The sequence below is a fragment of the Carettochelys insculpta genome, chromosome 15, assembly GCF_033958435.1.
Source record: "Carettochelys insculpta isolate YL-2023 chromosome 15, ASM3395843v1, whole genome shotgun sequence".
NCBI classification, from domain to species: Eukaryota; Metazoa; Chordata; order Testudines; family Carettochelyidae; genus Carettochelys; species Carettochelys insculpta.
Window position 1 is genome coordinate 17331470 of NC_134151.1, and position 72089 is coordinate 17403558.

The window sequence follows — 72089 nt, forward strand, 5'->3', positions numbered from 1 at the left end:
GGTGCCCAGAACTGGACACAATATTCCAGCTGAGGTCTAACCAGCGCAGAGTAGAGCGGTAGAATGATTTCTCGTGTCTTGTTCACAACACACCTGCTAATGCATCCCAGAATCATGTTTGGTTTTTTTGCAACAGCATCACACTGTTGACTCATATTTAACTTGTGATCTACTAGAACCCCTAGGTCCCTTTCTGCTGTACTCCTTCCTAGACAGTCTTTTCCCACTCTGTATGTGTGAAACAGATTATTCCTTCCTAAGTGCAGCACCTTACATTTATCTTTATTAAACTTCATCCTGTTTACTTCAGACCATTTCTCTAATTTATCTAGATCATTCTGAATTATGACCCTATCCTCCAAGGTAGTTGCAACCCCTCCCAGCTTGGTATCATCTGCAAACTTAATAAGCGTACTTTCTACGTCAATATCCAAATCATTAATGAAGATATTGAACAGAACTGGTCCCAAAACAGACCCCTGCGGAACCCCACTTGTTATGCTTTTCCAGCTGGATTGAGCACCATTAACAACTACTCTCTGGGTGCGATTAGCCAGCCAGTTATGCACCCACCTTATTGCAGCGCGATTTAAGTTGGACTTACCTAGTTCGTCGATAAGAATATTATGCGAGACCGTATCAAATGCTTTACTAAAGTCTAGGTATACCACATCCACTGCTTCTCCCTTATCTACGAGTCTCGTTATCGTGTCAAAAAAAGCTATCAGGTTGGTTTGACATGATTTGTTTTTTACAAAACCATGCTGGCTGTTCCCTATCACTTTACTACCTTCCAAGTGCTTGCAGATGACTTCCTTAACTACCTGCTCCATTATCTTTCCTGGCACAGAAGTTAAGCTTACTGGCCTGTAATTTCCTGGTGAGTTGACCTTCTGAGGTCTCTTCCAACCCTGAATTTTTTGATTCTCTGATTGGACCCCCTCAGGAAGTGCCAGGCTCACCTCGCCCCTCACTGACATGCAGTCATGTTGGGAGTGGAATGCGATCCCACCGCACTACACTTTAAGGCTATGTCTACAACAGAGAGTTTTGTTGACAGAACCCATGGAGCATCTAGATTCCCAAGGTGTTCTGTTGACAGTAAATCAACAGAATGTGGCACTTTTGTTGACAGCATTCTGCCACTCCCCCATGAGGCAGAACCTCTGTCGACCTTTGTCGACAATCGGTTGACAGAAAGCCAATCTGGACGTTTTGGGAGGCCTTCTGTTGACAGTTGGCCATTTTGTTGAGAGAGCAGCTGAGCCAGCTGGCTGCTCTCCGTCGAGAGTGGATTGCTCTTTCGATCCATTTTGCAGTCTGGCCACAATCTGTTGACAGAAGTTTGTCGGAAGATAGATTGCTCTAGTGTAGACATACGCTAAGACATGAAAAATAGTTTTTCTATCTGAAACATTAGGGAGAACGTTTGTTTGCAGAATTTAATTACCTGAGCTGGATTTTGGCCATGACTGTGATCCATCTCTTGCAGTGCAGTGAAATCTTTAACTATCAGGAATGGCCAGAGTCTTGGTTTTTTTATCTGTAAGCCTTTGTGAGCAAACTATAGCTTGGCTCGGGGTCATTTCTTGCTAAACGTTGTCACTGCACTACTGGCAAGATGCATGTTCCCTTTACAGAGTTGGTTACAGGCTTATGCACAGGCTGTTGCTAGGTGGCAATGCACCTTAAACAAAGACATAGTACAGGCCATGGAGCCTTACAAATCACATTTAAGCTTGTGAAGTCCATCTAACCAAAGGCTTAAATTGGATTTGTTCTTTTTAAACCTTGCAGAAGGAACATTTAAATGTGCTTTTCAAGCAAGCAGCCACAAAGAACTCCTGCCCTAGGGTCTGGGTTTGCTCTTTCATAATTCCGCCCCACCCTCCGCCCCATAAAGAATCCCAGCTGAAAAAGGGGGAAAAAAATAGTTTCTAGGCCTGACCTCCTCCAAGTAACCAGCATTTTTCCATACGTTAGCCATAGAGACCATTCAAATTGGGGTTTGCTTGCTTGCTTAAAATCCTCGGATTTAGCTGTTCTGCTTTGCTCAGGGACCAAGAGATTTTTAAGATTTTATTTATAGCTGCTCATTCAGTTCACTGCTGAAATGACTGTAATAAAGCGACTCATGTTGGGATTGCAGCTGAATACACAGCCTCAACAACTGCTACATCTTTAAGCATTACACCCCATATTTAAGACACGTGTGTTCATTTAGCAGTCATAAAAACAAAGAAGTGAGCAGAATGGACTGGAGACAATGCAGACAGTTTCCCTACACCCTGCTACCCAGATCTGCAATGCACCGCAATCCTCACTGCAGCACTCCTGGCTATTTCAGTCTTGGATTCCTCTTTACAACTCTGGCAATGTGTCTAAATGCTAATCTGCATCCATTCTGGGGCCCAGTGAATTGCATCCACCAGTAAATTCTGTTGGACTATGTCAAATTGTGGCATGGTTTTGTGATCTGGTATAAAACCCCCAAAGCTTCATGTGCCCAGCTACTGTTTGACTCCAAGGCTCCAGAGGTGAGAGGTGAATCTGTGAGCACAATGTGTCTCCGTCTTTGCATTTCACCTGTCAAGATGAAGTTTTAAAACAAGGAAGAGTGTGTAGGGTTCTTTTATCACCATGGTGGTACCACATGTCCCTAATTAACATAACCCTGGAGCCCTTAACCTAGGCAAAAGCCCTACTGAAATCAATGCGAGTTTAGTCTGAGGACCCAGAATCAGACCCTTTCTATAATACAATGATGGAGTCAAGATCTGCTCCTTTGACTCTCTCTCCTGTGAAAGAGTAACCAAAGAGAAAGCTCCCAACCCCTCTCTGGTGGTGTAAAGGGGCTTAAGGAGCCAGCTGAGGTATCCTTTCACTTGCACAGGGGACCCCAGACTGAATATAGCTGTTTCAGTCAGGCCTACTTCCTATGCTCCTGCCTTCCCCTGACCCCCCCATAAGGATGTGTTTCAGGAAGTAGGGCAGAAGTGATTGTAGTAACTGGCCATAGAGCACCCATCCAGCTGGTGCAAACTAGAACATACCCGAAACTTGCTGTAAGATTAAATTAGTCCTCAGGATTGGGGGATAGGGCTAACAGGAAGCCACTGTCCCTTCAAAGGATCTAGCCCAGTGAATGTATCTGTGTTCTTTTAAATGCCCAGCTTCAAAATGGTTTCTTAACTCTCACGTAGCTAGACCTGCACTTACAAAATAAAAGCAGCAACCTCAGCATGACTTGTTCAAAACATTTATTAGTGTTTCAGGAAAAATAATAGTAGTGTGAAAAGATACAGAGCTTTGCCTAAATCCATAGACAATGTTTATAAGCTTATTTGGCTGTAAATTCTACATGAGATAGAACTAGTATGTTTTTCTCATAGAGAACTGGAATTTAAGGAACACTTTTTTTAATCATTATGTTTCAGAACTTAATTTTTTAAGATAGAACAGCATTTTTGCAGGATGAGGAGTTATTTATATATTTTCCAATAGGCATTTTACTTTTCCCAGTTTCTCTCATGGTTGATTTTCCCTTCCCTCCCCCCAGAAACAAAGCTTAAGAGAAACACTTGGGCCTTATTTTTTTAGTTAAGCCTCCTTTGCAAACAGCAGGTTTGGGAAGATTGTTGATCAAAGTGTCATATGGTGTCTAAGGGGACAGTAGAATTTTTTTTAAATGGACTTCACAAAGAATTAAGGCTATGTAGAAGTCTTGACAACATATTTGCAGTTAACATAGCCCTACTTGTTAGACGTAAAAGAAGGTTTAACAATAAATAAATGATTTGTGCTGTCAATAACATTATGGAACTGTATAAAATTATATTTACGTTGCTTTAAACAACAAAACGTACTAGTGGCATGAATATATACAACACAGGCAATGACATACGTTTAAATTACCATAGCCAGCAGTGTTTGGTTTTTTTTAAATGGAGACAATATAATAAATAGAAATGTTAAATATTTACAATAATAGCATATGTGGAATCAGTAGATGAACACAGAAAATCTTCACACAGAGGAAAAAAACGTTATGCCATATACAAAATTCCCTGCCCCCTTGAAACAATAAAGAAATGTTCATCAAATTAACAAGCTGGAGGAATATATCCTTTTCTCCATGCAGAATGAATGAATAAAAGTAAATGGTTTGCATGCTGAGGTGACATGTTGACTAAGACATTCAAGAGTGTATATATAGCACTGTATGTTTGGTTCTCATAGATGAATCAGAACTTTAATGAGAAAGAGAGAGAGGAGCTTAATGGAATTAAGCAAGAATATTAACTTGATAGTAAGTCCTTTCTGCTGTCATGGTAGGGTTCTCTTTTTGGTTAGAGCTTGTTCTTTTCTATGCCTGTCTGTCATCATGAGGCAGGGGGATGCCTGTGAGTTCAGAGTGAGGGAGACCACTTTCCTATGGCATCATCACAGCAAGACACTTCGTTTTGGAGTAGGGAGGGTGCAAAGGAAACCACTGCAAGTGGTATATGTGAACTGGCATTAGGTAGGGATCTAGCCCCTTTGACTGGCAAACTCTGTGTATGAGCCACAAATCACCACTAATGTAAGTGGATCAGTCATCTTGTCCATGTACTACGAGGAACCTGCCTGTTCCTCAAGGGCTTCTGGCCTGATCGGATTTCCCAATGAGGTTAGATAAGAGTTTTGTCAAACAATTCAGTGAGAGGAGGATCAGTATCTTTTTTGTTCAAGAGGTTGATGGCTGCAGAATGGTATAACTCATCATGTTAATGGTTGTGTCTTGCTCTCCCCCAACCCCCGAGATTTACCCCCAGGACTTGTACTGAGAGTAATGCCCAAGATTCTGCTATGGGATATACACACAAAGCTCTCACCAAAGACACTGGGAGATGCCTACATGTACCCAGAAGCAGAATGTGACTCAGTTGGAGTTCTGGCTAAATCCCACGTGGTGGTAATCCCCGCCACTCCCACCCAGTGACAAAGACAAATGTCAGCTCCCTATGCAAGTTCAGTCTCTAGCAAACTGCCTTCGCATCTGACACCAGGCCTCCTGCAGCAAAAAGCCAGGGCTCTCATCTTCCAGGTGATACTGTCTTCCAAGAAGGATCACCCTTCCCCCATGGAGGTTACTAAAAATCCCACCCCTCTTTGCATTTTGATGTGATAACCAACTGTTTAAGAATAACATCCTAGGATAGGTGTTTGCAGTAGTGCACCTTTAGGATCACAACTGCATACGGGGGTAAGAGAGGTGGCACCCTAGCTTCTCACCCTAACTTTAAATCACTCAGGAAGATTCAGCTCTCCAAACTCTTCTCACCCATCTGCATCCCACACATTCTGTGGGGTCTGGAGGTCACTCCCCTGCAGACGAGTTGTAAAAGGAAAGTTAATCATCTATGACTACCCCATAATCTTTTTTGTCACGTTGATAAACTATGGCTCGTGGCCACCTTTAGAACACTGTGTCTTTACAATCTTGCAAACTCCATAATGCTGCTTCCAGAGATGATTGAGGGGACAGATCTTCAACAGGTCCTCACAATACTCCTGAACCCCACAAAGCTAACAGACACACCTGTTGTTTGTGCCTGAGCCCCACATTTTGGGTTGCTCACAAGTGGGAGGCTGCAGCAGCAAATCCTTCTTGGGTGGGTGGGGTACAGCTGTAGGTTCTAAAAAAGGACATGCTTGAGGTCTTTGAAGGTCTGTGGAAAGTGTGCTTATTCGGATGCTAAGCAGGGAATAATGGTCAAATTGACTTGTTTGGCAGCTGACTGCTTAGGCTCTGGATATCTTGGAGTAACTGGATTAAAAAGTTAAGCAGTGGTTAAAACACATACAAGGGAACACTTAAGCCAGGCAGTGTCACCCTGACAGGAACAATGGCTCAGGACTTATGAGAAAATGACATCACTCAAAACAGCAAACTCCCTGTGCAATAAACTGGACATTTATTTCATGCAAGTGTCACAGCAGCCCACCTTGAACTCTTACATTCACAGCCGGGGCAGAGACAAGCCCCCTTGGGAACTCCACCATCTGCTTGGGGATTGCCCCTTAAGCATCATGGAGGTGCTGAGCTGTGAATGGCCAAAGTAACATCTGGCTGAGGCCTCCCTGCAGAACCAATCAACTGAAAAAGAAAAACGCAAACAATAGCCACTTGTTCTGTTGTTTTTGAAGGGGGAGGGATTTAAATTTTTTGTCTCACTCACTGGTTATGTGAACACGAGTTCCCTGGTTGAAATCAATAACCCAGAACCACTGCTCTCCCTTTGCTAATCTATACACTATCACAGAAGTCCACATATCCCACAATGCCCTGTGCTTGACATCACCCCTCTGAATGGTAGAGATTTTGGAATGTCCATAGATAAGAAGATGGACTCAATGGAGGGAGTTTTGGTGGAGGGGGAGGGTTGGGTTGGTGCCTCCTTTCACCTTCGGATGTCGGAGAAGTCAGACAATTCTTCTGCCCGCTCTATGAGCCCATGTGCCCCTTTGGGGCTGTGAGCCCCAGCTTTAACTCGGGGATGGGTGTTGAAGTGAGCCCTACTGCCTCTTTCCCCCTTGGCTGCTCGTGAACTCTCCCTGTGGTCAGACTCGGGGTGTACCAGTATGTCCCCACGGCTGGTTGAGGATTTGGTGGCTTCTCCTGGCTTTTTCTCAGGACCCAGCATGGAGTCAGTGTGCACAGCTGAGGTGCAGAAGCTTAGGATGGAGCAGAGGCTTCCCCAGTTCTGTTCACACTGGGCTTGGATGCTTCTGGTGATAGCCTTTTTCACTTCGTCCCCGCACGTCAGCAGGATGTTCACCAGGTCGACATATGGCCTAGATGTAAAGAGAGAGCAGAAGGGGAAGTTGGTTACACATCAGCAAGTGTATGTGAAGTCACTGTGCCTCATTCTCCTCTTGTTTACCCGACAGCATCTGCATGAAGTTGATTGTGTTTGCTAGCTAGTGGTCAGATGCTGTAGAAGCCTTAAGTGGAGCACAGTCGTTCCCTCAGCTGGTAGCTACTCTTGCTAAGTGTTTATGTCTCTCCTGTTACTGCAACTGAGACTTGAGTCCTTTGGCAGCACCTCCACCAGGTGAGCACTAATGTCTCCTCTGGCCCCCAGCTGCATTAGGCGTAACTTCCACAGAGACGTGGCTTGCTGGGGTACGACAGGCAACAACAGCAGAATGCTGAGTTGTCTAGTGGACAGAACAAAGAATCAAGAGACCAGTGCTGCAGCTTGTGTAGAACCAACAGTGCTAATGCATTTAAGCACAAAAAGGTGGGCTAGGTGGACTCTGATCAGTAAGTGGCATGCTTGAGGGTAGTTCACCCTTTTGAGGAGTTGTATCCACTATGTGTTACCCTTCCTATCCGGCCCCTCTAGGCCCCACATCGATCACAAAACACTAGAACTGCAAGGGACCTCAAGAGGTTATTGAGTCCAGTTCCCTGCACTCACACTAGGACTAAATACTGTCTAGACCACCATCCCTGAAAGGTGCTTGTCTAACCTGCTCTTAAATATCTCCAGTGATGGAGATTTCACAACTTCCCTAGGCAATTTATTCCAGTCTTTAACCACCCTGGCAGTTAGGAAGTTTTTTCTTATGTCCAACCTAAACCTCCCTTGCTGCAGTTTAACCCCATTGGTCCTTGTCCTATCCTCAGAGGCCAAGGAGAACAATTTCTCTCCCTGCTCCCTGTAACCCTCTTTTAGGTACTTGAAAACTGCTGTCATGTTACCTCGAAGTCTTCTCTTTTCTAAACAAAACAAGCCTACTTCTTTCAGTCTTCCCTCATAGCTCATGTTCTCTAGACCTTTAATCATTCTTGTTGCTCTTCTCTGGACCTTCTCCAGTTTCTCTACATCTTTCTTGAAATGTAGTGCCCAGAACTGGACACACTACTCCAATTGATGAGGCCTAATCAACGCAGAGCAGAGTGGAAGAATGATTTCCTGTGTTTTGCTCACAACACTCCTGTTGATATGGGCTGGAGAGTTGCAGCAATGTGCTGGGCAGTGCTTTTGGGTACCATAAGCACAAAGCTTTATTTTTAAATGCAAAACAAAACAAAAAAACATGTAACAGCAGCAGACTGGGCAGCCTTCACTCCTGCATTTATTCAGGCTCTGTCTATCCTACAGCATCTGCGTTGCTGTAGTCCTTCTGGTGAAGCCACTCTAAGCTGACAGGAAAGAGCTCTCCCACTGGCTTAATAATTCCAGCTTCTGTCCACAATGTAAATGATACCCAAGTAGTTTGCAGTGCAGGCCTAGTCTCAGGCTAACTGATTTTAGAAGAGTTAGGGACAGAATGTACATATTATATGACTGAATCCAAACCTTGTCAGAGTAGGATTTTGCCTGCTGATACTTCCCTGACAGGTAAGAAATGAACCCTACACCTGACTTCTGCAAACTTTATTCGCTTCTACAAATTCCCGTCATTAGTAACTCTGAGGGAAGTCTACTGGACAAACCTGGCCTGACCTAAGTAGATGCTTATAATGTCATTGAGACTGCAGTGGTGGGCATGGTAAAAATACCTAGATAGTGTTTCTCCAAAGTCCTGTCAGAACATTTGCCACTGACCTAATGCTCTGTGACTGTGCATATTTCAGCCAGGCCCCGCTTCTGTCTCCTTCCCCATCTCCTCCTTCTTAGTCCTCAGCTTAGATAAATGACCTTAAAAATTAATCAATTCCCTTCCTATGTGATCCATCAAGCTCCTAAAATATCTAATTACAGAAAATTGGCTTGCAAAGTCATACCATTTAATTGAAACACTACTTTTTCTCATTACTCATAATACTCTATACAACAGTAACCAAATCTTGCACCTCAGGGCATAAACCAATCATCTGCCTCGGTAAGGGAGGAATTTCCCCACCCAGTGAATAGCGTTTCGCAAAGGCCTAGCATTTCTCTGGGTTTTATCACTTTCATTTGTCTTCATCTGAAGCTTCAAGTTTCTGCTTTTGCTGCAAGTGGGACCAATGGACTACAGATTTAAAGCACGGTTTATCACCATATTACCTAGGCTTATATTCTTCACCTTTTTTTTTTTTTTTTTTTGCTAATGGGGTCACTAAGGTATTAAATGATCTATTATCTCCCATCCAACTGAGGCAGATGACAAGTGATTCAAAGCCTTTGGGCTAGCCTGAGAGTATGGGCAGAATATTTATCACACTTGGCACCCATTCACCATCTGGAAAATCTATAGATGGTTTGTATTTTCAATCTGAGTCACGTCCTGTGGTGTTGCATTTACATGATGCAACATGACCAGTGAATGGATGAAGCCCAATTATTTGCAAAGTGTCAGGAAGGGCAAGAAGTATGTTAGAATACTTGCAGGGGCACATCTGCTGGTATCACCAGTAAGTGCTAGGTAGGGCAGACAACAGTTCTGCTATAAGCAGGCAGGCAGGCTGGGAGAGCCCAGAAGGGTAATGTAATTAGAAGTCTCTAGTCAAAGGAACCACCTGATTTCCCATGATAGCTATCTTCAGCGACCCAATTCAGCCTTTGTGTAAGCAGGACAGCCCCACTGATTTCAGTGGTGTGCCCACCTTTCTTACAGTAACCAGGGTTGAAGCTGGCACATGGAGTGGTGCCGACGTCATCTTCTGTGGACATCCAGTTCTGGGTGCTGGATGAGTCCTGTACCTGAAGCTAACCACTTGGAACAGGCAAAGTAGACCAGATGGCAAAAGGAGAAGTAGCAAACTAGGACAGGAGAGGGATGAAAGTACCAAGATTTTATTCTGTTGCTAAACTACAGTTTGTCTGGAATAATTAATCTCTGGGGTTGCAACTTCTTTGAGGGCAGTTGTGTAAAAGACTAAAGAACTCATCATTGGATTCTTGACTAGAGTGGTCTGCTGTTTTTTTGTTATTTGGATCATAACAAGTCCTGGAAATGCATCTGTTCTGACCATTTTCACCACTGTAATATAAAAATATATCCAAACCTCCCTTCTCCCAGTCTGCTCCCCAATGGGCGTCCTTACTGCCCACGAGCTGTTTACATGTGAAGAGAAAATGGTCCAAATAATATGGCAAGTCTGCTCATTTTGAAATAGCACAGCTGGCAAGAATGAACATCAGTATTGTGGTCTCAAGTTTTGTCTTTTATCTGAAATGGGAATTGCGATGGGACAGGATGTGTTCTTTAACACACCTGTCACATTAACCAGTGAGAATTTTACTGACATCCATATAAACATGGACTTTGGCTTGACAAAAATCATCTGAAAAATGGTGGCAAATTTTCCTGGTGTACAGTTCGAAGCCTTTGTGTGTCCTTTGCGGGTGTTCACAGCCTGCTAGCTCTCTGAGGAGTGCCTCTTCCTCATTCCTCTTTCACTTCATCCCACTTTGCTATCTTGCCTACAGGATAGCTGCCACCTACTGACCTGCACAAAACATAGGGAGTCAAAAGACCTGGGTTTGGGCCCATTTCTGCCTCCCACATGCACATTGGCTCATGGCAAGTTCACTAAGTTCAAAGTTTTTAAAACTGGTCCTGATTTGGGAGGTCTCTATTTTGGAAACCCAACTTGGGATAGGCAGGGCCTGATTTTCAGGGGTGCTGAGCATTCTGGTATGGCTATGGTCTGAAGAAGTGGGTCTGTCCCACGAAAGCTCATCACCTAATAAATTATTTTGTTAGTCTTTAAAGTGCTACTGGACTGCTTTTTTGTTTTAACAGTGCTAAATTAAGTTAGCTGAACAGGATGGAGATGTACCAAATTGGGGGCACAGAAACTGAGGCCACTTTTGAAAATTTTGGGCTGACCTACTCTGTAAAAAGGGGATTTCACCTTGGCAAAGCCCTCTGCTCTTATGGCACTTTTCATTTACAGAGATCAAAAGTTTTATCTGCAGACAAGCACCTGTCCATTTAGAGCCTGTTAATGCACCTCCTGAACAATATACCCTCTAACTTCTTCCATCCATATGCAGAATAAGTTTTGTTACGTGCATCAAGGCTTGTGTTAATGTGCACCAGCAACAGAAATACATGCTGCCAGCTGCTGAAAGTTGAGGGTGCTCTGCTAATCAGCTGGGTGGCACCTGAATCATTCCTGGGCAGTTGCCCAAGTGCACAGCAGAGAGGGAACACTGCTCCTGAAATGTCAGTGTGGAATGTGATGTGCTGCTTCCCCTCACTATCCCAGAAGAAACCCAGCATGCTGGCGCCTCCTATCCCCTGTTACCAGGACAATATGGCAGTGGCAATGCAAAATACTACTATGAGGATACCAGCTGTGCTACTGGATCCCAGTCTCACGAAGGCCCATGCTCATGGAAGGAATGGTGCTTTCAGGGAGCCATGTTCACTTTAATATAGAGTAATTAAAGATTGAATAAATTTGTGTCACTGCTGCACTCTCCTTAAGCCTAACCTGGCGTTTAAGGGTGGGATTTTCAATGCAACCTAAGGAAATCAGGCTGGGATTTTCCAAGGCATTGGTGCTTAAGAGTGCAACACTCAGACTTGCTTTAAAAGTTGACCTGCTCCCTTTCCTGACCTGTAAAATGGGGATAATAATACTAACCTCCTTGGTAAAGTACTTTGGAATCTTCTGATGAAAAGTGCTAGAGGACAGATGGGTGGTATTATCTGTTATTGTCTATGGGTTTGGGTGAGTTGGTTATTCAATAAAGAATGATAAGTCACTCAGGTATGGTAAAAAGATGGTCATTGGTTATCCTTCTGTCTGCCTGGGTAGAATTTCCATCCGCAGAAAAGCATTCCCTCATTTTTACAGCAGCAACTGAAGGGAGGGTACAGATGACAGAAGTTTGGGCCTGATTTATTCCTGCAGTTTGGTGGTTTAGATGTCTTACTATTCCAGCTACACCAGCCATTCACTGCAGGTGCAAAATGTACTCTCAAAAGAGGCAAACTACCAAAAATCTAGATTCTGATATTCCATTTTGCATGCACATGTGGCCCTCCACACTTGCTTGAGAAGCTTACAGGGTTGATGTGAACCAGGAACATGGGAGACTTTCTTTATGAAAGTCCAGTTCAGGGATCAGCAACTTTTCTGAGGCGGAGTGCTGAAATTTGGCCTTTTGACCTCTATGTACAGTCTGAGTGCCTGCAATACTTTTTAAAGTCACTAATAGTCCAACTTACAACAGCTTCATTAATACATACATAAAGATGCAGAGCTTTACCGATAGATGGTGGTTGGTAGAGTTAGCTGGTCTTTTGTTAATCCACAGGTGGCATAGCTTTGCGCAAGCTTCCAGCTGCATGGGTGGCGTGCGGAGTAAAGCTGAGCTCCTGCCTCAAGTGCCATACAAATCAGCTCACGTGCCGCTCTTGGCACATGTGCTGGGGGTTGCTGACCACCGGTGTAGTCAATTTCTATGAGTAACCTCAACAAGATATTTTAGGTATATGACTACTTTGGAATTTCATAAAGCAGATCAGAAATGGACTCCAATTAACCTTCAAGCAAGATTGTTGTTTGGATGAGGGGAAGAGTAGGACAGCTCCAAATACCTGGGGCTAATCTATTTATTTACAAAAGAATAGAACTGTAGTATCAAATTATATGTACCTAGTGTAAAAACCATCTTAACCCCTTCATTGATGTCTTCCCTTTTCTTTGGTCCATTTGTTTTCTCTTTTAGAATATAAGGTCTTGCGGGCACAGAATGAGCCTTCTTTTTGTTTGGAAAGTGCTTGGCCTGTTCTTGGTATTTCTGAAAATAAATGTCATTACCATGAAAGAAAAATGTTCCCCTCCCATGGTCACGTTCCTGTAAGATAATACAGGTTGAACCTCTAATCCGGAGCCCTCAAGACCTGATGTGTGCCAAATGAGAGAATTTGTTGGACCACAGGAGGTAATGCTGTCTAGCAGTGTTACCAACACTTCCATTGCTTACTGGGTCTTAGAGACATTTAGGGGCAAAATAGAGCTAAATAACAGGACAGAACACTGGGAGCCAAGACTGGTGGCTTGAAACAAACTTTATGGGACCATGGGAAACACAGCTACACTTGTGGTAAGTGGTCATCCAGCTAAATAAAATCATGCCAGACTATGGAGTTTGCCAGACAAGAGAGTTCCGGATTAGAGCGGTTCAACATGTACTCATTTTTGTAACAATGTTGTACAACCACATGCCTCATGAGGTGAAATGCTTCCTTCACCCACACCATAGTACTAGGCCCCTTGCACACTCACACTTACTCATGCTGCAGCAGGTCTTTGAAATGAATCATATCCACAATGACTTGTACGTTCTCCTTGGCAGCAGAGCAGAGGTCATGTTTCAGGTAGCATTCCCGCTGTAGCTGGAACACCATGTCTTTAATGGCAGGGCACTTGCGACTGATGCAGCTGAATTTGTGTCGCAGGGCATGAGCCTTACACTTCAGAGCATCTTTAATGAAGGATTTTCCCTGAGAAGACAAGAAACAGAATAGCTCTGTATTTGTGTCTGTTAAGCACAAAAAGTGACCTACACTTAACTTGCCACTCCTACATATGACAGTGTCAAGAGTTATCTGACTGCTAAGGCCATTGGTTTTACTTCTTTGCTTCTAAAGGCCTCTTCTGTTGACAAAACTCTGTAGTATAGACCCAGCTGAAGAGTAAGGGAAGCCAATGAGAGCGCCCATCAACCCCCCACAGCGTGGAGCCGGTGGTAACTCGACATAGGGACCTCAACCGCAACTATGGTATTCATGTAGCTGGAGTTGCGTACCTTACGTCAACTTTCTGCTGCAACGTAGATATAGCCTAAGTGCTCTCCCTCTAACACAGTCCCATTCCTTTCTGGCTTTGGAAAGAAAATAGGTTTCATTTCTTGACAACAGCCATCCCAACTTACTGGTGTAATTTCATTCCTAGTCTTTAACCATAGCTGACGTTGGGCTTACCTCACTGATGTGAATGACCAAATTGCTTTGCATCTGCAGGACCAGGAAGGAAAACTGATTTTCCTTATCAGATTGCAAAGTTCACATAGCTTTTATATAAGCATTCTCTATTCCCTCTAGCAAACCACTAGCTTCAGTGTTTCCCACTTCCTCACAAAAAAGGGTCCCCAAATCAATGTTACCAACAACCCTACAATAACATCTGGATAGTTGTGGCTGCTGAAGGGAACACGTTTCAATTTTAAGCTCCCACAAAGGATTACAGAACAAAAAAAGCAGTCCTGTAGCACTTTAAAGACTAACAAAATAATTTATTAGGTGATGAGCTTTCACGGGACAGACCCACTTCTTCAGATCTGGAAAATTCTGATCATATCTGAAGAAGTGGGTCTGTCCCACAAAAGCTAATAAATTATTTTGTTACTCTTTAAAGTACTACAGGGCTGCTTTTTTGTTTTGTGAAGATACAGACTAACATCACTATCTCTAAGGGATTACAGAGAACAGCACAAAAGAAAAGGTCTTTTAAAGACAATTAAGGCTATTTACGCAATATCCCTTTAATCATCTTCCCTGCTCTCCTCATATGGCTTTACAGTGCATGCCCATCTCTATTCTTTCTTCCTTCCACCTTTAGATATTGTAGCCAGTCCTATTATATATGTATGTCACAATTCTCCTGGCAACTATGCAGCTTTTCTTCTCCTTGTTGAGTGATAGCTGGATGGCAGTGATCTTGTGTTGTCCCATTTTTAATCACCCTCAGGCAGTGTTCCCTCTATTTTTTCCATCAATGTGTGGAATAAGTTTTGTTATGTGCACTGGGGCATGTGGATGTGCACTAATGAGCGAGGCAGCACTTGAATCGCTCCTGGGTGGTCACTGAGAGCACTGGCCTTAAATTATGCTGGCAAATAGGTGTTTTGTGGTCAGTGGTGCAATTTCTGCTCTCGTTGACTGATATCAGCTGTTATGACAGGGTCACACAGATTGAGAGCAATACACACATGCTCCCCACCAATTGAAGTGCTGTGCCAATGACCATTGCTTTCCATTACAAGCATCGGGTTTACTTTTTTGATCTTGCATTCCGTAACATACACGCATAGCACAGCAGACATCAACTAAATACTGTGCATACGCAAGACTTCTTTTTAAAAAAATCCTAGTGTCACATTTGTTTTCTGTTGGGGTAAGGAAGAGAGACAGTTACATGTGACACTACAAATAGCTGTGTCGCATAATACATTTCTAGAACTTGCTCAGATAAGGCCAGTAAAAGAAACCAAAGAGAAGAGAATAAAGTCACTGGGAATTTCACAAGTACTGTATATTTTAAATGACAATTTATTTCCATGGAGCCCAGTGTCTTTGCACTAAATTAGAAACAATCTGGATGTAAAATAGCTGCTATTCTCTATAAAGATATGAGCATGTCCAATGGAGCAATTATTTGCTGGCTTTCATGCAATAATTTCACATATGTGTTTGGTTTTCCCATGGCTTTATTTCCACAAACTCTTTGTTGGTTAATATATAATGGGTAAAATAAGAATATCTAATTATCATTCTCTGGCAGCTGTCTGGAAACTAAGATTCAGATTTTCAAAAGATGCCGAGAGGATCTGGACACACAGTTCCCATCAATTTTAATGGACATCCAGATCCTTTATGTATCTTTGCAAATCTCAGCCTAAAATCTCCAGCATGGGGGAATTTGTTTTTCTGCTAGGTCTGCTCCCATGGCCCTACTAAACAGAACAGCTGGATCTGCAAGACAGCTCTGCTTTCTACTATGCTGTATAAAAAGTGCCATTAGGCCACAGCTGGGTGGCTTCAGCAAAGTTATACTATAAACTGCATGTGTCAAGCCAAATGCCGCTGGCCCATCGTAATGTTCCCTTCTCTCCACAACTGAAATGGGAGAATAGGTTTACAAGACATAATAACAGGATGCTTCAGTGATGTGTAAATGGTCTGGGGAGAAAATGAAGGAGACAAACTTAATACCGCACACTGCCTAAAGAATGTATTTTATTGTCAGTGTTTGAGCCAAAGGACTATCTGAATACAGCAGCTTCTGGATATGCCTATGTTAGTTGTGTGTAGTTCTGTGAAAGTAATTTAATAAGCACACACTGGATAAAATTTGCAAACGCGCCTGAGTGACTGGGGAACCTTAGTCCAGTTTTCAGAAATTCAAATTTTGAAACAGAATTTAAGCCCCTAAGCCACTTAGGTGGTTTGGAAAAGTATATCCATCAATCCCCTGGAATTAATTTGATCGGATTTGCATAGGGAATGTTAAAGTGGGATACCTTAGTCTACAGTGAGAGATTTTTAGCATCACAGATGCAGGTGTTATTTAAATAATAAAATGGTACATTCAGAACAGTCTGCCCCAAAGAACTTACGATATTTCAGCCTATTGGCAGAACACCCATTGGTGTTAATAGGCTCAACCCCACAGTCCTTAATGAATGCAACAGGAGCTTTGTCTGAGGGAGGACTGCAGGATCCATTCATGGCATCGCCTCTCCATTTTTGCTACCGGAGGTCCGCCAAGTAAAAATGCTTAGGTGGAGGTACAGCTTAGTATGCTGTTACATAATGTTTCCAAAGACAGCTTAAACACGATGCATACATCATTCGATTTTTGAGGCCTGATACAGCACTAAGACAAAGGGAGTTTCTCCATTGAATTGCATATGAGCAGAACGAATCAAGCCCTTGGTTGTATGCATCCAAGTCTCAATAAAGGAAATGGGAATTGGATATGCATAAGAGCAGATTTTATCCTTGAATAAAGCCTTATTTTAAAGATGTATTTAAAAACAATAAAATATAGCATCATCTGGGCATTTCACTTTTTTCCCCCCACTTTTTGATTACCTGGGCATCAAATTTTCCAGCGTTGTGTAGGAAAGTCATGCAGATTTCATGTAAGCCTCGGATCTCACACGAGTTGTTTTCAAAGCATTCAAACACTCCACATCCCACATCGCCAGCATTAACCAGGCAGTGCTGGATTTCAGCTAAAATGACCATTGATTATGGTTAATTTGTACAAATATTCAGAAATAAGGGTGTGGGGAGAAAGAAGAGTTATTTTGCTAAGATCATCAGTTCAAAAGAAAAAGCACAAGACAACAGTTACTGTACCCACACAGCCTATCTATTTTTGCAGCAATTAGAGCAACATTCACATGCATTTTGTTATGACTATGAGATCCAAAAAGTAAATGCTGAATCCGCTCCACTTACATCATAGCTCTATTTGCTTGAAAATGGCTATTATTTGAATCTTTTGGTGCCTATGATGACCTGGTCTACAATTGGTACTCTCTCAAAGTCCCTCATTAACTTAAATGGGAATTTTGCCTGAGAGAGAACTGCATGATCAGGCTAGAATTTGTTGTGTCTGGTACTCTGAACTAGAGTCTAGTGCCTAGCACAGCTCTTGTTACTGACTACTGGGGCTTCAATCCTGCTGTCTTGGAAATGAGTGGCAGAACTTCCCCTAAATTTCAATGCGGGACAGAGCCTCTTGTGGCCTGAGCCCAGCTCCCCCCAGCCAGCCTCCTAATGATCCAAAAATTCAGATTATTTGAATGCAGCAGTCAAATAGACCTTTCAGCCCCATGCATACTGAATCCCTTATTTTTCCCTTCTAAACTTTGTGCCATAGTGAAGCAAATAATATTTTATTTCAGACACTGGACAAACACCTTCAAATCAGAATCTTAACAAGGCTGCTCCTTGCCCTTCAGTAAATCTGCTGCCAGAAAGAAGAAGGTTGCTGAGAAGCTGAAGGATGAAGTCAAATAGGGGCAGCTTTTAAAGCAGAACTGAGGATGCTAAGAATTTGTTGTGTTCATTTTACTAGTGGCACCTTTAATTAAAGCTCACTTTGGGGAGCTAGCCTAATTCCTCTCCAAACCACAGCATGTCTGAGACATCTGCAGCCTTTCCTCTTGACATGTTGCCATCTGAAATCCCTCACAGCAACTTTAATTTTAATTTGCTTAGGACAGAGGGGAGGGGAAAAAACCGGTTGATGTAAAAGTGCTGAGTTAGGAGACAATGTAGTGTGTCTTAATATATCATAAAAAGAAAAAAAGTGTGTGCAAATAAGGACACAATGCATTAGTTTTTTCTTTTCACAGGACCACAAACTCCTCTCTGATGTGGCGGGCTAGTGAAATTCGGGGGCGGGCAGAAAAGGCCACCCGAGGTTTTGCAGTTACAAACCCCAGACGAGTGGGAAACTAGTTAAGCAGGGCACCCTGACACTGCGTTATTTCCACGTGGAACGCTGCACCCAGAGAGGTCCCAAAGCCGAAAGGGAGCTCTTTGTCAGGCGTTGTGTAACTGCATCTTGGTGTATTTGGATCTGGACGCCCAGCTGTAATGCTTCTGTTGGCACTGGGATGCAGACGGTTTGCGGATCACATGTCCTGGCTCCCAGCGTGCTGAGAACTGCACAGTGCCGTGATTCACATGTGGCAGTCCGTAATGGGCAGTCGTGCATTCCGGCTCGTGTGCGTGCGTCGGCAAGGCTCGCAGCACTGAGACGGTTAAAAAAAAAAAAAGTCGGCGCGAAAGGGGGAAAGCGTGCAGCTCCCGCGCGCTCTTTCCGTGCCTGGGAAAGGAGCCAGGAGAGTGCACGCCTCGGCTCTCTCCGCCAGGCAGATAATACACCAAAAGGCAGGTTTCATCATTACTTAGTTCTCGGCGCAGGGGCAGGGGAAGCAGAAGCAGAAGCAGAAGCAGCAGCAGCAACAGCACCCCCCGCCCCGGTTGAAATGTGTCTTTAGGAAGGAGAAACCTTCTCGTTAGAGGAAATCTAACCCCGGCTCACACGGCGCCTCCGGGCTCAGAAATCGCCTGCCTCTGATCCGCGGCAGTTCCACGTTTGCCGCCGGATTGGTTACAATGAAAGGACAGACGCGGGCTGCTTTGCAACGTGCGGGGACGGCCGCGGCAGATCTCCGGGTCCGTGCCGCGAGTAATTACAGCGGGAACAAAACTCGCCCAGTCACGTGGGATAACCTCTCAGGTGTCGCTGATCTGATCCCTGGAAGGATTTCATCACTGGTGAGCAGAGATCAAAGGCAGCGAGCGGCTTGTCTCTGCGAGCCAAAGGACAGCACGTGCTTGGCTCGCTGGGGCTCCAAAAGTCATTAGGAGTGAACTCTTGCCGCCTCATGATTTACGTTTGATGGTCTCACACACACACACAGAAATACATGTCACGATGCACATCTAGATACCCGATACTCTGTAAATACAAGGCAACGACACCCCTTCGCTACCACTGCTTCCTCCCTGCACAATAGCGAACAGCGTCTGGATTTCCTTCGACCTCCCCCCACTCCTTTGAGACCACATACCTGTGTTTTGCAAAGACAGCCGCCCTTTCTGCTGGGGGGCTCTATCCTGGAGCCCTTCCGGCGGGTTGGTGGCTTCTGTGCCCCAAACTGGATCCAAACTTGCAAAGACCAAAGCCAGGGTAACTAATTTACTGACCCGCTTTGCACACATGGTCCTGATTGCAACCCCACCGTGGAGACCTTTGCGGGTTTCCCGCCTCTGGTACTTTCCAAAGGGTGTATAAATGGAGGCTACTGCGCGTCCTGTAATCTGCCCGCTGGATAGCATGTGATCTGGGCTGGTGCAAGTGCTGAAAGTGGCCAGAAAGGGAAAGGATGGTGCCTCAAATATCCCTGGAAGCTCTCGTGTCACTTGAATGAAGGAGTCGAGCAGGTGTTGTCCGCCAGCCCGGCCAATCGTAGCCTTGTCCCCCTCTGACTGCACGCATAGTGGGCAGGGCTTGTTCGAAACTACTACACGCCGTAGAACAAATTGTCGAGGGAACTTGCATCAGCAGGTTGCAAACTACAATAGTGATCACGCGCCACTAGGAGAATTTGAACACGAGCCAGTTAACATCTTCTGTCTCTGCAGGAAAATCTCAGTCTCTGCAGGTGATTAAGCAGCACCAGGAGGCGGAGAAAAGCGGGGGGTTCTGGGGTCCAGCACACCTCCGTTTCTTCTTCCCTTTGGTGCTCAAGAATGCTTTGAACATTTAAGCACGTGGCCGGATCAGGGATCTGTAGGGGAAGCTGCACTATGCAACGATGATTAGAGTACGGGGGGGACAGGGGGTTCCCAGGTGAGCCACTGGACTAGGGTACGTAGTCTTTGCCAAATGACATATCTCTAACTCCCCCCTTTTCCCTACTTCCTTAAAGCGGGAATTCCTGTACGGTTTAACCGCTGGCGCTGTGCACTACAGCCCTTGGCGTGCCCGCCGGGAGCCCCTCGGCTTGGTTCCTACCCTGGGAGCAGTGCACGTTGATGCGTGCTCAGGGTGGAGTGCAAAAACACCTCTGAGTTGTTACAATCCTCCCGTGCGTTGCAGCAAGAAGGAAGTCCCAGGGATCTTCCAGTCACTGATCACCAGGGCGGCTTCTGGGCTGGCAACCAGAATGCAACTTCAGTCTCCTGTAAACACACGCTGCCGCATTTCCAGCCCTGCCCGCCTCCGCGCTTCTTTGCCTTTCAGTTTGCATTTCTCGGCTGGCTTGCTTGACTCCTTGGCGGCACTCACGGCTTGTCCCCCAGGAGGTGGAACACCGCCTCCCGCCCGCCTCCTTAAGCTTGCCCGGGAGAGTCACTGGGGCCTCCCGGGGCTTTTCCGCCCGCGGGGCTGATCAGAACCGCCGCTTGCGAGATTTGACTGAAAACGCTCAGATCGTGGACTCGGGCAGCTGTGAAATAAGTTGTCTGAGACGCTCCCCCACCCCGATGGTATTTTATTTTGCATCTTTGAAGAACCCAGCGGAGATTTACTGGGCCCAATTCTCCATCCTCCTCGGGGGGGGGGGGGGGACGGACACACACACTCCGTGGGAGCTGCGGGCGCTTAGCTGGCTTCTATCGCACGGCCCTTTTAACCCGGGCCCGATCCTGCAGTGCGCGCCTTGCGCACCCCCAACGCCTTTCAAGAGTGGGGTGCCTCGGGAGCGCTCGGGCGGCCAGAGAGAGAGAGAGAGAGCGGAACCGCCGTTCACACGTCCCAGTTGGGCACCCGCGGCTCCCAGCCTCGCTGGAGGGGGAAGCCTCCAGCAGGTGATCCGCGCAGAGGGGCCCGGCAGGGCTCCCCCGAGCTCCAGCTGCGGTAACACTCATCCGAAGTTTCATCAGACAGCGCCGGCCACGTGCAGTTCTTCTCCACGGCCCTGGGGGCGGCCGCCATGCGGCTGGGGGAGGAGGCGCAGGGCCTGTGGGCCTGCTGGCTCCGCTGTCCTGCAGCTGGGAGGAGGGGGCGGCGGGGCTGCAGGGGGCGGAATGTCTCCAGCTGCTGCCGCGATCTTTCCCCTCACAGCTGTCCAAGGGCACTTGAGGAAATCCACCCGCCGCCTAAAGCCCCGGAGGCGGATGTCACCGCTCTCACGTCCAGGGCTAAGGCTGGAAGACCCAGTTTTGATTCTGTCCCAGCGGTCGGAAGAACGCCGCCAGGCTCCCAGCTCCTTGGAACCTCAACAATGCCATGCTGTGTCTCTGGCCGAGGGAGACCGCATTGCTCTGTAAAAGTCATAAGAAGGCCCGTGGCACCTTATAGGCTATCAGATTTTTGGATGCATCTGACAAAGCAGCTCTTTACCCACAAAAGCTTTTGCCCAAATAAATCTGTTAGTCTATAAGGCGCCACAGGACTTCTTTTTGCTACTACTGACAAACATGGCTACCCCTCTGACCCATTGCTGTATGGCAAATACAGGACAGCAGTCTCGGGGGGCTGCTGTCCGGAGTCAGGGCTCCTCTGTAAAGGGGGCTCCACAGCCTCCTGCCTGGCAGGAGGCAGCTACCCAGTGGAGAAGCTTCCCTACAACAGGAGCTGCCCCCCCGAGGTGCAGGATGCCAGGGAACAAGGCAGCTGCCCCATAGATGGGCTTCCTGGCAGCAAAAGCTGCTGCCCATGGAGGAGGTCCCTGGCAATGGGGGCTCCTGTTCCCGAGACACAGGGTGCCAGGGAACAGGAGACCCACAAAATATGGGACAGTTTGCCCATTTTCTTAAAAAGGTTGGGTTGCCTGTGAGCTTAAATAAGGGATTGTCCTGGTAGAAACAGATGTTTGATCACCCTACTGTGGCCAGAAGGTTCATGAGTTTGGCCTGAGCTCCACATTGGTGCTGCATTGTTCCAGTCATGTCTGTTGGGTGTGTTATTTGTTACCTCAGTGGCTGTATATGGTAAAAAAACATAGGACTCTAATGTTACAAAGGTGCCTTGCTGGGGTAGACTTAATTTCCCTTCCCCTAGGGATATATACGCACCTTTTTACAGATAGAGAGGGCTATACTGCAGTAAAATTAGAGGAGGACTGTTTGGCTACATCTACTCTACAGCGATCTGTCAACAGAAGTTACTGTCGGAAGAGATCTTTTGGCAGAATTTCTGTCGACTCATCATGTCCACACACAAAAGCAGATTAAAAGAATAATCCACTCTGTTGACAGAGTGGCTGGACTGCCTGGTGGCATGCAACAGAACAACCAATGGGAAGCTCAGCAAACAGGGTTGCCTAATGAACCAGAAGCCCAGTCTGTCAACAGAGGTCCCCCCAGAATGTCTGCGTCTTTTTTGTCGACAGAAAACTCATTGTAGACTAGACACCAAGCCCTTAGAAAGCTTGCAACAAATGAGTCAAACTTTTGGAGTTAGCATTTTATTGGAGGAACTTCTCATGTCAGAACTGACTAAAAGCTTTTTTTATCTAGAAAACTTTCTGTCCATCAGAAGATGGTGCAGTAAAAGATACTATCTCAACCACCTAGCCTTCTAATATCCTGAGCCCAATTAAGCTACAATGACACTGCCTATAGTCAAGTTTCCTACAGTTGCAAAAAATATCTTTGTTTGGCCATGCCTAAGTCATGAGACGCCTGATTTGGGGATTTCAAACCTCTTTATGGCCTGTAATTAACTGATCTAAAAACAGGCCATTAGATTACTTTGGAATAGTATTAATCTTAAAACAGAGTCCAGAAGTTTATTACAAACTGGCATATGTGAACAGCTCTGGTGACTAAAACCTCAATCCTGCAACTTGGTCTGCAGATGCTGACCTCTGCACCTGTCTGGAGCATATTAATTTTGTCAGATTGCAGTGTTCAAATGTAAGGGGATCTTGAGACCTGCAGACAAAACACTTATGCATTGGAACATGTCATTGAACTCACTGAGTTCTGCTCCAGAATCTGAAGAAGTGGGTCTTTCCCATGAAAGCTCATTACCTAAAAAATCGTTAGTCTTTAAGGTGGTACGGGACTGCTTGCTTTGTTCTGTTCATGGGAATAAAAGTTTGCAGAGTCATGATCTGGATTTATATTAGCTCTCTCCTTTATGCTCTCTCTCTCGCACACATACACAATGTGCTGTTTCAGTGATTTCCTTACTCAATAACATTGTGATTTTAAACTGTGATTATTTAAAACCCAAACCAAAATACAAATGTAAGTTATTTTGCTGTATCAGAGTTCATTATATTATTTATGACCCAACATTCACCTAGGCCATCTTTATTTTACTCTTTTTTAAGAAAAGTGTTTACTATTTTTACATTCTCTCCTTCCAGTAGGGTTGGCTGGGGTGATGGATTTTATTGGGTGTTAAAAGGTGTCTCTCTACTTTTTTGAGTACACCTTTCTCATTGTAACTCTTTTGCCTTTTCATATAAATGTTTAATTGACATGGTCCTGGCCAATATTTCACTAAATATATATGTATAAAAACCCTGTGGTTGTATTTTAAAAATAACAATACAGGTTGAACCTCTTTTGTCCAGCACCCCTGGGACCTGACTGCTGCTGGACAAGAGAATTTGCCAGACTACTGGAGTTCAATATTGTCTAGCAGCATTACCAATACTTCCAAAGCTTACTTGGGGCACATTTAGGGGTAAATTATAGCTAAACAACAGCACAGAACACTGAGAGCCAGGACTGGTGGCTGTAAATGAACTTTATGGGACCATGGGAGACTTGACCATGTCTATCTGATAAGTGGCCATCCGGCTAACCAAAATCTTGCTGGATTATGGATCTTGCCAGACAACAGAGTTCTTGATTAGAGAAGTTCAACCTGTATCACAAAAATTCACTTTCTGATACACACAGCAACTCCGGAATATTTTGGGTAGCAAAGGGTAACTGTCAGGTGGTATAACTGGATGCAAGTTCAAGTGCCAGGTAATTTTGTTGAATAACTACCTGTCCTACCAAGTTGTTAGTGGCTAGTTCCCAGGATACTTAGGATGTGTATTATCCCTACGGCACTGATCCTGCTGTGGGCTGTCCTCATTGACCTCAGTGGGTGTTCTGAGCCCATTCAGGATTCTAACCTCAGGACGGGGTGGTCTAAGATAGCTACCTCCTCTAGACATTTTATTGTAATTTACAAATTATTCCTTTTTGGTTTAAAAAAATGACTCTTCAGAAAGGACCTAATTGTATCCAGTTGTAATGGTTTGGCATTACTATATGTTTTAGTAAACATGCCTTTATTTCTGTCAGTTAAAGCATACAGTTTTTAATCTTTTAAGAGTGTTTCACGCTCTAAATAAAACATGAGATGACAATAACAAAATGAGCTTTTGCAAGTATGATTGTGCCATTGGTCAGGAGTTTACTATCTCTTTTGTCTTTCTGAAGGGAGCAGGAGTTTGCAGGCTTATTATCAGTGATCTTAGGGCACATCTAGATTTATGGGAAGGTCTATCTTTCAGAGGACAATCATCCAGGATCGGGTTTAGCATGTCTGGTAGGGATGTGTTAAGTCAAACATTCGGGGAGTCCCCATCAACCCTGGTACTCCTTGTGGTAGAAAGGAGTAAGGGAATTTGATGGGAGAGTTTCTCCCATTGACCTTCTGCTGTAGGGATGATGGAGAAAGTCGACCCTATCCAGCTACGCTATGCTGATCTCTGGAGTTGTGTATTTGAAATTGACTTTCTCCCTAGTGTAGACCTGCCCTTAATGATGTACAAAGCTAGAGAACACAACATCCATGTTCCGAAGAGGTGACAATCTAAAACAGGCACAAATACATAACGTGCAATTTCAGAGTCACAGAGATTTTCCTGTTGTGCAGTATCCATGAAAGGTTCTACCATAAAGGTCAGGATCGAGGAATGTAGAGAAGCATATGGCGCACCATCAGAGAGAGGACAATCCCAAGCATAAATCATGCTATGGAAGAAGGCATCTGATTGATAAAGGAAGATAGGTACAATCCTGAGTCTAAAGAAGTGTGAAGGAATTACAGATTCTGAGAATTAGTGTCTAAATGAATTTCTATGTACTGCTACTGGTGTTCACACTTCAGCATCACCTGTTGGGAGTGGGCCACATCCTCCCTAACTGAGTTGACCTCCTTAATTGTGGCCTTCCTCTTGATTGCTACTACCTTTTTTTCATGTGCCTGTATATTTATATCTACCCCTGGAATTTCCACTTCATGCGTCTGATGGAAGTGGGTCTTTGCCCACGAAAGCTTATGCTCTGACAAATCTATTGGTCTATAAGGTGCCACAGGACTTCTCATTGTTTTTGCGGTGTACTGCTATGTAGCCTATAGTTGATAGCTTGTGATTCAGACACCTGATACTCCTCAGGTATTCCGCACCACTGTGCATGCACAGAATTTATGTCCCCCACCATCTTTTTTCTTTCATGCAGGAAAAAAAGAAAAGGCTTTCTGATAGGGAAGCAGAGGGAAACGGCAAGAGTAGTCTTCCCTTACACAGCATCTGGGGCCATGTTAGACCCATCCCCAGATTTCTCTCCCCAGCTCTAAGAATCTCCTCAAATACCTTCTCTCCTTCCTTTCCCGCATCCCCTGCACTTCCTGTGCACATTGCTCCTCAGCTACTTGGGAAGGGATCGCTGTATGGGGACTGGCCCCCATTCACCCAAGTCACATGCATCTACAGCTCCACAGACTTAGACCTTCCTGCCAAGCTTCACCCTCCTGACATCCAGAACCACCCCGATGAGTCCCACTCCCCCGACACATGGAGCACGCCGATGAGCTGCCGCACCAAGATCCCTACTGAGCTCCAACCACTGCTCCCGGATCCCCACCTGACTGAACCCCACTCCTCCAACATCTGCACCCCCACTGAGTCCACCACACCCAGATGCCCCTCTGAGCTCTAACCTTCCCACACCAAGACCCCCTGCTGAACCCCAACCATCTTCACCTCTACCACACCCCCCGCAAAGTCCCATTACTATCTCATCCAGAACTGTCTACAAGTCCCTTTGCATCCAGATTCCGCCCCCCCTGACACACCTAAATCCCCCATTGAGCCACCCATAGCCAGATTGGCCTACACGGAACCCTCTCAACCCACACTTGAACCCCACCCCCACACTAAGCCCTTTCACACTTGGATCCTGCCTTGCTGAACTGGCCCACACCTGGTGCTCCTGGCACAGAGGAGCAGCATTTTGGATTGTTTCTGGTGCAGGCCTGGTCCTTGACTGTGCTGGGTTTATGTGCAGTCTCACCACAGAGTCTGTGTCTCAGGGGGCATCTGCACAGTGATCTCCTATCTTTGCAGCCAGTGGCTTGTGCTCCCTGAGGCCATGCTGGAGCCTCCACATTTTATTTAACAAATAGAATTAACAGAATTTTAAAACTTTGTGCATTTTTTTTTCTTTATGGGTGCAAAATGCTCTCAGGGCTATGAGCCTGAATAGTAAGATAGGGGAATTTACTGCTGCCTTTTTCCCTCTGCACTCTTGGATCTTAAATCAAGATGCTGACTACAAAAGGCATATCTCTGTGTACCCACCATAGAGCTGCACTAGTAGTAGAACTGGTCAGTGAGAACATGAGCTGGGGCAGTGTCTGTAGCTGGCCTTGGAGATCAGCCAAAGTTCCGGGACTTCTCCTGGGGATAGGCTGAGGGTCTGGATTTAATTTCTGCAAGACATTTCCAGGATGATGAAAATACATTTAGTTGCAGTGAATGAAATAGGGGTCAACATTAGCTTTTAGGCTTAGTAAATTCAAGGCTGTCATGAGGTTTTAAGAATTCTTTTAAAGAATTTTAAGCTGCTTGTTCCCACTTTGATTTGTCCTTTTTGAGTCTTGGATAGTCATCGATTTTATGATCTATGATCAGAACGTGACAATAAATTATAGAAAACAAAATTAATACATGAAAGAGAGGGCACAGTTAATGATATTTAGCATTACTTAAATGTCTTTTTCTTTAAAAGGTCAAATATTTGAAAAATGGTCTCAGTGAGGAGTTATGTTCTGGGTTTATAGAATTGCCCACTTTGTTAATAAAATATGAACTGTTAGAAAGATTTACAAGGATCAGAAATCCTTCTGAGCATTTTAGTATTTAGAGCAGCAGGAAACCACTCTGTGATATTTTTAGAACAGGTATTTACTGAAGTAATCGGTTACTTTTTATGTGGAATAAGAAAAACGGGTGTAGCTATGTTGGATTTGACATAAAAGAGAGGTATGTAGTTTGCAAGCAAAATGGACTGTACCTGGAGTGGTATTTCAAGAACGAAAGCCCTTTGTGACCAAAAACAAAGCACCAGCCGTGCTTGTTTGCATCTAGCAATGTTTGCTCCTTAGCTAATCAGCTGTGAAATAGATAGTTGGAATCAATTCTGTCTGCTCAGGTAATTTAAGTTGCAAAATCCTTGTAACTTTTGTGGGATTCATAAAAATGATTACATGCAAACTGGACAGAAAACACATGTTCTGAGAACATTTTAGTTCAAATAAAAAAAATGTGGCAATGCTAGTGCCAACAATTTACTACAGAATATCTAAACCAGATGCCATTAAACCGTAATTCCAAGCAATTTGCCAGAATCATGTATTTACTTTAATATTAAAGTCAAAGTTAAGATATGCGTGGTTTTTATTACTTGTGGATACAAACAAAAATATGATATGATTACAACTAATATGGGTCAGATAATGATAAACAGGCATGATATCAGTAACTACTGCTGTAGCTGAAGAAAAATGGGAACTTTGCTGGCACTAATATTAACAAAGAGTTTTCAGAAATGTGGTTGTCCAGATTCAGACATATCGAGCAACATAATTCTTACCCATTAAGAGAACTGGCAAAATGCTAGCTTCCCCAGCCTCTGCAGCAATACAAAGTTCCTAGGAATGATTCTTCTGTTGTTTCTTAAGGAGAGAGTAGGGAAAAGATTTGTAAGGCATGAAACATTGTCTAGATTACTAAATAATCATAAATAACACATCCAGGAGAACCTGCTGTAAGGATTGACCTGGGCAATCTCTGATCTGCCTGTTACTATCCACACGAATCTCTACATCCAGCTGCTTAAAACTTCTCATGTCTAGGAATGTGTGTGGAAGCAAAAGTCTCCATCTTGGAAGGACAAATTGAGATCTGTTGGGTGTTTTAATGCCACCACAGCACAGTCTGGTTATAAGTGGTTCTAACTGGTACTCCTGAAAGCTGTAACATTCTTCACCCACAGTAAAGAGGCCCTCAAAGGTAAAACAATTTCCTTTCGCTTGGATCTTGCCAACGGAGTACATCACTAATCGCTACTGGCCTGGTGCAGAACGGAAACGAATAACAGAGTAAGCACTGCTCTCGGCATTTACTACAAGTGAATTTGTGTGTTGTGTGTATCTGTGTCTGCAAGAAAAGTCGAGCTTGCAAAGGAACCAGTAGTCTTACTTAGATAAGATGATGGGAAGCAGCATCCCTTAGCCGGAATGTGAGGTACTTCCAAATGACATTCAAAAGTAAAGAAGGCTCAAAATGGGCTGGCATAAGTTCCTAGCCCTTTAATGTTAAGAAAAATGATAGGTGTAGGCCATAATCCTAATCATATATCTAACTTCCAGTTTGTGAGTAGGTTCCATTGACCTCAGTGGGACTTCCCACATGCTTCAAGTTGGACACATATTAGTAGGATCAGACCCCTAGTTAGGGTTGTCAATTTTGTAGTCTCATTAAACCAAGCCCTGCCCCTGTCCTGATGCCCCTTCCACCCGAGCCCTTCCCTGAGGTCCCGCCACCCACTCATTACATTTTCTCTCCCTTGGTGGCTCACTTTCCCTGCACCTCAATCATTTTCATTGGGCTGGAGCATGGTGTTGGGTATCAGAGGGGGTGAGGGCTGTAACTGGGGGTGCAGGCTCTGGGATGGGCTCAGAAATGAGAGGTTCAGGGAGCATGAGGGTGCTCTGGGCTGAAGCAGGGAGTTGGGGTGTGGGCTTTGGCTGGCGTGTGGGGAAGGGAGGTTTGGGATACAGGATGGGGTTTTATGCTGGGGCCAAGTGATTCAGAATGTGGGAGGGGGCTGGGGGTTGAAGCAGAAGGCTAGGGTGTGAGGGGGTAAGGACTCTGGACTGGGGGGTGCTGGTTCTGAGGTGGGGCTGTGTTGTGGGGTTTGGGGTGCAGGAGGAGGCTCTGGATTTGAAGGGGCCAGGGATGGGGCACAGGATTGGGGCATGGGCTTACCTCAGGCAATACTCAGGCAGCAGCTCCCTGCCTAACCTGGCACCATGTTGCACCCTGGCAGAGGCCAGCAGATCTGGCACCTAGGTAAGTGGAGGGGTCAGGAGGCTCCTCATGCTGATCTTGCCCAGAGGCACTGCCTCTGCAGCTCCCATTGGTTGGGAAAAGACCAATGGAACTGCAGAGTTGGTGCTCAGGGCAGGGACAGCGTGGACCCACATGTCCCCTTAACTGGGAGTTGGACCTTCTGGCTTCTTCTTGAGAATAACCCTGTAGCACCACCAACTGGACTTTTACTGGCCCAGTTGGCAGAGTTGACTGGAGCTGGCAGGGTCCCTTTCTGACTGGGTGTTCTGGTTGGAACCTAGCCCTTGTCCTTGGCTTGTGGAGACTACCTTCCAAATATGGCCCAGGTTGCAGCAGCCTTCAGAGATCTGCCGGCACTGAAACAGGAGCCCTAAAAGGGATGTGAACTGCTCCCATTCAGCTCAGTGCTCTAGGAATGCTGAACCACAGTGCTAACAATTTAAATAGCTTTACCCAGGCCTGCTGACAGGGGAGGGGAAAAGGGGCAATTGCCCAGGGGTCTGGGTGATTTAAAAGGGCCCAGGGGCCCTGGCCGCTGCTGTGGTAGTGACAGCCAGGCTCCCTGGGTGGGCCAGAGCCATGGGCACATGGGTAGTGGCAAGAGACCCCCTGTGGGGATCCTAGCCCTCAACTCCCTTCCTTCCACTCACAGCCTCTCAACAAGGCTAGAGCCGCATGACTCCACCCTCTGCTGCTGTCAGAGAAGACCTGATTCCCCGTCCACTAAGCAGAATCCCAGACCCACCATAGTCCCCCTGCCTGAAGAAGCCCCAAGCCCCCACCCACTAGAGAAGTCCCAATCCAGCCACAGCTACACTTCCCTTCCTTGCCCAGACCCAACCTGCTCCTGGGAAAAACATCTCTTCAGAGATGCATTTGATATGCCCTATTGCAGGTTCCAGGGTGGCTGAGTAGCAAATAACCCTTGGTTGTGTTGGGGAAGGGAGGGAAAGCATGGCTGCAGCTGGCCCCGGGCTCCTCCATGGAGTCTGCTGGGCAGGTGACAGAGTTTCCCTCAATGTGCCAGAGGTTGGTCCTGGCAGAAACCAGTAGAGTCAGAGACTTCCTGGACTACAACAGGGGAAACTGGATGGATTCACTGAGCACTGGGTCATCACATGGGGCTCTTCGCCATTCAGACCCCCTGCTGTGTGTACTCCAGGAGATCTGGGTGGCTTTGTCATGCCCTTCTCTTGTCTTCCTGCAGCGGGTCCTGCAAGAGGGTACATCCCACCCCAAGCCCTCCAGTCCTTTTGATTGGGCCCCTGTTCCACAAGCCTCCCACAAGCCTTCTCCCTTTTTGTACTGCTAGTCAGCTGCACGACTTATGGCTGATCAGTTTCCAAACTATGCCCAGGGACCAACTACACACGCTCATGTTCCACGTGCACCATTTCCTCAACTTCCTGTCTTGCTCCACCACCTGTGGAAAGTGAGGAGCCCTGAGCTGTGTCTACACGTGCACGCTACTTCGAAGTAGAGGCACTAACTTCGAAATAGCACCCGTCGCGGCTACACACGTCGGGTGCTATTTCGAAGTTAACTTCGACGTTAGGCAGCGAGACGTCAAAGTCGCTAACCTCATGAGGGGATCGGAATAGCGCCCTACTTCGACGTTCAACGTCGAAGTAGGGACCGTGTAGACGATCCGCGTCCCGCAACGTCGAAATTGCTGGGTCCTCCATGGCGGCCATCAGCTGGGGGGTTGAGAGATGCTCTCTCTCCAGCCCCTGCGGGGCTCTATGGTCACCGTGGGCAGCAGCCCTTAGCCCAGGGCTTCTGGCTGCTTCTGCGGCAGCTGGGGATCCATGCTGCAGGCACAGGGTCTGCAACCAGTTGTCAGCTCTGTGTATCTTGTGTTGTTTAGTGCAACTGTGTCTGGGAGGGGCCCTTTAAGGGAGCGGCTTGCTGTTGAGTCCTCCCTGTGACCCTGTCTGCAGCTGTGCCTGGCACCCTTATTTCGATGTGTGCTACTTTGGCGTGTAGACGTACCCTCGCAGCACCTATTTCGATGTGGTGCCGCGCAACGTCGAAGTTGAACATCGACGTTGCCAGCCCTGGAGGACGTGTAGATGTTATTCATCGAAATAGCCTATTTTGATGTTGCTACATCGAAATAAGCTATTTCGATGTTGGCTTCACGTGTAGACGTAGCCCTGGTGGGCCAGTGTTGATTCTATTGTGGTCCCACAACACACCAGGGACATTTGTTGGCAGCTGCTTTGCAGAGCCATGAGCATGAGTGTGTATCTGGCATGGTTCACCCCCATCCCCGACATCTGCCCCTTCTACAGCGTGCAGGAAAACCTGGACCATGACTATCTCGAGTGTGCCAGATTGCAGCCCCTTTTCCAGCTTCTCCAGAACCTCCTGCTGAGGTTCTGGCTGCACTTTTCCTGGCACCTTTTTATTTTTGTGACCATCTGTGACTCTACAATGTCACAAGATCTCCTCATCAACCTCCTTCTGGCTCTGGCCAGTGCCACTATCTATACCACCAGAGAGGGTGGATGCTGGGCAAGGGGAAGCTCTGTGACTGTGGGGTCTATTTCTGCTCCTCCCTCGTCTCACAAATCCACGCAGAGTTCCTCAGGGTGGCTTCTACTGAATCCTTAGGCAGATTTGAGAAGCAGTGGGCACTGCACTGTCTGGGGTTCTCTACTCAGTGTCACCCCTCATATTGAACCTCTGACATGGACCTGTGACTGTTTTTCAGTAGTTGTCTCTTGTGATCCAGTGGTACGTGGGTCCAGTGGGCCCTCCCACGTGGCTGCGGGAGGGGCCTTTGGAAGACCTCCCAGACTTTCCAATAAGGTCAGAGCTGTGACCAGCTGGTGGAGGGAGGGGTGGGGGTGCTGGTTCTGGGGCTTGGTGCTTGGGGTTTCTATGAGCAAGGAGGCTTGTGGTTCTGGCTCAGGGAAGGGAGCAGGGAGCCTCTGTCCTGGGGCCTGGAATTGTTGTTGGTGGGTGTGGCTTTAACAGTATCATAATGGATCTGTATAGTAGAAACACTTAGCTTACATGCTTCTCCAATATGGATGGGTAGCATGGAAGTTATTGACAGGAAAGGTCTCATAGGTTCCAACTAGTTGTTCGTGCCATTCCCAGATTGTTCCCTGCAGACTGTTCCCGAGGGCTTTCTCCACTGCCCGTTGGGGGATTCCACAATTCCCTCTGAAATTTCATTTACTGTCAGGAAGATTTTCTGGACTATTTTGTTCCTTTTCTTCTCTTTATCCTATTGTTCCTGTTTACAGCCTTCAGATTAAAGTAAGTCACCAGAGAAGGAGGAAAAGTGGCTGCAGCCGCTATGAAACAGAGAGAGAGAGAGAGCGAGCTGTAACTGGAGCCTCATTAATTCTCTTGCATTTATTTCTGCCCCCCCCCAGTTGTGCTTCCCTGCCATTTCCATTCTGACTGCTCTCTGATGACTCTATGTGATAGGATGTTCACTTCTCCCCTCACCTGAAAGGGTTAATGGAAGTGGGAAGGGACTAATTAATCTGATAGGCTGCACCTGGGCGAGAATTAGGTCACTAGACAGTCCCTAAGAGAAGATGGAGCCCAGCTGGGCAGGAACAGCCTGAGCTGGTATAAAACTGGGAAGCTGAGCACACAGGGGTGTAGTGGGGAAGTTTGTAATTGCTTGTAAGCCTGAGAGACAGGCTGGAGGCAATGAAGTAGATGATTAGAAGCCATATTCCTGGATGTAAGTGGTGGGTGAGGGAAACAGTAGCAAGTTATAGGGCATTGCAGACTGCTGCAAGTTGCAGAGTCCCTGTGTTGGTATCTGGAGTAGGGTGGGCCTGGGTTTTCTGACTAAACAGTAGGGCTAGGACAGTTACCTAGGGGGACTTTGGTTTCATGAAAGAGGCAGGCTATAGTGAACTAGCTGGAAGACTAACCTATGGACAGAGAGCACCTGAAGCTGCAGTGAGACATACTATATGAATGAATTCCAGAAAGGGATGTTGGATCTGGAAAGAGTTAATTCCCAGATCTTCCAGGAAAAGGTTCCCTAATGGTATGTGGCTTTGTGACAACCCAGAGATGCATAAACAGGGTAACTTGCATCCAGTCTAGATTTTGGGTTTTCAAACTTCATTGCACTGATGCCTGCTACTAATAAGAAAAGTTACTATGCAACCCTGGCAAGTGGAATTGAAGTCTGTGTGTAGTTCTGCTGCCCTGGGCAGGGAATCAAAACCTAAGGGCTTCAGTCCCAGATTGGGGGTGTCTATAACTTGAAGTCCTAGGGCTTTTGCTTCCAGCCTGGGTGGTAGAGCTCAGGTTTCTGTCCAGGTCCCCAGCAAGTCTATCAGCCCTGGGAATTCCATTAAAATGGGTTCCTGACCCACCATCTGAGAGTGGCCAGGCTAGCACAGATGGTGTTGTCCAGCATGCTAGGTCTACTGAAATCCCAGATTAGACCTGTGAAACATAATGACTTGGGCTCAGCTTTTTTAAGGTATGTGTGTGTTTCCACAGTCAGTGCTGCAATGCCTAATGTATTTAGAAACCTAAATGTCATTTTGAAAATGACTTAGGCACATGGAGCCTAAATTCTCTTAATTATCAGTGGGATTTTGTTTCCTAAATATATCCTAAAATGAGACTTAGGCTCCTAAATCAGTTAAGCATTTTTTTCACTTCATAGTGAGATGCTGAAAGCAATGGTATTCTCTCCAGCCATTTTTCCCATGTTTGAGTTTACTGGTGATGGCTTTCCTAACTTGTTCCATTGTGATAGCTCCTAAATCCATATCAAACTCTGGAGGCAGGTCTTCACATTCCTAGTAGTTTGCTTGGGCCTGGCCTATTTAAAACAGCCAGGGAATGTTCAGCCCATCTTCTCCTTTGCTCTTCTGTGCTTAGAGGAAATTTATAGACAAGTGATAAACCACAATTGGATGACATCATTTTTGTTGAGATTGTTCTGCTTACTCCAACACATTTCTTAATGGAAGGAAAGACCTAGCTTTTGGCAGATGAAGCAAAACAAGCTGGTTTGTTCAACAAGTAGAAGACAAAATATGTGGCTATAAACATTCCAAAAGCTCTCGTCAGGGTAGAGGGAGAAACACTACGTGGGGAAAGATACAGGTAGAGTTCTACTTGTGGAACTCTCCTTTGTGAAAACTTGTTTTCCACACTCAGGATTTTTAAGTGCAGGTGAGATTAGCTCTCCTCTTCTGCAATGATTGCTCTGCTGCCCTTGCCACAGTTGCATGTTGAAAATCACTTCTCCCTTTTTGGTGTCAAGGCAGATGCTCTCTCACCCTATGCACCCTAGTTGCTAGGAAAACACTTGCATAGGTCCAACCTTGACCTAGATGCAGCAGTTCAGTGGTGGTGTTGGTGTTTGAATATTGATTTACTGTTAACCAAAATAAGCAATTAAAAGCCCCCAGAATGAGATGTATAGGTTATATAAACGTATGAAACAAGTAGAGCATTATTTGCTCAGCTCTAGCAATTAGGACTGGAGGATTCTCTTGAGTCCTACCAGTTACAGTCAGGATTTGCAGAAATAAGTTGCAAAAACCAAACTAGAGTGTGGTGAACAAAACTGCTGAATTTCCTGGCCTTTTTGGGGTGGGGTGGGGATGCACAATAGGCATTTACCAATAGCCTAGGACAGGTGTTTTTAACAAAACAAAACAAAACAAACCTCCACGAAATAAAAACTACAGCCCTGATTCTGCAACTGGATCAATTCACTTCACTGGATCTTAATGTAGATGTAGAGGGTTTGCCCCTGCTAATCCAATTATAAGATTGTGGTTTAAGATAATTACCTTTACACGTGTTTTAATAATCAACTCCAAGTCATTGTTTGGTAGCACTGTTACATAGCTTGAAGCTTAACTGTACCTGTACGTATCTGCTTTCTCTAGTCCCATGTATGTTTTTTTGTGGGAGGCATCTGGTCATTGCAACATTGAGATTTTTGTGGTAACCTTTTATTTCAGTGTGTTCAAAGTGGTGGTGGGGCTAGTTAACACTGATTATACATTATCCAAGCACATGGCAGAGTACTTTTTGCAAAGTACATCAGCATACATACACAATTGCTTTCAGTGGGGTTTCATGCCAACAAGAACACATTCTTTGAAGAGATAGGTAATTGCCAAAGGCTTTGTCTAATGTTACGGCAGGACCAATGGACAATTTGAGCTGGTTTGGTAGGCATAATAATACATGGTTCAGGGCTGCATAAAAGGCTATAATTCTTTTGAGGGGTTCCACTGACATAATAAACCACGAGAGCTCAGCTAGTCAGCAGAAAGCAGAGATTGGATTACAACTGGGCTTGTTGGCACAGGACCGTACATAGTTGGTTGTTGCTTCTATAAATGATTTTCAGGGTTTTTAAATGTAAATTACTACAAATCCACCCCCAGAATGGGATGAGAGAACATGCAGTTGTGGCTGCAGTGAGAGGTTTCCAAAGATGGAAATCCGCTGTCTCCTGTGAAATGAGATTTTTGTGCAGGAAAGGTAAACCTGAGTGGAATTAAATTCCTCCCCTGCCCCATCCAGCCATAAATTAACTTGGGGTTGCAATCCAAGCCTTTCTGTCCCACCCTAGGAAGGGCTGTGTTCCACTGGAATTGTGTACTCACAATTCAAATAGCCCCTCCTCCAGAGCACATACATGGAGAAAGTGCAGTTCCCTTCTCCAGCCACCATATTATCAAGGATGTGCGGGTGCTGCCAAGATGTCTGTGCATTGTACTGTGGTCAGGATTCCAGCTTGCACAGCTTAGGTAGCAGTGAAGGTCTTGACTCAATCCTCTGGCCAGGGATCTATTTCATAGCCAAAAAGACCAAGTTTGTGCCATGATTTAGATTTGGTTAATATCCCTGAACCCTACTGTTCTAACCAAACCTGGGGAGTACTTTGCCTTGCTCTGCTACAGGCTGACTATACCACTCACCTACTTGCATTGCGCCTCTGTTTTCCCCATCTGTGAAATGCATTCCAGAAAACTTCCTCACCTCATGGGGCAGCTGATTAATCAATTTAAAGCACATTAGAGCCCAGGAATGAGGGGAGCCCCCATGCTGTGGGGTTTGGAAGATGACAGGAGCAGGACTGAAACCTGGCAAACAACCACTGCAGTTCTGTCAGACATTGCCATCTATGGAGCAAGAGGTCACTAATGACAAGGGTTGCCTTGTGGTAGCATGCTCTCACTATGTGGCAACATGCCTTGAAGCATGAGGAGTCTCTTTCTCAGCCCTTTGTACCTGCCTTGTGACAAGCTCAGCTTCCAAGGGTTGGTGCAGGAAGGGAATTTAACTCTTTGAACTGTGTATAGTGCTTCTCTTCTTCAAAGAGCTTTATTAGTGTGAACAATCTGACCCTTTTCTCCTGCTATGAGATGAGCATTATTATCCCCTTTGCACAGTTAGAGAAATAGAAGCATGGACAGTAGTAAAAGCAAATGCACAATAAAATCTGCTGCATAGTACTAATTCTGTAAAAGGTGCTGTGCTCCATCAGTTTTCTGACCAAATATGAATTTTGCCTGCATGTGGTCTGGAAGGTCAGGCCCTCTGTCACACATGCACACTTGATTGTTCTGTAGTCAATGACAAACCATAAGGTGCCATATGTTATATTAATTAGTGCATATCATGTTACACTTGAACCTCTTTAATGCAGTAACCTTGGGAAATAGGCTATGGCAGGAGTCTGCACCCGAGGCTCTTTAAGGATGTCTTTGTGGCTTCCAGTGCTATAAGTGCAAAGTAAAGAGAAAAACCCTCCTGATTATTTTCAATAAATGGTGAATGTCTAAGAACCCACCAATGAACAGATCCAATCTACATAGCAAACGTTATGTGATCTTGAAACGTTGGATAATTCCCCCTTTAACGTGTGCATTGTGGATATACCCTATCTGTGTTTTGATTGTGTTGCTAATAAAGTCCTGATTTTGATGACAAGGAAACTTGTGGCATTCCCACTGTGAAGGGCAAGGCACATTTTCAGAAAGAAAAGAGAAATTAATTGTGAAGGAAAATTGACAAAGTGGGTTCAGGAGTGAACGTCAGGAAGATAGTAGTATAAATGTGCACGTGTGAAGTATGAGGAAATAGAATATGTTAAAAGTTTGTGAATTACCTTCAGTAAACATGTATCACACCACAAATCATTGTGTTTGTGCCGTTCTTAAAATAGGCATTGCAAAAAGTATGGTTTGACATTATTGATTAAGGACTGTCTCGTATTCACATGCATTGTGGCTCTTGAATTATTGAGTTTTTACCAAATTAGAAAAGGCTCTTCTTGCTATTTTGGTTGTCAGCCGCTGGGCTATGCCAGATTATGGAATTTTCTGGACCAAGGGTGTGCGTGCAGAACTTTTTGTTTTGAAGGTGAAAATGTTTTACAAAGTACCGAATTTTTATTTCAGATGTAAGATAGACAGACAGCTATACATACAAAGTCTGGGAAGGAGGGTTCAGGAGTGTGATGGGGTGGGGTTCAGGGTCTAGGAGGGAGGGGGAGTGCAGGACTGTGCTGGGGATGGAGGTGCAGGGTCTGGGAGAGAGGGAAGAAGGGTGCAGGAGCGTGCTGGAGGTGTGGGGTCTGGGAGGGTGCAAAATCATGCAGGGGGTGGGCATACAGGGTCTGGAGGGGGAGAGGGTGTGTGAGGGGAACGGGCCTGAGGGAGATGGGGTAGGGCATTTGTCTGGCCTTCTGCTCCCTGGGGGCCCATGTGACTGCATCCCCCACTGCTTCCAAGCACTGTCCCCCATTGCTGTGGGAGTGGTGGGGAAAAAGCCTCCAGACAAACTTTTCTCCACTGCTGTTTACCCAGCTGTGTGGGTGGGGGGAGCTTCAGCATACAGAGCTGCTTCCTCATCCCTGTTGCTCTGTACCACGGCTGTTCCCAGAACATGGACACCTGCATTAGGGAGGTTCAAGTGTATTATGTAAAATTGTTTCAAAATACAGATGTTTGTTTTTTTAAAATCTTTGAGGCTCATGAAACTGTAATAGCAGCTGATAGGATTGACAGAGATGGAGAAAGGTATAAGGGGATCCTCTGTAAGTAGGTAATAGTCAGATGATCTTAACTGACCGAACGAATGAGGAGGAGAAGCAGGCTAAGTGACATGATAGAAATAGGTTTTGTTGTATGCTTGAGCTTTCAGTACCTGTTCTTTGAGGCTTCATGTTTCTTGATAATCCCCAAAAACAAACTGGATGCCGGGTAAGTGGTTTTGACAGAATTGACTAGAGGGCTGGAATCCTTGGTATGAAAACATCAATGTTTGGTAGGTGTAGCCTATCTCCCAGGCCCTTTCCCTTCTCTCTTCCTGTTTCTTCCTTTTACCTCCCAGAGTTCTTGTGTTGCCAGGTCATATTTGGACAGATAGCTCTTAGTTCTTTTTGATGAGTCGTGGGGTGCCACCTCTGCCTTCATCCTTTTTTTTCCCCCTCCCCAGCAGTTATGCTCATAGTTCTGGGGTGTTCCTTGAAGTGCTTGCTTAGGGTGACCAATGAGACTGAAAGTTGCATTCCCAGCAGGCAGGTTTAATTCACATAAACTTCCCAGCCTCCTGTGATACACAGGATACTAGCCATAAAATAGCAGTCAGTCTGCCTCCTGATCGAAGAGAGAGAAATAATGTGCTAGATCCTGCTCCAGTGACACAAAACAACCAGAAACCCAGCTCAGCCATCTACATAAAGCAGGACTCTCTAGCTGGTGTAGGGCCAGAATGATGGCTCTGTTAAGTCCTCTTGCAGCCTTTGGCTATGAGAGCATGCTGGAGGCTGGGCAGAGCATGCTGGAGGCTGGGCACAGCATGCTTGCACCCGAGCTATCCTGTGTTGCTAAACCCTAGTTTTCAGGGTTGTTGCATCTGGGTATAGGTTAGAACAACAGATTTGAAACAGCTGTAAGGCGTGTTTGGGTTCAGTCGGGCCTCTGGTTGGCCACAGCATCTAATTGATGAAAGGTTTTACAATGAAAGTACTTTGCCCTTTGCTAGCACCTTTCATCAAAGGATCTCAGTGCACTTTAGAAACCTTCAACCAAACTCAGCCCTGGCTCAATCGCTATTTATGTGAATATCAGAGATTAATCGCAAATCATCCCAGTGAGATAGGTTAGTGATCATTCCAGCCAACTTTAAAAGGCAGCTACCTTCTGGAGAGGGTGGAGTAAATTTAGTTATGTGCATTTGTTGTGGTCACCTAAGGCAGGGGTTAGTTTTCCCACTCTGGAGTGCTCTCTTCACACTGGATGTTTCCCTGACCCACAGCAAAAAGCAACACTGCATAACAGTTTAGTACAGGAAGAGAAGAACAACAGAGCCACTTGGAACTGTATGCTGTCTCTGGATGGCATTGGAGTTGGGTAGGCAGAACATAACCACCCAGGTTTGAATTTTTCCAGAGTACTAGGTTAATATCCCTGTCTTATAAAAATGCCTTGGGATCTTTACTGACCACCAGTGGTCAAGACTTTGAATTTATTTCTCTTTCAAGCTATGGTCATTCCAGCAGTGTCATATCCCCACGCTAGGCAGTGAGCAGCTTTTTCTGTAGCATCTGGGTGTACTTCTTTGGAAGCTTACTATCCAAATATGAACTCAGCCTGTTCCTTTTTAGCATGAGTCTGGTTGGAATCAGTGCACCTAGAACGACCATTTTCCTCTCTCTGGCACATATGAATGCACACGCACTTCTACGCTGTCTGCATTTTTCTTTCAGAGGAGAATCCTATGTGGGAGTAGAATGCCCTGGAATCAGAGCAGTTTTGCTCCTCTGGGGTGGGACAGACTGTTCATCCACTCTACGCTGTGGGCCATAACGATTCAAGGACCCTATGTGGATTCCTTGACTACTGCTGCCTGAAGTTATAATATTATGGGAGTTACTCTAGGCTCTCCAGGAAGAACTGCAAATGCTTGGGCAGAATGTTGATTTCCTGGACTTGGCCCTTTCTGAGAAGAATATTTTCTCTCTATTTTCAGTAGCTGTTCATTCACCTTCCTCTTTTGTATACCAGAGTCTCCTATAAACGTTAATGAACAATCATGTGGATTATTTTATTGGGATAACCCCTATTCTTTCTTTTTTCAAGGAGACTGTCATTTCGTGTGGGACTTTTCATGAGCTTTGCTTTATCAGAATGAGTGAATTATGCCTGACAGCAGTTGGAGCTTACACTCTCATTAGTCAGCATTGGCGTGGGTGTGAGCAGGCCTCAGCCGTTCCTTAGGTTATATGTACGCTACAGACCTTAGAGGCACAGCTCTGCTGACACAGCCGTTCCTCTGAAGGTCTCCTGTGCAGCCACTCTGTGATGCTCTCCCACTGGTACACATAACCCACCTGCAATGTAGCCGTGTTAGTGGGAAAACGTCTCCTACCCGTATAGCCCTGTTCCCACTGGTGCTTTTGTTGGTGAAACTTAGTTTGGTTAGGGGTGTGTATGGGTGGGGGGGTGGAAACCTTGATGATGTGATTTTTTCACAGCACTGGAGTGGGCAGGGCTATGTCAGCAGGAGATGCTCCCACTGCTGTAGCTTGTGCTTCTCCCTTTTGGGAGACCTCACAAACAGTGTCTCTGGAATGCAGCAGTTCACAGTCTGTTCTTTGAAGGGTTCAAGCTTCCTTCTCAGGCCCCGGCCATGCTGCAGGGATGCTGAAGGTCAGCCACTTGTGCTGGGTGGCAGGGCTCTTTCCCCCCAGTGTTGGCTTCGTCCTCCACTACCTAAGTCTGCTCTGCCAGGCCTCTTGGCTGGTGGAGTCTCCCTGCACTGGGCCTCTGTCCAGGGTTTCTTCTCACTCTCCCTTGGTACTTACTGCAGCAGCTCCAGCTTCACTCTCTGCCACTTTGTCTCCAGCTCCTGGGAGGCTTCTCTGGCTCCATGGCTGCAGCCCTGCTTCTAGTATGGATCTGTCCTCTGCTGTAGCTCAATATCTCTGACTGTAACTCTCCCGCAAGCATGGATCTGCTTCTGGGCTGTGTTTCTCCTTCTTTCCGGCTGGCTTGGCACTTCTCCCCAACTCAGCCTGGGCCTCTCCTCTTTGCTTAGCTCAGCCCCATTCTGTCTGACCCAGGCCAACCCAGCTCAAATGGAGAATGGGATCCCGCTCCCCTGACCTCCTGACTCCTTCATTAACCTGCCTGCCCTGTCAATAAGGCTGACCTATTTCCATCCTCCCTGGGGCTTGTCAATCTCAGGATCCTAAAGGGTTGATGAGCAATCCCTTTCCTTTTGGTAGCCAACCAACTCCCCCCACCTCCCGCATTTTAGTAAAGGGCCAAGAGTTATCTTATATTTATATGGCTGATCATTACAATTCCTCCCCTATTGCAGCGTCCTTGCTCTCCCTTCTTCCCTACGTCATTTCACACCTTGTCCAATATTTGGATGAAGAATATGGCTGACAGAGATTCAGCTTTGCCTAGAGTAAGATCCCAGAATCTCTTCCCCAGGCTCAAATTCAAATAGGCTGTATCAGCAGGGCAAGTTACGTAAGTCAGGAAGTTGAGGTCTCTGCAATACAGCAGGCGTCTGCCTAGGAGGGAGCTACAGAGAGCAGCTCCTTCCTCCTCTCTCAGCCCACCCCGTGGGACACTCCCCTCGGATCCAACCAATGCAGAATAAGAGGACGTGCCACTGCCCAGCACGGTACACAATAGCACTTTCTTTCCTCAGAGGCTGTCCCTGGGAAGGAAGTGGGAAACGAGGTGGCCAGCCAGCACTCAGCTGTGAAAGAGAGTGCTCTGCAATGCAGCTGCAGGGAGAGAGAAACACAAACCTGTGTGCCTGCTGCTTCATCTTCAAGGCTCCTAGCCCCACAGGACTTTGCAGAGGCACTGAAAAGGAACCAACATGGGAAGGCTTAGGGCTTCCTTCCCATTTCTATGAGCTCTGCCCAAGGCACTGACCCCTTTCCACCTCCCTTTGCAGAGTCTGCTCACATCTTGGGCAGAGACTGGAGCAGAGGTGAAAACATACCTAAAATACAGCTGAGAGGTGGGGTGGTCTTTATTCAAAGCTCTTTGAGGTCAATTTGGGTCTAGTGATTCATTGGGCTTAGCATCAAACCCAATGTTTGTTTTCTTTCTTCCTGCTTAGCCCCAGGTTAACAGTTTCCACTGTACCAGGAACACATTGAAGGCTTTGCTTTGCTGTGTAAGCCCTGATTTTATTTTCCAATAACTGGGGGAAAACAAGCTTTCATTGGCTCCTATCCTACTGTCTGTTTGTATTTTTAGGTTCACTAGCATCCCAAATCTGCAGCAGGAGTATAAGTAATCTCTCCTTCTTTATCTTTTTGCTTTCCATTTTTATTTTAAGCTGCAAGTTGAGACACTTGTGCATTGAGAACTCAGTCTCATTTTTCATTTTTTGTCAATCAACTCAGATATTTTATGATAGGCTTATGTTACGCATACAGTAAAACCCTGAGTTACGTAGGGCTCCAGTTTTTGCAGCCCCCGTGTAACTCAAACTTTTGTGGAAGTGCTGGGGGGGCAGACATGAATCAGAGGACAGCCTTGTTCCCACCTCCCCTGGGCTTGAGGGAGCTGGCAAACTGACCAGCCTGCTAGGGCTGGTCAATTTTCTGGCTCCCAGAGTGACAAAGTAGATGTGCAGCTTCCCCCAGGTGGGGAAGAGCCATGAGGGGGGCTTCTCTGTTCATCGCTTCAGCACTGGAGCCCAATGCAGAGTGCTGAATGGAGTAGCTTCTCCCAGCTGGGGAAAGAGAGGGAGCAGGGACTACTTAGTTCAGCATTCCACCACTAGCTCTAGTGCTGGAGCAGGTGGCAGAGCAGATAGGAGCCAGGAAACTAACCAGCATGTGGCTGGTCAGTTTCCCAGGTCCTTCTGTCAGGGGCGGCAGTGTGTTCTGTCAGGGGTGGCAGTGTGTTAACCCAAGACATGCAACTTGGTTGCGTGTATCTCAGGGTTTTACTGTATGTAACCATGGAGGCGGAGACTGACAAGGGAGAGTGAAGGCTCTGCTTTACAGCCTTAGCTGAGAGCCAGCTAGTTTTTAGCTCATGTGGTAGAGCACATGATAATAATGGAAAGTGGGAGATTATGCCATTGTTGCTGTTATTCCCTAAGAAGATCATCCAAGAACCAACTCTTGCTCCACAAGTAAAATGATCCATGCTAAATGTTCACTCAGAATAGACATTCCTGGCTTAGATATGCTGGACCATTTGCTGCCATTATTACACATTATTTATGCCATGAATAGAGCTGGTCTCTGGCTTGTTTCTGTAGAGTTGATTCTAAGCAGTCAGTTACTGAGGATGGGTTTGTTGGTTTTAAATGTACATGGACTTTTGTGACCTGAACACACAGGCATCAGATTCAAGGCTCACAAATTTTGACTATGTCCTTTAAAGTTATGTCTGCAAGGGGAAAAAAAGGATGATTAAGGAAGAAAGGACACAGTCTGTATTTGATACCTCTTCCAAATCCTTGAACAGCTAAACTTTGACTTCATAAAGAAGACTGTTCCTTTAATTGGCTGAAGCAGCCTGATAAGCGACATGATTAAGAGTAAATGTAGCTGAATCCCTGTGGTCCAATGTGTTTCCTATTGAAGTCTGTTGGAGTCTTTCCACTCACTTCAGTGGAAGTTGGATCAAATTCTACATTGGTCTAATGTGCAGGATATAACACATTGATGTAGAAAGTCTTGGACATTGGCTTTTGTGGAACTGATGATCTGTTACATTTTAAGTGTCTGAATTGTTATATAGGCTGGGCTAAAGGAATCTCCAGCTCTTTGGGATGAATGAGCTCCGTAAATGTGCTGTTTCAGAGGGAGTTATCTGTCTGTCTCTTGGAGTGTGATTTCATATAACAACAACAAATTTCCCCAATCCCCAAGCAGTTAACTTTACAAGACAGAGGCTGATCCCCAAATCAAAAATATGCCATTCTGCTGTAGATGAATTGCAAATATTTTTATTTCTGATCAGGTGTTTAAGCTGAAAAATCACACCAGACTTCAGATTAATGTGTCTTTGGTTGAAATCTGAAACCCAGCTTTCCAGTGGCTGTGCAGGTGGGTGATAAGAAAAATCCTATAGCACTGTTAACAAAATATTGGGCAAACTTCACCTATTTTACATTCCCATTCTCAAAAACAAATGGATTGTAATGCTCAAGGCTGTGGGTAGGCTACTGTACAACCAGGATTTAAAGTGTCTATAAAGCACTTATAAACTTGCTTAGCTTATCCCAATTACTCCTTGAGTAGCCTGTTCTTTTTAGCCAGGCAAACTACCCATTTTTCTGCATTATTTTAACAAACTCAATCTGCCCATATGAAAATTTCATCCTTCTGCTTCGTAGTGTAAAATTTTACACATATTTACACAGGTTAATCAGGCCTGAGACCTGTGTCCTTTAGCATTTCCCTGAAATGGTAATGTGTTCTTTACCTAAGGAACCTTATGAGTGCTGATTTTTCAAGCAAGAGATGTAAAAATATAGGCTATAGGCTGATTAGCTACATTCACTTATAATCAAAGAGCCTCAGGGTTTCAGCCCTGAGGTCCTTACTCAGGTTTTACTCTGACAAAACTTCAACTGATTTCACTGGAAATTCTGCTTGAAGAAGGGTGAGGTAAGCACTCAGAATGTACTGCAGGCGTACTTTAACCCATGACCCATACCTTGACTTTGTCTTGTTGTTTTAGCTTGTATATCTGACACTGTCCCTTCTGCTGTTTACATAAGAAAATAACTTGTGCTGTCAACAGGTCTGTTTAATCTTTAGTTAAAAAAATCAGTGACTAAAATTAGAGGACCAACTTCTGAAACTCTTACTTGGGCAAAATTCCCACTGAAGTCAATTGTCATTTTGCAAGAGTGATGGCTATGTAAGTTCTGAGTAAGGCACTCAGAATTTTGCCCAGTGTTCTATAGACAAAGAGCATAGATAATAAGGAAAGAGAAACAAATACTTTAATGGGACCTCACTGTAATTTGTATTTAACGGCTTCACTGGAGGATCTGTTTGACCAGAGCAGATTTTTATTTTTTTAAAAAATCTCATTTTCATATGCTGTCTTCTGTGCGGAAATATCAGTTGTGAGCATATGGTCAGGTCCCTGGAGTCATGTTCAGACATTAGAGAAACATTTTCTAATTCGAAAGATAAACACTCCTGCTGGAGTTGAGGGATGGAAATTGTTTTCATTGCAGCAGGTGCTGCCTATTAGTTCTACTAGAATTAAACACCCTAAGCTGGGCTTTAAATGAGATGCATAATCAAGCCCTTACATCATTGTGAGATGTACCGTACTTGAACCTTTTGCTTGTTGAGACTGTATTTCCTCCACAAAGCATCCTGTTTTGCAATCCTGTGAATTCCTCCTGTGCCATGCGGCATTAGGGATTTCATCACGTCTTGGGCACACGGGCTGTGCTTTTTGCAGAAGATTGAAAGTGCAGGTGCGTGGAGGGTGAAATATCAAGCCAGTGATTTCCTTGGTTTTTGGTGGAAACTTGTCTCCTATGAAAGTTGGCTATTTTCCCCCTGTTGCTTATTTGCACTGTTCCCATTCTGGACTGTGGACTTGCAGTGTATCTGAGTTTGGAGGTGGCATCCTTTTTAGGAGATCGTAGTTCATATTTGTTCAGTTGTTTTGGATCCCATCTTGGTCTTAAGTGCTCTTGGCTGTTTTATTTCTTCCTTCACTCTGCTGTCATCTGTGTATGTCATGCATGTCATGGACAAAATGTTTGGAATATTTTGTCTCTGTGTTGTAGATTAAAATCCTTAAGGTTTCTAAGCCAAGAAAATGGATTTACTTGGGAATTAAATGGACATAACTGAGGGAATTACATGGTTCTTGGTATTCCTACTTAATTTTTTGTCTTCCTTCTTACCTTTCCTTACTCATTCGGGTTCAAATTTCGGACTCTGCAGACTTCACTGGAGTAGCTATGGATTAATGTTAGGGCAACTATATTTCTTAAAGGGAAAATGCATAGGCGCCAGCTTCTTCTGGGTCTGCGGAGTGCTGCAGGTCAGGCCCCACCCTCATCAGACCCCTTCCTCCAAATTCCCATCCCATCTCTTCCCTTATCTCATTTTTGCCCCATCCCTGCTCTTCCCCATTTTGCCCAGAGCTTGCTGGGTGCCATGAAACAGCTGATTGCAGCAGCTAGGAGGTGGTGTGAGGAATTGGTGGGGCTGCTGGCAGATGAGAGGCATTGCAGGGGGTGAGATGGCACCTGCTAATTAGTTTCTATGAATGCTGCAGCACCAGAGCACCCCTGGAATTGGCATCAATGGGACATCACATGCTGTTTGCCTGCATCCATGCCCCTTGAGGTTGGTTCATCCCCCTTTCCCCACACTGGGGACAGGCAGAGCTCGGGTGAGTAGTGATGTGTGTACCAGACAGGGTGACTGTATTTTCCAAAGGTTGTGTGTACTGGATCAAGCTGGCATCTTGATCCCCTCCTGGGGACACTGGGAGGCCAAACTGCTTCACTGTGGGGCTGGTAAAGTAAATTAAGTCTGCCCCAGGCCCCGCATCAGCATGCGGCACTGACCAGTCTGGGGACCTGGGCTATTGATCAGCTGAGCAGGTAATCAGTGTGCTCAGCTTTGAGTTCAGGACAGGGCAGCAACTAATCTCAGTACTCAGGTGTTTCTCAGGCTGAGCAACAGTTAGAGTGGCCAGCCCTTTGTTGAAGGCAGGGCAGCAATTAGTCCCAGTGCTCAGGCCAAACAGCAGTCAATAGGCCCTGGCCCTGGTGCCAGGCAGGGCCACAAACTGGGGGTCTCCTAGCTCAGGTGGAGCCAAGAAGCAGAGCTGTACTGCACGGCGTAGTAAGGGGAACCCACGGATTAGGGTGGTGGTGGGAACACAAGCCCACTCACTTCTCTGCGTCCCAGCCCAGGGGCCTAGCAGGGGCAGTCAGTCTGGCACTGGATCAGCAGGGATCCAACTGAAACATACTGACTCAGTTTATCTCCGCTTCCTCAGCCAGCTCAGGGTTGGCTGTCCCTGAGCTACTTCCTCAGTCCCTGATGGGCATACCTGGCTTGGGACCCACCCCTTTGGATCCCCCAGACCCCATGCTCCCTCTGCTTCCCTGAGGCTCAGGGAAGTTGGGGGTGGGGGGTGGCCCAAATATGGGACAATTAGTCCCTTTTAAAAATAAGTCAGGATGCCTTTTTGGCATCGCCAATATGGGACGGATGGTCACCCTAGGTTTAAGAGGAGTTCTTGGAACAAACCTAGCACAGACACACACACTACAAGGGCATATCTATACTTACCGGGAGATCAACTTGATTGCAGTCAATCTTCTGGGGTTCAATTTAGCACTCCTAGGTTGTGTCTACATTGGCACGAATCTTTGAAATAGCCATGCTAATAGGTATTTTGAAGATTACTAATGAGGCACTGCAATGAATATTCAGCTCCTCATTAGCATTAGGACACTTCTGGCCACCGTGCTGCGAAAGCACTGCTTTCGAATGCCTGCGGCTCGGTGCAGCTACACAGGGGTCCTTTTCGAAAGGGCCCCACATTTCGAAATTCCCTTATTCCGCTCAGCTGAACAGAATAAGAGGATTTCGAAAAGTGTGGGGTCCTTTTGAAAAGGATCCCTGTGTACCCGCACCGTGGGCATTTGAATGTGTCCTAATGCTAATGAGGTGCTGAATATTCAATTCAGCGCCTCATTAGTAATCTTCGAAATAGCCATTAGCATGGCTATTTTCAAGATTCGTGCCCGTGTAGACACAGCCTTAGTGGGGACATGCTAAACCAAACCATCAGGGTTCTACCATCAATCTTGGAACTTCTCACTGTTGTGATGAGTGAGGGAGGTCAATGGGAGAGTTTTTCCCATTGACCTCCCGCTATGGGGATGGCCAGAATAATTGATCTACAATATGTCAACTCCAGCTACACAGTTGGAGTTGCAGATCTTAAACTGACTTTTTCACATAGATAAGGCTGACATAGAACATAGTTTGAATCTAGTTGCACTCCCCCATCTTCCATTTCTCACAGATCATATTACAATCACAGTAGAATTTACATGGGCTTTATCTACATTGCCCATTGAACAACAAAACTTGCCATTCCCAAGTGCTTAAAGCCCTCCCTTCTTCTTCGAGGGATTGTTCATGTGCATTCCAATTTGGGTGTGTGCCAGGCGCATGCCCTGTTGCTGGAAGCTTTTTGCCCGAGCCGGTAGCCCTAGGGTCGGTGCAGCGCCCATATGGCTGCCCGTATGTGCACCGCCCAACACCCCCTCCCCCGGCTCAGTTCCTTCTTGCCAGCGACTCCAACAGAGGGGAAGGTGGGAGGGTTTTGGAATGGACATGAGCAACACATCTTGAAGAACACCAGTTACGGAACAGGTAACTGTCTTTTCTTCTTCGAGTGATTGCTCATGTGCATTCCAGTTTGGGTGAATGCAAGCCAATGCCCAGCAGGCAGGGTTGGAGCCCTGGAAGGAGTGCAGGGGAGCCCTGCCCACTGCAGCGTCTTCCCGTGCATGCTGTGTAATGCGCTGAGAACGTGAGACTGGAGGACCAAGTGGCCACCCTGCAGATGTCCTGGATCGGGACCCTGGCCAAGTACGCCGCAGAGGACGCCTGTGCCCTGGTGGAGTGAGCCCTGATTGAGGGAGGAGGAACCCCTGCCAGTTTGTAGCACTCTCTGATACAGGCCACTATCCAGGAGGAGATCCGCTGAGAGGAGACTGGGTGCCCCTTCATCCTGTCTGCCACTGCAACAAACAGCTGCTGCGACTTCCAGAAGGGTTTGGTCCTGTCCATATAAAAGGCCAGTGCCCTCTGGACAGCCAAAGTGTGTGAGCTCTGCTGCCTAGGGGAGGCATGAGGCTACTGCTCCGACCTTGGGGCTACTGGCTAGGGCAAAAAGCTTCTGGTGACTAGGCATGCGCCTGGCGCACGCCCAAATTGGAATGGACATGAGCAACACATCTCGAAGAACACCAGTTATGGAACAGGTAACTGTCTTTTCTTCCACCCCAAGGCGATGTCTAGGTTGCTGAGAATTGTCAGCAAAAGATAGCAAATTGCGCAATGCATTTGAGTATCTCCTGCTGACAGTTCTGGTGGGAGAGGCTTTCCTGACATTTGGCTCGTCCACGCAGGGCCAAAAGTCAGGAAAACGCCCTCAGCTGACGCATCCCTTCTTCCATGTGGAAAGAGGATGACCAGGTTGTTGGCAGAATGCTCGTGGAGCGGCAGACTCTGGGCTCCCAACAGCAGCCTGCAATCTAGACCTAGCTCAATAGACAAAAGTGTTGTGGCAGTAAGTGGCAACGTAAACAGCCTGCTGATAACATGAACCCTGCTCATAGGAGTGGAAGCATTTCAACAGTGCCAACAAACAGTGTTTACACTACCTGTTTAGCAAGGTAGCCATGTTGATAATGCAGTCTAGCGTAGACAAAGACTTAGTGGCAATTTCCTCTTCTACAGACTAACACGGCCACCTCTCTGATATTCCTCTTCTTCAGTTTCATTAACATCAAGGTGCTCAAGCTCAGTGGTTCAAGCATTGGCCTGCTAAACCCAGGGCTGTGAGTTCAATCCTTGAGGAGGCCATTTAGGGATTAGGGCAAATAGATGTCAGGGATGGTGCTTGGTCCTGCCAAGAGGGCAGGGGACTGGACTAGATGACCTCCAGAGGTCCCTTCCAGTTCTAAGAGATGTGTATCAATATGTTGAGGAAAATACGATGCCATCTGTTTTAGGACACATAGTCTACTCTAAGCCTATGTCTACACTAGAGAGTTTTGTTGACAAAACTTGTGGAGCATCCACACACAAAATGGGTTTTGTCAACAGTATTTCAACAGAACTTGGCACTTTTGTCAACAGCCTTCTGCCTCTCCCCCAGGAGGCAGAACGCTTGTCAACAGATTCTGTCAACAAAAAACTACTGTGGATGCTCGGGTGGGGGTGGGGGTGGGGGTGGGGGTGGGGCATTTGTTGAGAGAGAGGTGCTGTCCAGCTGGAGCTGGGAGATGCCCCATCCACTGCAATCACAGCTCTATGCTCTGTGCCTCTGGATGCGTTGAAAAGCACAGGAAGCCCTGGACACCCCAGGGCAAGAAGCTGAGTGTGTGGGAGCAGCAGGCACACAGGCTGCGGGCACCCATGCCCTTGTACCCACCCACTGCAGCAGTATCAAAGTGATAGCTGACAGCCAGCAACCCCACGACCCCTGGGGCCTTCCAGGGAACCACCAGAGGGATCCCAGGAGCCCCCCCCCCAGAACAAAACGCAGGGCCGCTTCCTGAATGGAGCCTAAGCTGTGGAACCTCCTGGGCTTAATGGGGGAGGGGTCTCTGCTGCTGGCCCCCAGTGTGAAATGTTGCAGTGCCTACACCTGGCCCACCATTGCCCTGGCAGACTGGGGCTGCCCCACCTGGACAATGGAGCAGGTCCGGGCAAAGGTAAAAGTTAAGGCAGGGGTACACCTGGTCCCAGGATGTGGTGAGGAGATCACGGTCAGGACACTCCACCTGCCCCCATTACAAAGAACTGCACAACCTGCACAGGGGAGAGGATGGCTCCCCCCGACAACTTTTCTGGATACAGCTGGGGAGGCTCCTCCACCACTGGCCAAACAGGAGCCAGAGCCAGAGGAGGACCAGCTGAGGACCCTGCTGCAGACAGAGCTGGCGATGGGACCCTTGCGATCTCTGTGGTCTCAGGAACCTCAAGCCAGGCCATGTCCAGCAGGGAGTCCCTAGGTCTCTTCTAGGGACCCTCTGGTAAGTGCCTGATGTGTTGCACAACTAGGCATGGGGGGAAGGGTCTGCCTGCCCCTGCCACGGCTGGAAGTAGGCTACCCACACCGTTGCTGGCCTGACCTGTAACACACCACAGAGGGCCGTGGTTCCCGGCTCATGGGCATGCCCACGGTTGACAGGGAGCACCGACTCCCGTGGACAGCACTGTGAGCCACAGGGCTGCGGGGTGGGGGAGCAACAGGCTGTGCCTGGCTCACCCGCCACCCATGCAGGAACCCCTCCATGGCTGGAGCCCCTTGGGGGATGGCTGTGGCCAGAAGGTGCAGCAGTCAGCCCAGTCCCAGTGGCACCGCAATGTCCTTGTGCAGCAGGACCTGCCATGCAGGAAACACATGCCCGTGCCCCTGTGACATCCCCATCCCTCAACCTAGGGGCAGGGGCTGCTGCTCCCAGGGTTTGGGGGCAAGGCATTAGGGGCTGTGTTGCAGGAAGGACTCACCATTTCTCCCTGCAACTCTCTTCCTTACAGCTGCACCATCTGAGGGCTGGGCCAGCCCCACCACGCTGCTGGAACCGGGAAGTCTGGCCACTGCACCCGGGAGAACCAGCTTACCACCACCGCCAGCATGGGCCCACAGCCAGAGCCTCCATCGTCGCCCACAGGGCGATGCCCCGGAGTCTTACATGGCAGAACTCTCCTGGAGTGGTGGCTGTGAGAGGAATGGGTGTGGTGGACGCGGACCTGAACCTGAGTGAAACTGCTGTCCCAGCTGGCTGCCATCACCAGTGTCTTGTGGGACCAGTTAGCTCAGCCAGCCATGTGCACCCCACTCCTTCACCTCCCCTGCTTCCCTGCTCCTGTGCCCCCTCCCCACACTGCCCTGCCCCAGCCTGGCATGCCTCCAGGCTTCATGGAATTCACCCACTGGCTGATGGCCGTGGTCGCCTCTAGCCCCGCCCTGCCATGCCAGGCCCCTGCCCACCAGGCCTCCCCTGCTCCTCCCACCAAGCCTGACTCTGCCGCAGCCCCTCCCCATCTGTTCCTCCCCGTGCTCCCAGCTGTGACAAGGACTCTGAATCTGCTGCAGGAGGGAATCTCACAGCCAGTGGTGGTTGGGGTCTCACTCCCCTGTGGGGTTCTGGCCCCCCACCCCCTCGCTAGGATGAGGCCCTGTCCCAAGTCTCAACCCCAATGTAAATAGTTCAGCACCGTTACACTTTGTAAATAGCTTTTATCTGCACAATTGTTTTCATACAAGTTCATCTGTTAAAAAGTGACCTTTCTTTGTTTGTGTCCCTCCTTATTGGGAAAGGGCTGGAGAGGGATGAATGGGCAATGGGGGGGCTCCTGCTGGGGAGGTCATAGGGCTGCGGGTCCAAGCCCCCTCTGGGAGTGCCTGGCCTGACCAGTTGACATAAACATTTGGGAACCATCCCCAGGGACTGACCAGGGCCTGAAACATGGTGGAGAAATATCCCTTTCAGTTTACGTACCAGGTCATGCTGTGGTCTGGGGCATGGGTGGGGACATGAGTCCTGTTGATCATTCTACAGCAGTCTGGGAATCCAGATTGGCGAAGCTGCCCATGACCACGTCCAGGTCTGCGAGGCAGATGACCCTCCAGAGCAGGAGTGTGTTGACAGCTGTCACTACCTACATGAGCAGAGACTGAACACACATGGGAGGGAGGGTGTCCCTGGGCTTCAGCAGGCTCCCTGGCCTTCTTCTATCTCCCTTCCCCCCGGGCTCTCCAAGCACCCACACCCCGGCAGCAGGTCTGTGGGAGGGTGGGACGGTAAGGTCCCCTGGGGCAGACTTCCCCCACAGCACAACCCCTTGCACCCCGACCCTGTTCCCTGAGGGTTCCCCTTGGGAAGGATCCCCCTCCCTCTTCCCCCCTTGCAGAGTCTGCAGCCCAAGAGTGCCTGCATGAGGACGGCCCCATGCCAAACTGGTTCCCAATGGAGCGGTAGCTGTCTGAGGTGACGAGCTTCCAGAGGGCAGGGGTGACCCACTTCACCAGGGGAATGGTGCACTGCATCCGTGTGTCCTCCCTCTGGAAGGTGCGGGCAAGCCAGGTGCAGAGCTTCAGGAAGGTGTCCTTCCTTATGCAGAAGTTATAGAGCTACTGCCGGTCGTCTCACTGCCCCATGACCAGTCAGTCCCACCAGCTGGAACTGGTGGTGTACCTCCAGACCCTCCTGGTCACCCAGGCGGGTTGGGTGGGCATGCGCCTCGATCCCGGTGGCAGATCTGCCCCACCAGAGGAGGTGGAGGGGCGCTGCGATCAGGGTGATCAGCAGCTCGAGCATCTGGGAGTGGGTCTAGCATGAGCCTGGGGGCTGTTCTGGCACCATGGATAACTGGAAAGGTCAAACTCTCTCTCAGAAAATTTGTGAACCCTGCACTAGCTATGCTGTCCCCTGCATAGGTAGGCAAGCCTTAGCATGGGCAGGGAGGGTGGATGGGGAGAGTTCCTTTAAGGGTGTTCCAGGCTGGATCTCGCGAAAGTGCTTGCTGGCCATAAGAACCTCTCTGATGCAGTCCGAGGGGCCGTTCTGTCCAGAGATCAGCCGGGCTGTGTGGCCACTCCCTGTTGACAGAGTGGGTTGCTTTTTTGATTCGCTTTTGTGTGTGGCTGCACTCTGTCGCCCATGGTTTTGTTGAACGAGATCTGCTGACAGTAACATCTGCCGATGGATAGCTGTAAGGTAGAGGTAGCGTAAGTGAGTATGTTTCCAGCTTCAAATTATTTTTCCGTGTCTGAAAGAGCTAGTTTTTCCTCATCCCATATGGGTGCAGTTTGACCAAGGCTACTTTGTGGCTGGTATCTAGCTTGGCAAAGATCATACCAGGAGCGTGAACACTAATTAGTCACCTTACAGGAATGGTGCAGTTACCAGAAAGGCAACTGGGTGCTTAAAGTGTTGTAAGCTTTGGGATGGACACTTCTTTCCCTCTCTTCTCTGTCTCTCTATTACCAGTCCAACCTCCTTAATCCAAAGATATGATGGATTTTAAAAATAAAAAATTGGAATAAGCTAAATGTTCTCATATTGGAATCGGAATAAGCTAAATTGGAATAAGCTGCACGTTTTCATGTTTCACTGATTTAAAACCAAGAAAAAGGGGGTGGGGCGGTGGGAAATCCTTTATTAATCGACTGATGGAAAAGTCCGGGGGTTACTATGTTCCATTAGGGTCAGAACAGTAGACTTTATGGAGCGAGTGTTCAATGTGGATGGCAGAAATTGGTCAAACTTTGGATTTGATGGTATTTTTCTTTTCTTTTGAAAAGTTGCAAAATTGCTGTTTGGAGGAAAAAAATCAAGCCAAAAGAAAGAGAGAGGTGTTTTTTGTTTTTTTTTTGTTTTTTTTTTTAAGTTTCCCCTCTATCAGCCCTTGACTGTGAATTCCACTTCGGATCATGGAAAGTGACACATCCATAAAATAAATATCTAATGTTTAGAGAGAAATCTGATTAATCTCTTTAGTGTCAGTAGCTTTTGGGGTCAGCTTTCCCCAGGCCCTCTTCAGGAATAGCAAGCTCAGAGTTATCATTCTAATCTTAATATTTTTCCTAATCTACTGCTTTGTTTTGTTAACTTCAGTGGCACATAACAATTATTTTCAAGGAGTTGATATTAGAATCTTGGTTTAAAGCAAAGCTTTCCGATTCAATTCTTTGATCACTAACATTTATTCAACAACACAAGGAACAAATATAGAAGAGAAAAATAAACAAACAAACCTAAAATGTCTTGGGGTGAGCAATTCTTCAAGAAGAAATTAAAAAGATCAGGATTATTTTGGAGACAGTGAGACAAGGGAAGAGGAACAGAGCTCTGTGAAATAATGAATAGCTCTGGGAAAGGATCCTATGTGCCTTCTGCAAAAGTAAGAGAAGACACAAAAATAAATTTAGAAAACAACACATATAAGAAGATAAGTAAAAGGAGCTACCATTTAATTAAATGTTAAATTAATTTGTGGAAACCAATGCTGCAGGCTACAGTAAGGATCCACAGATATGATATGTATTTTAATAAAAATAGCACTGGCAGTTAAATTAGTCAGGATAAAAGGACATGACATGGGATATCAATCCTCAGGCTTCAGGGCATGAGCAGATCACAAGCTGGTGTCAAGGTGACATTTCACTGGAATAATATTAATTAAAATTGTGTAATATTAGTAATTGTGGGACAGTTTTGTGCAACTTTCTGGGTGCAGGATATAATATTGCACAGTTGACCCAGATGCATTGTGGTTGTCTTAATGGGGGCAGGGAGGCAGATTGTAACTTTCCTTTTAAGCATCATGGATTGGCCCCTTCTGGAGATGGGCTGTAAGAGTAAGTGGATAATTGGGTCTGTTCCAGCATGGCAGTTCCTGTGTTTCATTCAGTATAGAGAGTAAACAAAACCAGGGCCAATCCAGGGTTGTTGGCAGTTTGAGAGATGGAAATGCTTTGCTGCTTTATCCAGCTGTGATTACTGAAATGTGACATGGGCCTGTCCTACGGCTTTGTGGGATCTCACATGTGGGGCTAAATCTGCACCTGGTGCAACCCTCTTGAAGTCAGTGGGGCTGTGTCAGGCATGAATTAGGTTTGCTGCCTCTAATGAGCCTTTGTGGCACCCGTTGTCACAATTAAAGCATGATTTGAGAGCTGTGAACAGCTTTCTCCACAATTGTGGGTTGTGCTCTTTCTCAAAAGCATTAGCCTTGTAAACCCAGGGCTGTGAGCTCAATCCTTCAAGAGGCCATTTAATGGTCTGGGGCACATAGTATTAAAAAAATAAAAATCTGTTATAGATAGTGCTGAGGGGAGGGGACGGGACTTGATGATCTCTCGAGGTCCCTTCTAGTTCTAAGAGATATGCGCGTATATCAAAGAGGAATGCCCTGCGGCATTGCCAACCATTTTGTTCAGTTGCTAGACTGAATGGAGTTTGTATCTTTTTTTTTTTTTGTAAAAACCAAAAATGGGAGATAATGTGCAGACTAGAAAGCTGAAGTGGCAAACAGGATGCGGTGTTTGGCACGCTACTGTCAATAAGTAGGCTAATGCACAAGGTAAATGGGAATGGGACAGGTGGCATTGTGGACGAAGAACTAATTGGGTGGAGGAAAGCACATCACAGTGGTGCACAAGAGGAGGAGGAGGAGAAGTGGCATACCAGAGATACTTTTTTTAAATGCAACGAAGGGTCCTGTGGCACCTTATAGACTAACAGAAAAGTTTTGTTAGTCTATAAGGTGCCACAGGACCCTTCGTTGCTGTTACAGATCCAGACTAACACGGCTACGCCTCCAATTTTTTTAAATGGGTACAGTTTAATTCCACCTGGGACTTCCATGATGTAGAAGAAGAAATTATTGCTGGTATGGTACAGGTGGCACTAAGTTTAGAGGATGAGCAAGTGATATAGAGCAAAGGAATCCAAATATGAAAAATCTACAGAGGCATGAACAAGAGTAGGCAAATGACTCTTAATTATACATCTGAAGCTTGAACTACAGGAATTTATGGGTGGGTCCAACCTCACTAGTCTGAGTTGCAGCTGCTGACAGAAGGCTTAGGATATGTCTATACGCTAGATGCTACAGCAAGGAAGCTGTATTGTTGTGTCAGTGCTGCTGTTGTGCTTCCATGCAGACCCTACCTACACCAATGGGAGCGAATCTCCCATCGGCCTAGGTAACTCATCGGCCTAGGTAACTCACTCTTTGAGAGATTGCAGTGAAGTCAATAGAAGAATTCTTTGTAGCCTTAGCTTGGTCTGCACTGGGGTTTCTGTCTCTGAGCACTGTAGGCTTTTCATACCCCTGAGGTATGCAACTGTAGTGAAGTAAATTTCCAGTGTAGACTAGGTTTTAGTCTGAAGTATGCCACAGAGGTTTGACCACGGATCCAAAGTCTAAGAAAAAGATACTGGGTATGCTGGTAAAACACATGTCAAAATACATTATGCTGAACACTACTGGGCTCAATTTCAGATATTATGACAGGACACCATGGGGAAAGGAAAAGACTAAAAGAGGTGTAACAAGATGGCTTGTGCCTTTAAGCAACAAAGAGGCTTACAGCTAGTCAGCCCTGTTCAATTAGATTCTCCCCAGGCCTTCTCTGTGCACCATTATCAGCTGCTTCCAGCTGTGGCTTGGGGCCATCCTCATGGAAAGGACTCCCTTTCCAGCTGCCCCCTTTACCCAAACAGGCATCAGGTTCCATTCTTATCCAGAAGCCCTTTTGACTGGGCCGTACAACCTCATGGTCTCTGGGGCAACTGCACCATTGTAGTTTTGCCACTCTTCTGGATCAGGGCCCTAGCCTGTACATTGCATATGGATAAAGTCAGCGTGTACACGTCTGAGAGGAAAGAAATTTGATGATCAGACAAAGGGTTTTGTGTGGAGACAATCTTGAAATTAATGAATAGCTTCTACTTTTCATACTGAAGCAGGATGAGGAGCTGGAGCAACCAACGAGGCCAGGGCCAGACCACAGTTTGGCTTGCCAGCCCATTCGGGGCAGGCAATCCAGTAGTACCAGAAAGGGTGTGAGAGTGTAGTGTTGCAGAAGAAGTCCCTGTCTATGTTCTGTGGCAACAGCCAAGTCCTCCAGGCAAAGAGCTTCTGTGGGGTGTTTGTGGGGCAGATTTGCTCTCCAACACCTCACCCTCAGGTGAGACCTCCTTACTTTATCACAGCCTTTGGTGGAAGGGTTTATTCCCCCTCCTGGGGGCAGGACCTAACCAGACTGCCCCCCCCCCTTATCACCTGGGCCTCCCACTAGGGATATTAACGGTTAACCAGTAAAATGGTAGGGGCTGAAGTAGCCCCCAGCGTGCCATGGACAGGGGTCTGCTCCAGCCCTGCAGGGTCTGCCATGGACAGGGGTCTGCTCCAGCCCTGCAGCGTCTGCTGTGGACAGGGGTGCTCCAGCGTGGCTGGATCAGCCCTCATCTGCAGCAGGCCTGGGAGCACTGCGGACATGAGTGCTCCATTCTGGCCAGAGCAACCCCAGTCCATGGCGGCTTCAGGAGCGCTATGGGCGGGGAAGAGTGGGACTCCAGCTTGGCTGGAGTAGATCCCTCCCAAGTTTTAATATTTAATCAACAAATGAAACAGAATTTTACGTCACTATCTCTCACCTGCAGTGCAGGACCCTCCCTGTATTTTAAACATCTCTCTGCACCTCCTGGAAAGATGATACAATCTTTTCTGGAAACTGGCAAAACCTGTCAGTCTTGTATGCAACAGGAAGAAATGAAAACACATGGCAATATCTAAGATGTTCTCTTCTGAGGAACTTTATTGTACACATGCTGGTAAATGGATTCTGAAAGCCAACAGGGCTTTCCCATTCTGTGTTTCAAGCGATAGCTCAACATGCGTGAATGGATGTTGAAGACCAGCAGATCATTTAGTCTGGAGGGCAGGAGAGAGGTTCTGAATAGAGAGAGCCCTCATCATAAAGGGGATAGCTAAAGTTGTGTTTGTAGATGAGCTCACATGGTAATCTGGTGTAGAGAGAGAAGAGGAGAGCATGGAGCACTGAGGGACTCCTACCAAAAGAGGGTCTGGGAAGGAAGAAGACATGCCAAAAGAGACTGGACAGCATCTGAACGGTAAGAGAAGAATCAGAAGATGATGGAGTCATGAAAACCCAGGGAAGACATTTCAAGGAGAACATGGTTGGCAGCATCAAAGGCATACAATAGGCTAAGGAAGTTGGAGGATGAAGATGGGAAGCTTCAAGATGTTCTGTCTCTCCTACTCTTCTTATTTTTGAGGTTATTGTTTATTTTCCTTGTTGTACTTACCTAAGGCTGGATTCTGCTACCCTTTCACAGAGTAGTACCTTACCCTAGATGTGGTCCCTGTTTATTTTGAACTTCACAGACCAAGGGCCAGGTTTTTTTAAAGAGTATTTAGATTGAAATCAGGAGGCGTTAGCTGCCGAAGTGGTTTGAAAAAATCTGTCACTAAAGTTCTACTCATTGTGGGTGTGGGTGTCAGAACCTCGCCTTAATGAAGTGAAAAATCTGAACGGTTTAACTCACATTGCAGGTGATGCTACTCTTAGGGCCTAATTCATAACATACCATCAGTAAAGTCACTGGAATTACACACATTTGGCCCAGAGATTTTGCATTTATGTACAGTGTGGACACCATGGTTCCTTAAAGAATTAGACCATCTCTTTCTTATAACTTCTTATAATTCACCCACAGCAACACAGGCAAGTCTTTTCTTGATCTGAAAATATATATGTGAAACTGAAACTATGGTTTTCAGAGAACCATCTCAACCAGTCACTAAACTAAGATCTGTAAAAACAAGAAGCATAATAATCCAATAATTTTTGGACGCCAAATCAAATCTCAGTGAAATACAGATCTGTGACAGCTCCCCAAGAAACTGAAAACAATCAGTCATGAAACAAATGCCTTTAAATCAACAAATAAAGAACCAAAGAAATATCAAGTGAGATTAATCACTATGAGTTGTTCCAAGTTTTTTTTAAGAGATAGGGTAAGGGGGAATTAATCTTGCAGACTTTACATGTGCCCCCCTCCCCCCTCCGGGGAAGCAGTTATCCAAGTCAGTAAAAATGAGGTAATTTATATTGCAAAACTCTTTGGATGAGAACAAGGCGCTCAAACTACAATCCTAAACTACATCTACCCACAACAGAAAATTTCTGGAAATTAGGAGAATAGTAGCTTCTGTGTTTATTCTTCAAAGCTGAAAACAATTGACTCTTCAGAACTTGTTTTGGAATGACTGAAAGCAGATGACTTTGGAGATTCTTTCCAGCCCAGAAGCCAATAAGGTGGTTATGGCTTCCTGGGGGTTGTGTTGTATTTTCTTGACACCAACTAACCAAAAGACAAGCTGAATTGGGAACCAGACAACTTTCTGTGAGGCAGGAGCTTTTAAGCACTGATTTGCGATGCAGAGAGAATGGGAAGATAGCTGTAGTCTTTTTTTCTTTTCTTTTTTTTCCCTGTTGTGATTCTTTACTGTTTTATGATGGTAGCTTCTAGAGGTCATGGCCTCATTGTGGTAGGCAGTCTATGAAATAGGCATTTCCTTCCCCACATAATATATAGTTTGTTTAATTTCACAACAGGAAGTCAATCAGCAGAAAGCTGTAGAAAAATCTCTGATGAGGCTGGATTGTAAAACAGGTAGAGACACAGACTAGTGCTAAGGGTGCTAATGTCATCTATAATAGAATAATGTTTTTGTTTAGTATTTGAAGAATGTGATGCTTTTGGTGTTATTTCCCCATTGTCTCAGGACAGGAAGACAAAAGATTCAGGGAGTGGAAATGAAGCTGGATTTTGTTGCAATGCAGAGGTTTAATAAGATTTTAATAAATCTCAGTCTTTGAGTCCTTCTTCCAAACAAACCAGGTACATTGCAGAGCAGTCACGCTAAATAATGAATGCCTCATAATCTTCACTTGCCATAACATGAAAACTGAGCTCAGTATTTGTATTCTACACTAATGAGGATATTGGAATTGAGTATATTTAATATATATTCTCATTAGCTTAGAAAATGGACATGAGTTTTATTGCTGATAATCATTCCCTATGTTTTTTTTTTACTTACCACTGTGCCAAAGCAGATATAACCAACATCTATCTAGTTAAAGATTCTGAGTCACATAAACCACAAGCAACTTCCTGTACTAAGTACTACTATAATTAGGTCTACAATTAGACAGCATTCACAACACCATGACAATGATCCAGAAAGTCCCTTGCAAGTCAAAGGGAGTGCTCAGATATTTAGAGATGAACATGTGCTCATGCATTTTCTGGCCGAGGGACTATACGTATATTTTTAAAGTGTTGTTACTTATAAAAGTAACTTGTTAAGATAACATTCTAAGAATTTTTCAGATCAAAATGCTCAGTTCTCTGGTCAAAAGATGATTTTCTGAGCAGAAAGCACAGCAGATGCAGCCTGGAATCTTTTCTTATATCTCACTATCACAACTGATCATTGATTCTGTAGAGGGGCTGCTTCTGAGAGAAAGTGTTACTGAAAAGATTGTTCTTGCATTTGGTCTGAATATGATTGGGCTGGGACTCAATCTGAATTTTTTTACAAGGAGTTCCACACTTAGGATCTTACAGTCCTTTGCACCCCAGACCCTAAACCAGGTGGTTTAGCCATGTGGACTGCATTTGATTTGGTGAGTTGCAGATGGAGATAGCTAGGGCCAGGACTTTGAATTCAGTCTGGAAGTAAATGGGGAGCCTGTAGAACACGTGGAGAAATGGGCTGCTGATTGATGAATGAGTACTTGCTTCTGTGTGATATTGATTTATCACCCTCACACCATGTAAAGCAACTTGCAATTGTGTATCTCAGAAGTGAAAAAGAAATGGAATACAGTGTCAAGATCTGTGAGACAGAGGAGAGGATTGGAAGCCCTCAATCAGAGGTGATGCCAGTGTATTGGCCAGCTCCTGAAAGCAATTTCTTCTGTTCACATCACTTTTCTCTTCCATTTTGTCGGCTTATTTGTTCTAGACACTGGAGGTTATAGCAGTTGCAAAGATATAAAGTTGCATGCCATCCATATGCTGGTGACACTGGGATACATGGCACCTCGAAAGCCTTCTGAGCAATCTCTTAGAACCATATGAAAGAGAATATGGGAATTGGTAGACCTGGAGTTGGCTTCAAAAGCAGAAATGCCTGAACCAAAGAACTCCATACTGGGGTGTATTTGAAAATTGGATCATAATTGCAGTTAGGCCCCATTTCAATTATATGTTTTAGTTTTTTTGATGTTTCATATACCTGATGGTTGCTATGAAATGGCTTTGGAACACTGGACATGTTTGGATGTTGGGAGTACTGCATGGTTGTCTACAGCGCCCTGTAAATTCATGCGATTGTTCCCCTTATGTTAATGTTCCATTTCCCTAGTACTATGTGCCTTCTAGGTAGTCTGTTTCAAAGAATTAATTGAACATCTTTGGTGCTCAAGGTCATTTACTCTTTGGCTTTTACCAAAATCTGAGGCACGCTACAGTCACTCACAAATGTTCTCAGCATGTCGTGTTGCTTAAGCACCCTTTAGGAATGTGGTATATTACTGGATAAATTATTCACTGTGATATATCTAGAACTGCTGGTTTGACATTTAATTCCAGTGGGGTACAGAATGTTTCATACCACGGTCATTAACATTTGCATTTACTGGAAAACCTAGTGGAATGACATGTTAAAAGAACAAGCTTCAAGAAACTCACAAGGGATCACGTGAGTGTGTAACTGCATTTTCCACCCAATCTGTACCCTAGTTACATGGCTTTTCAAATGTGATTACTGTTGGTTCTTTTGACATGCAGAATGTACTATGGCATCTGCTGTTGATGTGCTGAATGCAGAAACAACAATCTCATCTGGAAGCATGTGCTTTGTTTTGTGGTATAATGCAGGGTTGTAATAAAGAGTACACTTGGTTATCTCCCAGGATAGCCAGATTATCAACAGTGAAGAGACTGCAGTGAGCTCTATGTGTGTGTGGATGACGGGATCTCTTTTCAGGAAAGGACTGAAATCCCAAATGCATTTTCCTGATTTTTAAAAACTTATAAAAACAAACAACTAAAACCAAATCACACTTACTTCGTAACAATGATGTTGAGAGTGGAGGAGAGAAAATACCTTCCTGGCTAGCTTGCCTAGCTGAGCCCAAGTCTGGATTCCTATCTCTAGTTTTGTCCTTACTCAAGCAAAACCCACAGTGACTCAAATGAGAGCTTTGAGTGAGGTTTAAACCAAGCAAGGAGTTTAAAGTTTTTCTGGATTGCTGTGGTAGAAGAAACTGCCAGTGATGAATCATGTTCTGTTAAATCAATAGGAAAAAGAGAACTCTCTCTCTCTCTCTCTCTCTCTCTCTCTCTCTCTCTCTCTCTCTCTCTCTCTCTCTCTCACACACACACACACACACACACACACACACACACACACACACACACAGAGAGAGAGCCAAAAATCCAGTATTAGGCAAACAAAACATCAAACAAGATTACTCTCTCCTTGATACTTGACATGTACAAAGACCACATGAATGTGGAGATGTCAGCCTACCCTTCTGTGGGCAGTCTTGCCTTCTAATACCACACTAACACTTAGTGACATTATGGCACATAACTTTCTGGAAGTTAAAAGCAACACCACTTCATTTTCCTTTGTTTGTAATCTCCCCTCCTCAAACAAGTTTCCTTCTGATTTTTGTCTGCACCTGTCTCTTCGACTATTCTTATGTTACTAGTTTCCACTCAGATTAGTTTTGTACAATCTTTCTCCTTCTTTCCCAGCTGCCCTTCTTTGTGTGTGCTGCCTTGACTCTCTATCCTCCCCCATTCTTCTCCACTCTTTTCTGATTTCCTCATTTCCACTCCACTCTTGGCTTCCTCTTGACTTATCGTGACTCCTCTCTGTCAGACCTTGCTCCAATGTATGCAACAGATATTTTCCCCTCATTGGAATTTAGTTACCCAGCATCTTCTACGGGTTGAATATTAAGCTCTCAACTTAATTGACTGAGTGATGGGTAACTATACATTCTCTATATATCACATCCCAACAGACTCTTCAGGTTTTGAGACCCGGAAGAATGTAGATTCTGCTCTGAAGGAAAGATTTGGTCTCTCCAGGGACTTGAGAGAGGAGAGTGCATATCTTTAACAGAAGGATAGCTGCTGACTCCAAGGTATAGCCTTGTAATGTCCCTGCCCAGCCTTTCCTCATTTCCTTCCTCCTCAAGCGCAGAAAAAGGGGACTGTATGTTGAATGTAAGTCCAAATAACTGATCATAGTTCCAGCTGGAAGGGACTCTAACACTATAGAGGACAAGAGCCTGGTATTTTGTGTCTTCAGGTCATGAAATGACCTTAGACCACTAGCACTAGATGGTGGAAAATATGTGGTCCGTTGCTGCAGCCCTTAAAGAATCCAAAACACCCCTCTGGGCCTCAGAGTTAAAATGTACACACATGTATAGCTATGGGCTTCACTCAGGGTCACTGCAGGATCTAAGTCTTCCCCAAACTGCTTCACTGCTAAAGCCATGAAAGGACGGGGGGCGGGGGGATGTGTCTGAAAGAGTACAAAAGAGCATTAATGCCTCACAACCTATCCTAAATCATGATGCCACACTCCAGAAGGCCCTAGGTGACAGGCCTGTTCTTTCCTATAGACAACCTCCCAACCTTATGAGGCTTCTCACTAGCAACCACAGCCTATACCACAATAATACTAATCCTGAAACTTTTCCTTGCAACTATCCCCGTTGCCCACTTTGTCCGTATGTCTGTTTTGGAGATACCATCATGGGACCTAACCATGCTAATTACAGAATTGCAGGCACATTCTCCTGTTCCTCAACTAACGTATATGCCATCATGTGCCAACAATGCCCACACACCATGTATATAGGACAGACTGCAAACACTCTCCGACAAAGAATGAATGGACGTAGAACAGACATAAAAAATCTTCAGATGCACAAACCTGTCAGCCAGCACTTTAATGGAGTGGGCCATTCTGTTAAAGCCCTGAGAGTTTGTGTTCTACTGAAAAGGCTCTTTAACAACATGCTACAGAGGGAATGCTCAGAACTAACATTCATATTCAAATTCAACACATTAGCATGTGGTTTGAACAGGGACAGTAATTATCTGACCCATTAGAAGGACTCTACTGCATCCTTTGATGCTTTATTTAACTTTTATCTTAACTCCCCACCCCTACCCCACGTGCCCGCTGTCCCTCTGCTCTTCTGATCTGCCAGCCTTCATAACAATTTTTCTGATTTGTCGCCTTGATAACAATTTTTGGACCTCTGTGCTTTACATATTGAGTCTGTTCTGGTAAGGCTATGATCTGAAGTGTGTCTGTCCCATGAAAGCTCATTACCTATTAAAATATTTTGTTAGTCTTTAAAGTGCTACATGACTGCTTTTTTGTTATAATCTCACTCTGGAGGTCTTGAATTGCCAGGATTTTCTTGAAAAGGGAGCTGATTTTTGTGTGGCTGGAATACAAGTTCTTTAATGTTTCAATTAGGAAAATTCCAATTAAAAATCTCACACATTTTAATATTAATGTGAAAATTCTCCTGTTAATGGAGTCATCTCTTAAGAAAAGAGGAAGCTATGTGTTAGCAAAACAAAATCCATTCAACTGGATTTTTATGGATCGACTGTCTTTAAAATCTTCCCTTTGACACAAATAAACAACTGGCAGTTGGCATAAAATTTACGAACACGTTTTAAGTTGAGGGGAGAAAGGAAAACAATCCCTCACAAACAGTGCTGCAACTTAAAGACTAGAACAAAGAAGATGGTAATTGACAATAGTTCACAGGCAGGAAGTGAGCCAAGAGGGCTAGTGAAACCTGACACAAGCTCTGCCTCTTTTGTTTTCCCCTCCACCTAACAGGAATATCTTCAGGTGCTGCCATTCTGGCCAATCCCTTTTTCAGTTGTTCCCCCCTTTTCTCATTTGCTTTAATAGCTGTTTTCCTCTTTCCATAAAACTACCACCTTCATAAGAGAGGGAAAGAAGAGAATGAGTCTCAAGAATCTTGCCTGCAATATTGGCTGAGATGTAGTAATAATAATATAGTTTGAACACTTTTTGGGTCCGTCTACACTTGCCTTCCTCTTTCGAAAGAGGTATGCAAATGAGGAAAATCGAAAATGCAAATGAGGCGCATATTTACATATTTAGCATGCCATTTGCATATTCTTATTTTGAAAGAAGCGCTTTCGAAAGAAGCAAACCAGTGTAGATGCTGCTCTTTTGAAAGTAAACCCTATCTTCGAAAGAATCTTCTTCCCATTAAATAAAGGGAAGAAAGATTTTTTCGAAGATGGGGTTTACTTTCAAAAGAGCAGCATCTACACTGGTTTTCTTGTTTCGAAAGAAGTTCTTTCAAAATAAGAATATGCAAATATGTACCTCATTTGCATTTTGAGTTCCCTCATTTGCATGCCTCTTTCAAAAGAGGAATGCAAGTGTAGATGCACCCTTTAAGTCTCAGAGGGCTAGGCATGCCAGTCTGCAGTTTCACAAATAATAAGCTGTGCTGTGTGACACCTTAGAGACTAACAAACTTATTAGGTCATGAGCCTTCATGGGCAAAACCCAATTCTGTAGATCTTTTTCAGTAAGTAAATGAATAGATGCCGCCATGCTAGAGTGTAAGCAAAAGCCACGTGTAGCCCTGTTGAAGACAGACATGAATTTGAACCATGATAATCTGTTCAGATTAATAGACGTTTTCATGTCTGCTTATATAGGTGGTATTCATTGTTTCTATCACAGATATTTACATGCATGACATAACTAGTGATTCGTCAGGTGCCTGCTGCAAGCTTTCCTAAAATCCGTGAGAGTCTTTCCAAGGCTTGAGAGGATTTAAATTAGGAGCTGGTGTCCTTAAGAGGGACCTCCATTCCCTTTTCCTTTTCTTCAGTGAAAGCAACTCCCTTCAAGTGGTAGCCCGTCTAGATGGTGGACATCTAGAAGGATATTGCTGGGATGAATCTATCACTCTATTAGAAGAAGGCTTGACCAAAAAACTGGGCTTAAAGGTATAAGGGTCGAGTTCAGCCAGCTCTCTGGTGGAGTGAAGTTGATAGATCAGTAGCCTCCACTCAGAAGGCCCTTACCACAGAGTATGAAGGCACTCCCTCATCAGGACTAACCTCAGTTATCTCACGCAGATGCTCACTGCAAGATTGTAAACTGACTCTTGTGGACTGTAGGATTCTGGGGAGAATACTTTCTGCCGACAAGTGGGAGGAGGAGGCCAGGCTGCACTGAACTAGGTCATAGGGTCTGGATTGAGATTAAGGCTGGGGGGAGTTTTTCTTCCTTTAGTTTTATTATCTTGACTTGATTTCTAGTTACATATCTTTGTCCTTTGAGGAAAAGCCCTTGCTGAATGCACCTGTGGTTTGTTTCTTTGCGCCATTTGACCAACTTGCAACCCTACCACAGGATTCACTTTTTGCCCTTTGGATATCCTTCTACTGTAGGAATGGGGGTGGGGTCTGCTCACTTCATTTCCATTCCCTGGTAAGCACCCAGACACGGACAGATTCTGACCCGAGTTAGAAATTAGCCCAACGTAACTTGTTATTGAACCCTGTCTATGTAGGGGTGAACCTCTCTAGTCTGGCACTTTCTCATCTGGCAGCAGCTGTGGTCCAGCATGATTTTATTTAGCGAGATGTCTAATTATCATGGCCTTAGTCAAGTTTCCCACAGTCCTATAAAATGCGTCTTCTCAGTGTTCTGTTCTGTTATTTAGTTGTAATTTACCCCTAAATGTCTTCTAAGAGCCTAGTAAGCCTTGGAATTGTTGGTAATGCTGCTAGACAATGTTGACCTCCTGTGGTCCAGCAAATTCTCTTGTTTGGCCCAAGTCAGGTCCTGGGGGTGCTGGACTAGAGAGGCTGACACAGGGTTCGTTGCCCTAAATCTATTCTGGAAGATGCCATAGAAGGGTGGCAAGCTGCTCCTGAGAAAAGTTCATCTCCACTGGCATGGTAAAAACAGTGTGAGGCTATGCCCATATGGCTTTCGCCATTTTGGAGATCCATGGAGAAAATGGAATTTAAATTACAGTAAACCTTTGATTTAATGGACCCTGATTTAATGGACTTCAGAAATAAAGGACACTGTCTGCCAGCTCCCCCTCCCCCCAATAAATGCCAGTGCCTCACCAGCACCTCTGGAGCCACCAGGGCGGGGGGCTGCGGGAGCAGCTGGGGCCACCGAGGCCAGAGGAGTCACAGCACTGTGCACACGGAGAGCATGAGGAAATGGAAAGAGGTAGTCTGGCATGCAGCTCCTCTCCTGGTAATTGGGAAAGGGAGCTGGAGGTGTGAGAGGAAGAATGGGGCAGGAGGTGGGAAGGGAAGAGGGGGACAGAGGACAGGAGTGGGAAGGTCAGTGCATTGTGGTACAGAATAACCATTTGGATTCAATGGACTTTTGGCATTAACAGACACCTGTTCCCCCCACTAGTCTGTTAAATTGAGGCTTTACTGTATACCCAGGGGATTGCTCTGAATCTGTTCTGAATGTCTGCCTCATAGCACATGCAGATGCTGCGGTGAGGAGAGCTGGGTAGAAAGTAATATTTTTTTCGAACAAAAATATTTTTACATTTTCAGAAAAAAAAAACCCAAAAACCAACAGCCCTTCTCCCAAGAAAACTAAACACTTCATTTTGGAAGTGCCATCACAGTGCCCTTTGAGAGTCGTATTTCATGCTCCATTCTTATTTATGGCTGGTCTTCCTGGGCCAGACTGTAACTTTCATGACTCACTATGGTCATTAATCCCTGTGACTGTGTTGCCACTATGCATCATGGAAGTTCCTGCCTGTGGTGCATCATGGGAAATATGGATTGGCCAGGGGAAAAAATGGGACATGAAACACATAACCATAACTCTCTTGGGGCACCCCAATCCTGGTGGTATCTCTGAATCAAAAACAGTCAGGTTCGATTCTTTGGTTTTTCAGTGAAAAACCAAAATGTTCTGCCAACAGAAGACTTCTTTGAGATAATTAAAAATGGGATTTTTTTGATGGAAAAAATTTGACTAGTCCTAGTAGTAAGGCTCTGGAGTGGGGGAGAAGTACTGATTTTCAAAAGTGGTGAAATCCCACAATTTTGTCTTATTTCAGTGGAACAGATAAAAGCCGTCATTTCTGAGAGTCAGACCACTTATGTAATCCACTTTAGGAGTTTGATTTTGAAAACCATTAGCCAGGTGGGTTATCCAAGTGAACATAAAGCAGAGTGGGGAAGAGACCTTTCCAGTGATTTATCCAGTCTGCTCTGGCCCTTCCTTAAATCAACTATTGACTGCCTATAATCTTCAATATTAGCAGACTTAAAATGTCATAAATACATTTTCAATATGGCTGGAAATTATTCTCTATTTTATGTTTCATCTGAGAACTGAGTTCAACATTCTTTGATGCTTCTGCAAAGGTGGATGAGTTACCCTGACATCTGAGGTAATACACCAAATACAGTTTCCTATTGTCTATGGCTACGTCTGCACCTGAAGCACCTGTCTACAGAAGGTACTGTTGGAAGAGATGTTCCAACAAAACTTCTGTCAACAAATCGTGTCTACATGTAAAAGCGGGTCGATCTTTTGACCCGCTCCGTCTACAAAAGGGCCCCCTGGAGCATCTACATTGCTTTTTTGTCAACAGTTTCTGTCAAAAAAGCTCATTTTGTGTGTAGATGCTCCCCAAGTTTTGTTGACAAAACCCCAGTTTTGTCTACAAAACTTTCTAGTGTAGATGTAGCCTATTAGTGTTGGTGAGGCTGTTAGTTGTTGCAAGGGAATCTTAGAAGCCTTGTCAGGTATCCGTATGAAGCTTTTTATTTTTAGAATAATGACTCAGTTCTTATTGGAGGTGAGGGAAGAATTTAGGTCTTTAGGTTAGTCTTTGTGGAGCAGAGGCAATTCCAGGCTGTTTGTCACCTCCACGCCATATATGTTTCCAACCAACATGAAAGGTTTGTGCGAAGTTTGAATGGAAGAAGGGGAGGAAAACAAAACAAAAAGCCTTCAGTAATAGAGAGGAACTGGAAAAACAAGTAAAGGTTAATGGAAGAATTATTATGGCTTTGAAAAGTTTGTTCCAGGGTTAAAGTCTGTCTGCTGCAGAGTTAGACTTTCTTGGGCTCGGAAACCATGTAAAAGCTAAACAGTTGAACAGTCTTAGTTGCTGTAAATTGTTATCCTAGTATTCTAGGGTAGAAGTGTTTTATCTTTCAGAATTGCTTTATCCTTTTTGGATTTGAGGTCATTTTCTAGTTTATGGTATGGCATATATTGATAACAAAACCGCACAGCCTCAAATGTGACCTGATTGTCTATTTGTTTTCTTTCAAACACTGTTTTGTTGAATTATTGAGTCTAAAGCAATGACCTTGATGTAAACGTACTTTTGAACCTATGTGAGGATCAAAGTTAAAGGGAATCCAGAGTCAGGGAAAGGACTGTGTAAAAAATTCCTGTAATATTTTAATATTTCCTGTTTGTTTTTTTCTGTGATATGACATCCACAGTACATTCACATGTTAAAAAGATGTATTTTGCTAAGTGCTGCTGCCACAAACTTCATATGGTATCTGAAAATTGAGCAGAGTTCTTCCTACTTCTGCACAAATTAGTGGTGAATCATGATCAATGATGTTCATGATCCATGTGGTAGAAAAGAACCCAGCTTTGTTTCCCACTGCTGTCTTTGGCTATGAGATGCTAACAAGAGTAAACAGTTGTCGTGATCAGTAAAGATATAGATATGACTCAAAGGCAGCAAATATGTTGAGAAAGAAGGTGTCATTTGTATACAGCTGCTCTACACTTCAGAAAGGAGGGAAGTGGTATTTCAACGCTATTAGGGTATATTTATATTCTCATACTTACGGGCTTTTTGCTTAAAGAAAGGAGTGTGAGTACCTGTCTGGTATCATTTTTAGCCCAAGCAGCCAGAAAAAATATAGACCACCAAAAATAGAACTTTGGTTCATTTGGAGATATGGAAGGGTGGGTTGTATTGGGAATCTGTTTCTTGGTCCCAATTTGTTCTGATTACTGTCATTAGAATTTGTGGTATTTAAAAATCCATGAAAACCTGTTTCACTTCCCTTCAGGTTATTGAGAATTAAGCCCCAGGAAACCCTATATGGACATGAGAATCTTCAGAAAGATATGGACTGCCATTTTCAAAAGTAGTCTCTGATTTCAGGAGCTTCACTTTCAGGTGCTCAGTCTGCACTGCCACTAGTGTTGGTGTAACTTATGTTGCTCAGGAATCTGAATAACCCATTCTCCTGAGTAATGTAAGTTAAACAGGCCTAAGCACTGGTGTGAACAATGCTATGCCAACTGGAGAGCTTCTGTTGCTGACATAGCTACCACCACTGGTTGGAGGAGGGTTAAGTTGACAGGAAAACTGTCTCCTGTCGGCTTAGAGTGGCCGTATGGCACAGGTGCAACTGCTCTTCTGTAAGCTCTCTAGTGTAACCACATCCACAGTGTATCAAGTTCAAAACTCAATGTGAGGGGCCAGCTTTGAAAACATGGCCCTAAGTAATTCACCCTAGGTCACTTATAAAGCTGGTGACAGAATTGGGAGCAGAATCCAGTTCTCTAGACCTCTTAGGTGTTAACATTGAGACCATGTTTCTTGTCATAGTTTGCTTGCAACCCGTGGGACCGACAGATTTGCTGGGCACCAGGGCAAAGTGGGGTTGGCTGGCTCTGCACTCCCAGAAGGGGAGGGCCCTCAAGTGGAAGGGGTCGGAGTGGGGGCAGCCAGCTCTCAAAGCTGCCTGGAATGTGTTGCAGCAATGTTCAAGTGTTGATTTATAGGGCACTGGACACTGCCACTGCTGAGGAAGTGGTGGCAGTGAAAGCCTTGGGCTCTTTTAAATTGCTGAGCCCTGGGACAATTGCCCCCTTCCCTTCCTCCCTGCCATCAGCAGGCCTGTTTGCAAGAGGTTATTCATGATCAATAGCATGACGAGTTGTTTCTTTTAAAAATAAATATGAAGTTAGGAAGAGTGCTAAAATCCTGCTGCAGCTATCTCATCTATTTTATAGGCTCACTGCCTTTCCAGTGGCTATCTATAAATGTTAAATATTTAAGAAGT

At 45.5% G+C, this 72089-nt stretch overlaps 1 protein-coding gene across 1 annotated transcript; it reads right to left on the reverse strand.

Moving 5' to 3' along the window:
• Positions 1-3245: 3245 nt before the first annotated feature.
• Positions 3246-19880, reverse strand: STC2 (stanniocalcin 2). The gene is made up of 4 exons (XM_075009925.1): positions 19317-19880; positions 16816-16958; positions 13232-13443; positions 3246-6837 (listed from the first exon to the last, which is right to left on the reverse strand). The coding sequence occupies exons 1-4, from the start codon at positions 19582-19584 to the stop codon at positions 6444-6446; spliced, it is 1017 nt and encodes a 338-aa protein (XP_074866026.1). The 5' UTR covers positions 19585-19880; the 3' UTR covers positions 3246-6443.
• Positions 19881-72089: the final 52209 nt, after the last annotated feature.

Bases quoted from the DNA above. Each gene is read 5' to 3' on its own strand.
- STC2 (XM_075009925.1), bottom strand. From the start codon at position 19,584: ATGCTATCCAGCGGGCAGATTACAGGACGCGCAGTAGCCTCCATTTAT. The intron at 16,959-19,316 runs GTATGTGGTCTC...TGGTCATTTTAG, and splicing joins GCTGTCTTTGCAAAACACAG to CTGAAATCCAGCACTGCCTG. The intron at 6,838-13,231 runs GTAAGTGTGAGT...CTTTACATCTAG, and splicing joins AAAGACCTGCTGCAGCATGA to GCCATATGTCGACCTGGTGA.